Source organism: Hyperoodon ampullatus (genome assembly GCF_949752795.1).
Source record: "Hyperoodon ampullatus genome assembly, chromosome: 14".
Lineage (NCBI taxonomy): Eukaryota > Metazoa > Chordata > Mammalia > Artiodactyla > Ziphiidae > Hyperoodon > Hyperoodon ampullatus.
Window position 1 is genome coordinate 25,451,978 of NC_136927.1, and position 55,981 is coordinate 25,507,958.

The 55,981-nt window shown below is 54.8% G+C and overlaps 1 protein-coding gene across 2 annotated transcripts; it reads left to right on the forward strand.

Moving 5' to 3' along the window:
• Window positions 1-496: 496 nt before the first annotated feature.
• On the forward strand, window positions 497-52,137 carry MGRN1 (mahogunin ring finger 1; the record flags this gene model as incomplete). 2 transcript variants are annotated; one of them, XM_079718356.1, is made up of 17 exons in its annotated part: window positions 497-584; window positions 22,114-22,232; window positions 23,807-23,895; window positions 24,543-24,689; window positions 25,759-25,876; window positions 32,597-32,663; window positions 33,331-33,380; window positions 35,052-35,099; window positions 36,331-36,399; window positions 37,708-37,867; window positions 41,491-41,600; window positions 43,960-44,025; window positions 45,478-45,704; window positions 46,266-46,365; window positions 46,702-46,747; window positions 48,150-48,248; window positions 51,911-52,137. In XM_079718356.1, 17 exons carry the CDS (start codon window positions 497-499, stop codon window positions 52,021-52,023), a joined length of 1,716 nt encoding a protein of 571 aa, XP_079574482.1. In that variant the 3' UTR covers window positions 52,024-52,137. The 2 variants fall into 2 exon arrangements, with proteins under 2 accessions (XP_079574482.1, XP_079574483.1); XM_079718357.1 differs by lacking the exon at window positions 43,960-44,025.
• Between the last annotated feature and the right edge of the window lie 3,844 nt (window positions 52,138-55,981).

Here is a 55,981-nt window from a genome sequence, read left to right on the forward strand (position 1 = left end):
TATGAACAGATTATTAAAAGGCTAAAGAGTTACAATATTAGTCTTGTGCTTGGAATGCAAAGGGAAGGATAGTTTGCAGTGTGGTTGATGGTTCCTCCCCTCTGGACTCAGGTCCATTTGGTTTGTCCCGGACCGTTTGTCAACAATTTGAGCGAGCCCGGGCGAGGAGCTTCCTGGGAAATGTAGTTCCTAGATGGGTATCCCGCGCCGCCACCGGGCACCCTCGGCGGCGAGGGGACACCATTTCCCGAGGTGCCTCGGGCCCGGGGGGCGGAGGGCTGCCGTGGCGTCTGGCCCCGGGCCGAGCCGGGGGTGGGGCCTCGGAGGCCGAGCGCCCGCGGCCGTGGGCAAGAGTCCGTGTGGCCTGGTCCCGGCCATGTCCGCGTGAGGACGCCGCCGCCGCCGCCGCCGCCGCCGCCGCCGCCGCCGCCGCCGCCGCCGCCGCCGCCGCCGCCGCCGCCGCCCATCCCAGCCTCGGCCCGGCCCGCCGTGCACCATGGGTTCCATCCTGAGTCGCCGCATCGCGGGCGTGGAGGACATCGACATCCAGGCGAACTCGGCCTATCGCTACCCCCCGAAATCCGGTGAGCGGCCGCCCCGGCCCGGGTCTCGGCCCCGGGTGCGGACAGCGAGGCGCGGGCCGGAGCGCGGGGCGGGCAGGGGGCGGCGGGGCTGGGCGCACGATCCTCCTCGGAGGGTGGGCTGGGGGCTCTGCTCGGCCCGCGGCCCTTCCTGCAGCTTCCCTGCATGGAGCTCCACGCGCCCTCCATCCGGACCCCGGGGCGTGGGTCGGTACGGCGCTGACTGCCTCGTCCCGGCTGGGTGACCTTGGGTCAGTCAACTCACTCCTGCGCGCCTCAGCTCCCTCGTATGCACACTGGGGTATGCTCAATAGGAATCCCCCAGGGCCGGCGTGAGGTTCCGGGGCGCGACGCTTGGGAGGGCTTAGCACGGTGCCCGATGCTTCGCTTGTGCTTACAAAGTGGTCATTGTCAAAAAGATTGACATCATTCTATTGCCGGTTTTCCCTTTCTTTGGTGGCTTCTTGTGAAGACCCGGCCAGTGGTTCTGGACACTCTCCGTCCGGTCTAGACAGAGGCTTAGCTCTCCTGTGACCTGGCGCTTGTATTTGGTGGGTGGGTGGTGGGGAGGGGGGCTGGGCCCAAGGAGGCATTACTGTCGGTGGAAGAGGAGCTGGGAGTCCATGCTGGACAACCATGGAATGGTTGGAGGGGACCTACCCGGTTCTCCAATCTCCTTTTTTGTGGATGAAAGACCTGAGCCCCAGGGAGGAAGTGACTTTTCCAAGGTCTCAGAGCTGGATGGAAGCTCATCTGGGTACAGGACCATGAGTCGGACTACCAGACCAGTTGTACCCATCCACACTGTTTTTCTGCCTCTGATGAGGAGTGTGGCCTGCCCTGGAACTTTAGTTCGGGTTCCTCATGCTCCATCTCCTCGTCTGGTCACTTGCCTGGAAAGGAGAGAAGAAAGAGGACAGGCAGGGCATTTGGACATCATGGAGACTTTCAGACTGGGGCCTCGTGATCCTGGCTTCTGAAATATCTGATCCCATCTCGTGGTCTTCCAGGCCTCACAGTTGGCCTGTGGGCATCCCCTGGGCCAGGTTTCCTCTGAGTATGGTCCAGGACCACCTGCTTCCAACAGTGGGGAAGCTTGTTTAACATGCATTTCCCAGGCCCTGCCTCAGACTTGTTGGGGCCTGCTGTGGCCTAGGAACCTGCATTTAAAACCCACTCCTAGGGTGAGTCAGATGTCCACTCAAGTCTGAGAACTGCTTCACCCTCATTTTGGAAGGTGAAAGAAGGCAAGTGTCTGGGACCACCAGAAATAAAGGGAGTGGAGACTAGCACAGTTCGGGGCAGTCGGAGGGGATGCAGTCAGAGCTGGGCAGAGGGCTCTGTTTCCTACTAGGCATGGGAGATCTCCATGCCTGCTTGTTCCCAGGCACAAGGACAGGGCAGCCCAGCCTGGTATAGAGATCCCCTGGAGGCTGACATCCCCAGATCTGATGGAGCAGTTGTTTGAAGTCATCCTCTTCCATCTCTGATGTTCTTCCAGCCCGTCTTTGGCTGAGTCATCTTAGGCAAGCTGCTTAGCCCCCTGGGTCATGGTTTCCTCATCTGTAAAATGGGCTGATGAGGATACAGTGCTCAGAACAGTGCTTTGCGCCTAAGGGTCCTTGAAAAATGTTAGCTGCTATAATGGCTCAAAAAGTAAATTAAGTGAACAACGTAGACTCTAATAGCAGTTAGCAGTGTCTTGGAAGAGATATCAAAAAGTTTAAGGTGGTACCTCCTGTCACCTGGGACCAGAGCAAACCTGATGTCCCTTCAGTTGGGCATTTGGACAAAATCACAAATACAAGGCACCTACAGCACTGCTTTTGGATTCTGTTTGGCAGACCTTGTTAATCAGTCAGGTGCACTCTGTGGACACCTGAGTCAGCCACAATTAATCTATTGGGGCTGGCACCCAGGTGAATTCCATGAGCCACCTCGATTTTGCTGCCAGTGATTAGAGTGCTCAGCCTCTCCAGTCCAAAGGCTGTCTTTTCTGCTTCCTGTCCCTCGGGCCACCTTATTCCGGGAGGCAGTCTGGAACCTAAGCAGTACTTGAGTATGTGTCCCCAAGCATGAACTGGGGACGGAAGGGGGGTTGAGATGATTTTAGGGACCATGGACTGTACAATCAATTTATGAGACAGTTGTTATCTTTTCAGGTCTCTGTCAATTTTGTTGATTATATTAGAAAGAATCAGTGGGTGCTAGTATTTTTTTAACACCTCTGTAACACTGTCCAATTTTTTCCCAGCTTTATTGAGATATAATTGACATATAACGTTGCATAAGTTTAAGGTGTAAGGTGTAATGATTTGATATGTGTATATATCGGGAAATGATTATCACAATAAGGTTATTTACACATCCATCATCTCATGGTTACCTCTGTGTGTGTGTATGGTGAGGACTTTTAAAATCTCCTGTCCAATTTTCTTTTTTTTTTAAATAAATTTATTTATTTATTTAATTTATTTATTTGGCTGCGTTGGGTCTTCGTTGCTGCGTGCGGGCTTTCTCTAGTTGCAGTGAGTGGGGGCTACTCTTCGTTGCAGTGCACGGGCTTCTCATTGCGGTGGCTTCTCTTGTTGCAGAGCACAGTCTCTAGGCATGCAGGCTCTAGTAGTTGTGGCTCGCGGGCTCAGTTGCTCCGTGGCATGTGGGATCTTACCAGACCAGGGTTAGAACCTGTGTCCCCTACATTGGCAGGTGGATTCTTAACCACTGTGCCACCAGGGAAGTCCCTGTCCAATTTTCTTTTACTTTGAAGTTTTCAATATGCCCTACAACAGTACCTAGCTTGAATTTAACAGCATTTGCTTTTTTTAAATTGTATTTATTTATTTTACTCATAACAGCTTTATTGAGGTATCAATCGTGTGCCGTATAACTCATTCTTTGTAAACCTATGATCTGGAGATTTTTAGTAAACTTATAGAATTGTGCAACCATCACCACAATCAGTTGTAGACATTTCCATCATCAAAGTTTCCTTGCCTTGTGCCTGTTTGCAAGCAGTCTCTGCTGTCACCCTCACCCCTACCCCATCACTGATCTGCTTTCTGTCGTTAAAATTTGCCCTTTCTGGACATTTCATATAACTGGAATCATACAGCATGTAGTCTTTTTTTGTGTCTGGCTTCTTTCACTTAGCATTGTTTTTGAGGTTCATCCATGTTGTACTTTACTGTATGGTTATAGTACATTTTGTTTATCTTTTCACCAGTTAACGAACACTTGGGGTGTTTCCACCTTTTGGCTATTATGAATAATGCCGCTGAACGTTTGTTTGGTGTGTTTAGTTCTCTTTAGTATACACCTAGGAGTGGAATTGTTGGGTCATGTGTTTAACCTTTTGAGGAACTGCCAGACTGTTTTCCATAATGGCTGCACCATTTTACATTTATTCTCACCAGCAGTGTATGTGGGTTCCAAATTCTCAGCATCCTTGTCAATACTTATTATTGCCTACCTTTTTTTTTTTTTTTTTTTGCGGTACGCGGGCCTCTCACTGCCGTGGCCTCTCCCGCTGCGGAGCACAGGCTCCGGACGCGCAGGCTCAGCAGCCACGGCCCACGGGCCCAGCGGCTCCGCGCCATGTGGGATCTTCCCGGACCGGGGCACGAACCCATGTCCCCTGCATCGGCAGGCGGACTCTCAACCACTGCGCCACCAGGGAAGCCCTGCCTACCTTTTTAATTATAGTCATCCTAGTGGGTGTGAAGAGGTATCTCACTGTGGTTTTGATTTGCATTTTCCTGATGACTGATGATGTTGAGCATCTTTTTTTTTTTTTTTTTTTTTCGGTACGCGGGCCTCTCACTGCTGTGGTCTCTCCCGCCGCAGAGCACAGGTTCCGGATGCGCAGGCCCAGAGGCCACGGCTCACGGGCCCAGCCGCTCCGTGGCACGTGGGATCCTCCCGGACTGGGGCACGAACCCGTGTCCCCCTGCATCTGCAGGCGGACTCTCAACCACTGCGCCACCAGGGAAGCCCTTGAGCATCTTTTCATGTGCTTATTGGCCGTTGTGTATAGTGTGTGTGTGTGTGTGTGTGTGTGTGTGTGTGTGTGTTGGGGGGTTGGCTCTTTTAGTCTTGTTCACTTTTTAAAAGTTGGATTGTCTTCTTTTTGAGTTGTAAGAGTTCTTTATGGATTCTGGATACAGTGATACAGTTCATTTATCAGCTCTGTGATTTGCAAATATTTTCTCGCAGTCTGTGGTTTGTCTTTTCATTTTCTTAATGGTGTCTTTTGAGAAGCAAAAGTTTAAGTTTTGGTGAAGTGAAGTTTGATTTATCATTTTCCTTTTCTTTTTTTTTTGGCCATGTCACGTGGCTTGGGGGATCTTAGTTCCCCAACCAGGGATTGAACCCGGGCCCTTGGCAGTGAAAGCACGGAGTCCTAACAACTGGACCACCAGGGAATTCCCTATCAATTTTTTTGATGGTTAATGTTTTTGGAGTTATATCTAAAAGATCTTTGCCTACCTCAAGGTCACAAAGATTTTCCCCTATTTTTTTTTTCTTGAAGTTTTATAGTTTTAGCTCATACATTAAGTCTTGTGATCCATTTTGAGTTAATTTTTTAATGTATGGTTTAGGGTGAAGATTTAGGGTTTTGGGTTTTTTCTGCATATGGATAGTCAGTGATTTCAACATCATTTGATGAAAAGACTATTCTTTTCCCATCACATTGCCTTTTTACCTTCATTAGAGATCAGCTGACCATAAATGTGAGGGTTTATTTCTGCACTCCACTGCCCTGCAGTCCCTTGTCCTGATCACACGGCTGGCTGGTTCCCAGCCAAGGGTCACGGCAGGCATTAGGACACCTCGGTCAAGTTCTTAAAGAGAAGGTTGCAGACGGAAGCGTGGAGCACAGTAGGTCCCCACAGGAGTGCCTGGTCGTTGTTGTTGGCTGCCACGGTTGGTTGTTCCTCCTCCTGTGTTATTATTGTTACTCATGTGTCTTAAAGCCATGTGGGCTGCCCTGCCCTGGTGTTTGAGGGAGGTCATGGTAGGGACAGGTCACCCAAGAGAAGCATCAGGAGGGGCAATCAGCCATGTGATCCACTAACCCTGGAGGTGGGGGTGAACTATGCCCCAGACCTAAACCTTTTGTATATCGGTGCGTGTACTTTCAGAGCATTTTTACCTCCTTTATCTCACTGGAACTTTGCCATGTCCTCATGACACTAGACTTTTGTCCTCTTTGGCAGAGGAACTAGAAATCAGGCTGATTTTGTCTCCCAGCACCTGGGCCTGCACACGGTAGGTGTTTAATAAATGCTTGTGCAGCAGGCCTTGCAGAAAGCAACCCGCCTCTCCCTAGTGTATAAGCTGCTCAGACTGGGCTGCATCTTATCCCCTGGGGTGTCAGGCGGGGGTCCGGGGACTCCTGGGCCTGCGGCCACGCGATGAGGGACCTGAGGTGTGTGCCAGGAGACTTTGGTGTGTAGTTTTGTGTTGGTGGCAGTCTAGAGACGTCTGCTCATGAGTGCTGCAGCCTGTGTTGGGTTTGCCCTTTCTGAAGTGGGGCCTTGCCGACTCTGGTTAATTGGTGCCTGAAGGAAAGAACGGAGGCAGGTGTTTTAAGACGAGGGAGGACTTTTTGTGTCACCGAGGGCGTCCTCTGTCACTGGGGACATTCTGGGTCCCTGGGCCCCATCACTGTCCCGAGGCAGTGAGCTTGTGCTCCAAGCCCCAGGGTCAGTGGCAGAGGGGTGGGGTGTGGGGAAAGGGTTCCACCTGCACGCGGGGGTTTCACCTTCGTGCTCAGAGTCCTGCGCCATCATCACCGGCATCGTGCCACCTGTGCCCGTTCACATAGCAGAACTAGTTCTGTGCTTCTGCTCACATGAACTCGGTTTGGATTTTATCATTGTAAGAGCTGTATAAATAAGCTGTATTTTCGGAATTTCAGTTGTTACATTTTAGGTAAAAACAACAACAGCAAAACAACAGAAACAAAAACCCTTTAAGTTGGCCATGGGGGGTGGGCGTCTGAGGACCTGTCTCCCTGAAGGAGAAGCCAGTTGCTTGGGTTTAGAAGCCTGCGGTGGGCACTTGGGCCCTGTGGCCGCTGGGGCTGAGGTTTGCTGTGTCGCCTGCCCTCGGGGTTTTGAGCACCTGGAGGTCCCTGCATCCTTCGCCTGGCTCCTGGGCTTTGCTGCACTCTCCTGTTGGTCAGTGGGAGAAGCCGGGCTTGTGCTGGTTAGACTGGCCAGCCGGCTGGCAGGCCTTTCACCTGGTGCCAGGAGGTCGGTCGTGGCGCGGAGGGCCCAGCTGCCCAGCATCAAAGGGGTGTGTGTGCACGTGTGTTTTCATCCTCACTGTTGGGGTGGCCTTCGCTGTGCTGACAACACACCCTTCCACCAGCAGGGTGGCACAGGCGGAGCTTAACTCAGCACTGGGCGAGTGAGCCCGCCTCGAGGGGTCTTCTGCCCCCACCTGCCCGTAGAGCCACGGCGGAGCACTGGATTCAGAGTCCAGCGGCCCCATGCCAGTGACTTGCCCTGTGGCCTTGAGCCGGTCGCTTGCTCCCAGGCCCCTTTCAGTCCTGACTCTGTGAGTCCACGGGAGCTGGTAGGGAGGGACCAAGCCCTGGTCCAGCCGAGCCTGTGTTTTTCAGGGGCCTGGCAGTTTCCTGGGAATGTCCTGCACTTCCTGGATGACCCCACGGGCAGTGACCACTGCTACCTGCCTCGCCTCCCAAGTCCGGTGCCAGCGGCCAGACGCTGGCACGGGGCCACGTCCAGTGGGCATTTCCCATGCGTGTTTCCATGTGGTCAGGTACAGCCATCAGGCCTCACGTTTCTGTGTTGTCCTGTAAAACGCAGGGCAGTGGTGCCACACATGTCACCCACACAGCATCGGACTCAGGCTCAGTGAATAACAGTGGACTTGTTCAGTTCTGCCAACTGTGTCCGCGTCTGCCCAGCTCCTCAGAGCTGGGGGAGCCAGGCCCAGCCGCCGCCTGGCCCGCACCCCTGCTGTTTGCAGACAAGCCAGTGGTGTGGAGCAGCATGGGGGGCGGGCCACTCGCTGTCTAGAAATCCTGGCCAGCTCTCCCCGAGCTGGGAGGGGAGGTAGAGGCTTGGGAACGACTGACATGGGAACATCTGTCCACCCCTGTGTGTGCAGTGCTTGCAAAGAACCCATTTTCTCATCCTTTCATCCTACTTGGCGTTGGCTTGGTTCTGGGGGCCCGGCACCCGCAGAGCAGGCCTTCCGGGGGGGTCCACTGTTCTGATAACTGCCGCATTCTGTTACCTGGGTCTCCTGCCCCTGTGATAGCCCTGAGTGACCAGATGCCCGCGGTGCTTTAGGGGGGAATCGAAAGAAGGAGTCGTATTCAGTTCAGTGCTGTAGAAAACGTGTGGTGTATGCAGGTGTGTACATGTACAGCCAAAGTGTAACATATTGAGGAGACGTACAGGTCAGGAGCTTCCGCTTGATGAACCATCACCAGGTGGGCACGTTGAAGGAATAGAAGAGTAGCAGCCCCCAAAGCCCCCGGTGCCCCTCCCCAATCTCTGCCCCCTCCTCCCTGGGAGGCTCCCTCTGGACTCCAGTGGAGGTGAGTTTTGCCTGTTTCTGAACTTGGTATAAACAGAAGTGGATGCTCTTGGCTGCACGTCGGGTGATGAGAGGGTGGACGCTGTCAGTGGGGCGGCAGTCGGTTTCCTGTCTCTGCTGCGTGACATCCCAGTGTCTGCCGGCGCTACCGTGTGTTCATCCACGAGCTCACGTGGAGGGTGCTCGGGGAGTTTCCGGTTTGGGCTCTCGTGAATGATGCTGGGTGGACACTCTTGTGACTGGCTTTGGTTCCCAGGAGTCTGATTTCTTTGGGTCCTTTTTTTTTTCACTTTTAAAAGTAATTGTGGTAAATTCCACATAACAATTACCATTTTACCCGTTTTAAGCGTGCAGTTCAGAGGCATTAAGTACATTGCCACTGCTGTGTAGCCGTCTGCACCATCATCCCCACAAGTCTTCCTCTTGTGAAACTGAAACTCTGTCCCCATTAAACAGTAACTCCCATTGCCCTCTCCCCTAGCCCCTGGCAGCTACCACTCTACTTTCTGTGTCTCATCTTGACAATCCCAGATACACATCTCTTTGGGTCTGTTTTTATACCTGGCAGTGGGTCTGGCACCCTCGGGTGCGTGTGTGCGGAGTCCACAGCTTTTACAATGTTGTGGCGGGTTGAGCCCGTTCACGCTCCCACCAGCAGAGCGTGAGTTCCAGGGGCTCTGTGTTCTCACCAATGCTGGCTGGTGTCGTGTGTGTGTGTGTGTGTGTGTGTGTGTGTGTGTGTGTGTGTGTGTGTGTGTTCTATTCTGTTGCCTTTCTCTTACATATTAGCCATGGATGTCTTGTGGTAGTTTTAATTTATTTTTCCCTGATGACCAGTGAGGCTGGGCACCTTTTGTGTGTAAATTGCCATTCATTTCTCTTCCTCTTTTTGTGAGGTCTTTTGCATTTAAAAAAAAATATATTGGATTGTGCATTTAAAAAAAAATATATTGGATTGTGCATTTAAAAAAAAATATTGGATTGTCTCTCTTGTCTCACTTACTTGCAGAAGTGCTTTTCTAAGTGCTTTTTATTACATTTTGAATTCTTTGGAGATTGACTGTCTGTGGCATTTATGCCAACTCTCTTAGGCAGAAATGGAATGCACTGTACTCTGGTGGGTAGTGTCTCTGGAACCCAGGATGGGGAACCAAGCACCGGAAGCCAGGAGAAGCAGAACACAGAGCCCCGTCCTCTGTGGCCTCAGTGTCATGCTGCTGTGACAGGCATAGAGCTGACTTCACCCACCGGAGGCCCTCAAGGACCGAATCCTGTGGTCTTGGGTCCAGTTCCCGGGGTGGGGTGGAGGGGAATGTGGGGTTGGCCCAGCACAGTCTGGTGTTCGCTGCGGCCAACCAGCCGTGTCCAGGGGCTGGGAGCTGCGTGTTCTGTTGGCAGCTGGGGCCCACCAGTGGTGGAGGCTGTGTCCAGAAAAGGGGTGAAGCTGGGGAGGACCCCTCCCCCCAAAAGAGGCGGCTGCAGCGCCTTCCAGGAACTCAGCAAAGCAGAGTCCTTGCTTGGTCAGAGCTGTTCTCAGCTCACTGTTCTTCCCTCCATGGAAGGGGAGGAGGTGCAAGCTTTTTCCTTGCTGTGTCTGCTCTGGTAAGGCTTTCACACAGCAGGGAGGTTTATCAGGTGTCTTGTCACCTGTGTAAAGCTCCTTTGCATAATCGGCTCCTTTTATCCTTAGGGCATCCCCAGCAGCCCTCTGTCTGTAGTCTGCAGCCGGTGGTGTTCACGGAGGCCTCGTGTTACAAATGGGGACACTGAGGCCCAGAGAGGTTGGGCCGCGCTGAGTCCCCCAACCTGAGTGTGGGGAGCAGAGAAGCTATTCTGTGCAATGTGTGAACGGGACCCAGGGGAATTGCTGAGCTGCGTGATTACGGTGGGTGGGCCCTGGGTGTCAGTCTCCTTAGACTGTTTGGGAACAGCCTCTTAGCCCAAGGGGCTGTCTCTCACCTGGCGGAGTGATCTCATGGGCCTGGAGATGCTTCCCGAGATCGGCCCTCTCTGATGGCAGTGACATCCTGATCCCTGTTGGTCAGGCCCAGCTGGGGCTTAGTGGCAGCGGATGTCAGGAAGCTGGTAACTGGTAATATCTGTGCTGTGGTAAAATGAGAAGAATTTTTGGCCAGTGGAATCAATGAACTGTTCCCAGACTTCTCACCTTCCCCGCTCCCCTCCACGCAAGTGGGAATGACGGAGGCAGCTGAGCGAAGCCACACCCGGTTCCCAGGTTCCAGGGCTACCTGTGTTTCTTATAAGGGGGCCCCAGGGTGTCTTTGTCCATATCACGGTTTACCCGGCAGGGGTATCGTGATTTATAATAAGAAATACAAATTTGGTCTTCATCCGTTTCTGGCACAGAACTCCTCAAACCCTTGGAATTTCCTAAGGGATCAGTGATAAAGTGAAATGGGTGTCTTTTGATATTCTTAACAGATCCCTTTCAACCACACCTGAGTTTATACTAATGAGGTGACTTTTGGAAAGCACCTGAGGATGGGGGCTAGTTGCCGGTGGAGCCAGCCATGAGCTTAGAGGGATGGAGATTGAGATGATGGCCAGTGGCCAATGATGTAATCGGTCTTATCTATGTAATGAAGCCTCCACAAAGACTCAAGAGGGGCCAGGTTTGGAGTGCTTCTCAGTTGGTGAACAATGTGGAGGTGCTGGGAGGGTGGCACACTCGGAGGGCATGGAATCTCCGCAGCCCTTCCCACGTGCCTTGCCCTATGCATCCCTTCCATCCAGTTGTTCCTGAGTTGTATCCTTTTGTAATAAACTGATAATTTAGTAAGTGAACTGTTTTCCTGAGTTCTGTGAGACACTCTAGAAAATTAACTGGACCCGAGAAGGGGGTCCTGGGAACCTTTGATTTATAGCTGGTGGGTCAGAAGCATAGGTGATCACCTGAACTTGTGACTGGCGTCTGAAGTGGGGTAGGTGTTTGCAGTCATATGGGCTGAGCCCTTATCTTGTGGGATCTGACAGTGTCAGCTGTGTCCAGGTACATGGTGTCAGGATTGAACTAAGTTTGTAGGCCACCCGGGCAGTGTTGGCTGAGAATTGGAAAATTGCCTGGGGGGTTGAAAACACTGGCTGGGCTGGCGTCGTTGAGGACACAGCTCTGGGTCAGCATGGGTTGTCAACGAGGACACCACCTCTCACTGGTAGTGTGGCTTGAGCAGTTCCTTGACCTCTCTGTTCCTCAGTTTCCATGACTGTCACATAGGAATAAAGGTGTCATTCATCCACCTTCATTGGGCTCCTGCTGTGTCCAGGCCAGGGTGGTGATTATTGGGCTTGTCGGGATCAACACCATGCAGAGAGCTGGGCAAAGGCCTGCCAGGAGGGCATGGGAGGCCTCCGGGGAGTTGCAAGGCAGGAGCAACCCATTGGGCCAGAGCGGGTGGAGAGAGCTCTGGGGTCGGGGACAGGGCGGGGAGATGGTGCGGTGAGGTGGGCAGCGCAGAGCAGAATAAGAGTCTGCAGAGTGATCAGCCGGAGCCTAGCCCGTGGGTTGAGCAAGGCATGCTTGCCCTTGAGGATAACATCAGTGTCCCTGGTCCAGAGTGTCTGGAGTGTGAGGGGGGGAGCCTAGGTTACCTGAAACTGCTCTGGAAAGGGCACTGGGATCCCATGTTCCCGAGACAGACGGCCCTCGGGCCTCGTGGGGCTTCTGGGGATGTGGGCCCCCCATCTCCAAGATGCACAGTCCTGCTCCTGGGTCGAGGAGAGGTGAGGGTCATCTGCATGGGGGTCCCTCCGTGTTCTGCATGCTGGGGGTGCTGAGCAAAGGCCTCTCTGAGCACATGGAGGTCTGAGCAATGCACGGGCTGAGCCAAGGACAGTTGGGGTGTGAAAGTGTGGGCAGAGGATCAGCCCGCAGAGACCTCGAGGCCAGAGGCACTGCTGTGTAGGAAGGACTTGGAAGGAGGGTGGGCCGCTGCTGAGACTGGAGGTGGGAGGTGAGGGGCTCAGGCCTGTGAACCCCTGAGGAGTAGGGGTGCAGGCGGGAGCTCTGAAGGGGTCCCGGCTTGTGTGCAGACATCCCGTTTGCGTTTTAAGGGACCACCTGGAACGGCGTCTAGTCTGAGGATGCCCTGCTGCAGGAGCTCCGCCTCTGACCATGGCTCTTCACTCAGCTCTTGGGGGAAACCAGGAGTTGATGAAGCCATGGAGCTGCCCTGTGGCTGTGGTGGTCGTAGTGGTGGCTGTCCCCACAGGGATGCTGGGTGGCATCTGTCCTGCCCAGCTTCTTTCTGTTGTGGGTGTTTCAGAGGTTGGGAGATTTGGGTAAATCAGGCAGGATCACCTCCCAAAGGCCCCACCTCCTAACACCATCACATTGGGGCTTAGGTTTCAACATGCGAATTTTGGGGGACACGAACATTCATTCTGTAGCAGGGTTCCAGACTCTGGTCTCTTGATAAACTCAGGTTTTAATAGAACTCTGGGGCTTCCCTGGTGGCGCAGTGGTTAAGAATACACCTGCCAATACAAGGGACACGGGTTCGAGCCCTGGTCCAGGAAGATGCCACAGAGAAACTAAGCCCATGCACCACAACTACTGAGCCCACATGCCACAACTACTGAAGCCTGTGCACCTAGAGCCCATGCTCTGCAACAAGAGAAGCCACTGCAATGAAAAGCCGGTGCACCGCAATGAAGAGTAGCCCCTGCTTGCCACAACTAGAGAAAAGCCCACGTGCAGTAACGAACACCCAACACAGCCAAAAATAAAAATAAATAATAAATAAATAAATTTATTTAAAAAAATAGAACTCTGGGTGCATAGCCAATGTTCTTGGGGAGAACATTGAGGGCATGGTTTACTGTTCCCGCTCTCTCCCCACCTCCTCGGAGATTCCTGTCTGTTTGGCGTGGATCCTGCCTGACCCTTTCTTTCCCCTAGAGTCCATCTGTGGTCTCTATGCTGATCAACACTTTGCCTTTTGACTCTGATCCCAGGGATATCTTTGCGTGTCCTGGCACCTGGCTCTTTAGCAGGGTTAGTTCATTTAAGCAACTAGAATGTTTCCAGTTTTCGGTTGTAAATGATGATCGTCACACACATGCGCACAGCTAGACCTGTAAAAGTGGAACACACAAAACAGAAAGGAACCCCAGAAGTCTGCTTGGCTCACTCTGTGGCCCGTGAGGAAGGGGCAGCACCTCTCTGCCTCCACCTCCACAGGCCGTCACAGAACCAGCCTTGATTTTCCTCATCCTGGAAGATGATGAACACGTGTCTGCTTTACACCTGACTTGTCCTTCCACACCTGACATATGTAAAGGAAAATAGCCGAGTTGAGGGGACGCTGGGAGCCTCCCGGGAAGGGCACTCTTGGTCTTTGTTTTGGTGGCTGTTCATCTGTTTGTCATCCAGGTCACTGGGACACCCATAAGTAGGGCAGAGTCTGAATCCCTTGGGCAGAGAGGAGGTGAGCTGTCTGAGCCCGAGTGTCCCTTGGCTGCGACAGCAGAGAGGGGACAGAGACATGGATTTGTTTTAGCCATAATTAAAAAAAATTAAAGTATAGTTGATGTAACAAATAACAAATGCTGGAGGTGGGTGTGGAGAAGTGGGAGCCCTCCTGCACTGTTGCTGGGAATGTAAATTGGTCCAGCTACTATGGAAAGCAGTATGGAGGTTCCTTAAAAAACTAAAAATAGAGATGCCATATGATCCAGTGATCCCACTCCTGGGCATATATACAGAGAAAACTCTAATTTGAAAAGATACATACACCCCAGTGTTCATAGCAGCACTATTTACAATACCCAAGACATGGAAGCAACCTAAATGTCTATTGACAGATGAATGGATAAAGAAGGTGTGGTACATATATACAGTGGAATATTACTCAGCCATAACAAAAGAATGAAGTAATGCCATTTGCAGCAACATGGATGGACCTAGAGATTATCATATTAAGTGAGGTATAAAAACAAATACTAATTATCACTAATATGTGAAATCTAAAATATGACACAAATGAACTTATCTACGAAACAGAAACAGACCTACAGACATAGAAAACAAACTTATGGTTACCAAAGGGGAAATTGGTGGGGGGGATAAATCAAGAGTTTGGGATTGGCAAATGCAAGCTAATGTGTATAAAATAGAAAAACAACAAGGCCCTACTGTATAGCACAGGGAACTATATTCAATATCTTGTAATAAACTATAATGGAAAAGAAAAAAATAAGATGGGTGGAAGCAAAAAATATATATGTATTTATAAATATATAGATAGATAGTTGATATATAATGTTATGTTAGTTTTGTACTGTTGATACATAGTGATTTGACACTTGCATACATTATGACAAGTCTATTAACCACCTGTTCCTGTACAAAGTTATTACGATATTATTGACCGTATTCCTTGTGCTGTACATTACATCCCCGTGACTTATTTATTTTATAACTGGAGGTTTGTACCTCTGAATCCTCTTCACCTATTTCACTCAGCCCCCTCCCTCTGCCAACCACCTGTTTGTTCTCTATATCTATGAGTCTGGTTTTGTTTTGTTCAGTTGGTTTTGTGTTTTGGATTCCACACTTAAGTGAGTTCATGTGGTATTTGTCTTTCTCTGACTCATTTCACTTAGCATAATACCCTCTAGGTCCATTCATGTGGTTGCAAATTGCATTTTATTTATGGTCCAGTACTATTCCATTATATCTATATATCTATATATCTATATATATAGATATCACATCTTCTTTATCCATTCATCTATTGACAACACTTAGGTTGCCTCCATACCTTGGCTATTAGAAATAATGCTGCAGTGAACATCGGGATGCATGTATCTTTTTGAATTAGTGTTTTTGTTTCCTTTGGGTAAATACCCAGAAGTGGGGTGGCTAGATCATATGGCAGTTCTATTTTTAATTTTTTGAGGAACCCACATACTAGCCATAAAGTTTGAGGATGGCTCCTCTGAGGCCCTGGAGTACTGGAGTGGGTTGTGCCAGGTAGCTGGGGCTTCTAGGTCAAAATCAGGACCCGTGTCCTCTGGCAGGCCCTCTGGAAGGATTTCACAATTGAGACGCCCTTCTCACGTGGCTCATTATGTGTGACCGGCAGTGACACCACTGACTGCCGTCCCCTGTCTGTCCCCTGTGCTGTGGTATGGGGAGGTGCCCAGCATGGGATTAAGATACACGGTGGGGCTTCCCTGGTGGCGCAGTGGTCAAGAGTCTGCCTGCCAGGGCGGGGGACGCAGTTCGAGCCCTGGTCTGGGAGGATCCCACGTGCCACGGAGCACCTAGGCCCGTGCGCCACAACTGCTGTGTCTGCGCTCTAGACCCGCGAGCCACAACTACCGAGGCCTGCGCCTGGAGCCCGTGCTCCACAACAGGAGAGGCTACCGCAATGAGAAGCCGCGCTGCGGCAAAGAGTAGCCCCTGCTCACCACAACTAAAGAAAGCCCGTGCGCAGCAGCGAAGACCCAATGCAGCCAAGAATAAATAAATAAATAAATAAATAAATAAATTAAAAAAAAAAGACACACGGTGGGCTTGGTGTCGGCAGGTTTGAGCCGTGGCTCCATCACTAGCTTGGTGATCTCTGACCTCAGTTTCCCACATGGAAAGTGGGGGCAGGTTCCATCCCCTCTCAGTGGGTTCTGTGGGGAACCCAGGCTGGGGCACTGACTCAGCATGGAAGAAGAGCCTGGGGGCTGTGGGGGTGGTTTCTCTTCTCTTCCCACCTCCAAGTCTTCCTTTGTGTTTCTCCCCCGCGGTTGTCTTGTCTTTCTCTTTCCCTCTCTCCTCTTCGTAGCCCTGCCTGCTCCCCTTGGTTCCAAAGTGTGCACACACAGATGCACATGCATGCACACACAAGCACAACACATGCATGCATGTGCACACACACCTACACACACACCACACACATTTAGATATACACACACCTATCCACACATATATGTATGCATATACACCTGTACACACACACAGGCACACACCTGGGATCTGCTGCCAGTTCCCTAGGATGCACATTCCTCCTTTAAAAGTTCCTTTCATTAAAATGTGAGCACTTAGGGCTTCCCTGGTGGCGCCGTGGTTAAGAATCTGCCTGCCAATGCAGGGGACACGCGTTCGAGCCCTGGTCCAGGAAGATCCCACATGCTGCGGAGCAACTAAGCCCGTGCGCCACAACTACTGAGCCTGCACTCTAGAGCCCGCGAGCCACAACTTCTGAGCCCGTGTGCCACAACTACTGGAGCCCGCGCACCTAGAGCCCGTGCTCCACAGCAAAGAGAAGCCACCGCAATGAGAAGCCTGCGCACCGCAACGAAGAGTAGCCCCTGTTAACTGCAACTAGAGAAAGCCCGCGTGCAGCAACGAAGACCCAACACAACCAATAAATAAATAAAAATAAATAAATAAAAAATTTTTAAGTGTGAGCATTTAAAAACATACAGGAAAATACAGAGAGTAATATAGGGAATGCCCTCCATTCAGAGTCCACAGTTAACATTTTTCATATTGTGGACTCAGGCATGTCCTCCCCACGTTGGTTTCTTCCTCCTCCAAGTGTGGGGTCCCACCATCTGTGCTGCGGGGCTGCGTTGTGATATGTTTCACGTCCTCCGTGTCTGAGTTGTGTTGGTTCTGCACCTGCTCTGTGCTGATACTCGGAGACCCCGCTCCCTCCTTTACCTGATGTTTGGTTCCATCCTGTCACTGCCACGGTGTGTTGGACCATTTCCTTATCGAGCATGTGAGGTGTTTCCAACTTTTTATGCTTGAAAGTCTTTTATTGGTCCCTATATCGTATGCAACCAAAATATGTACATAAATTGAAATTAGAATCTTAAAGGGGAGAATTTTTCTCCTGGTTTGAGTGGCCATTACAAATATCCAGTTGGTCAAAACATCACAAATATTACAGTTTTTTTAAAAATATTTATTTTTATTTATTTGGCTGCATCAGGTCTCAGTTGCGACACTCGGGATCTTTGCTGCGGCACACGGCCTCTTTTGTTGTGGTGTGCGGGCTCAGTAGTTGCGGCACGCGGGCTTAGCCGCCCTGTGGCACGTGGGATCTTAGTTCCCTGACCAGGGATGGAACCTGTGTCCCCTGCATTGGAAGGCAGATTCTTAAACACTGGAGCGCCAGGGAAGTCCCTACAGTTTTTATAAATAACAAACATAAATACTAAAAAAAAATAATTGAACATATATCTCTTAAGTCAGTGGATAGGCTGCTTTCCCCCCAGTTAATTCATGTAGTCACAGTTGAATAGAACCTGTTGCTGGAATGAGATGGCTCAGCAGCACTTCTAGTTCTGTTTTTCATTTTAAGTTAAGAAACTTTGTTCACGTAAATAAAGTAGATGGGAATTAACGGGTTTGATTTAGCAATAGCATCTAATTCCAAGTTATTTGCCAAAAGATAGAAAGATCATATAAAGATCTAATACCAAAAAAAATTGTTTATGATTTACCAGCTGACAACTGAAGTGCATCCAGTTCATAATAACAGCCTTGTTGAGATATAACTCACATGCTACAAACTTCACCCTTTTAAATTTCTTTTTTTTTTTTTTTTTTTTTTTGTGGTATGCGAGCTCCTCACCGCTGTGGCCTCTCTCGCCGCGGAGCACACGCTTCGGACACGCAGGCCCAGCAGCCATGGCTCATGGGCCCAGCCACTCTGCTGCATGTGGGATCTTCCCGGACCGGAGCACGAAACCATGTCCCCTGCATCGGCAGGCGGACTCTCAACCACTGCGCCACCAGGGAAGCCCTTCACCCTTTTAAAACGTACAATCCAGTGTTTTTTCCAGAGCGTGGTTCCAGTTTTGTGATTTTATGGTCACTGCTCTAACGTCCTTGTCCCATGTCTCCAGTCTTTTTTTTTTTTTTTTGGCTGCGTTGGGTACTCGTTGCTGCACGCGGGCTTTCTCTAGTAGCGGCGAGTGGGGATACTCTTTGTTTCAGTGCACTGGCTTCTCATTGCGGTGGCTTCTCTTGTTGCAGAGCACGGGCTCTAGGCGCGTGGGCTCAGTAGTTGTGGCTCACGGGCTCTAGAGCACAGGCTCAGTAGTTGTGGTGCACGGGCTTAGTTGCTCCACGTCATGTGGGATCTTCCCAGACCAAGGCTCGAACGCGTGTCCCCTGCATTGGCAGGTGGATTCTTAACAACTGCGCCACCAGGGAAGTCCCCTTCCAGTCTTTTTAAAATAATTTTTCTTGTTTTAAAGCAATACACGTTAGGGAATTCCCTGGTGGTCCAGTGGTTAGGACTCCACCCTTTCACTGCCAAGAGTGCGTGTTTGATTCCTGGTCCAGGAACTAAGATCCCACAAACCTCGAGGTGTGGCCAAACATTAAAAAAAAAAAAAAAAAAAAAAAAAAAGGCAATACACATTAATTTAGAAAAGAAACAGTTAAAGCCTCCCCCCAAAAAACCTAGCCCCCCCCCAAAGAAAACCCTCATCCGTTGCCTCTTAATCTGGAGGTTTCCGTTTGTAGCATTTATACCTCTGAAGTTATTAAAGCTTAAAACTACACTAAGGGCTTCCCTGGTGGCGCAGTGGTTGAGAGTCCGCCTGCCGATGCAGGGGACACGGGCTCGTGCCCCGGTCTGGGAAGATCCCACATGCCGCGGAGCGGCTGGGCCTGTGAGCCATGGCCGCTGAGCCTGCGCGTCCAGAGCCTGTGCTCCACAACGGGAGAGGCCACAACAGTGAGAGGCCCGCGTACCGCAAAACAAAAACAAACAAAAAAAAACTACACTAAGACGTGCAGGCCTCCTGTGTATCGTCAGGTTGTGGAAAGAGCTGTGGAGGAGAACAAAGCAGGGAAGGGGGCTGGGAGTGGGGGGTCAGCAAGCAGGGTGGGAGGGCGGAAGTTGCAAATTTTAAAAAGAATGATCAGAAGAGGCCTTGTTGAGGAGGACACATGAGGTCTAAGGATCAAGGCAGACTTCTGGGGAAGAACTTCATAAGCAGAGGAAACAGCAAGTACAGAGACCCTGGGGTACGGACCGGGTTGGCAGGGTCCGCTGCAAGCCATGGGGAGGAGTCTGGGACTTGTTTTGGTGTGATTAGGGAGGCATCAGAAGGCCCCTCATTATGAGCACTGGGATGTGGGAAACAGCCTTTGGGGCTGTGGAAGTGGGGAGACTGGGGAGTGGATTGCAGGACTCCAGCGGTAGATGGTGGTGGCGTTGAGCAGCGTGGTGGCCGCAGAAAAATGTTATTTTCAGGAGCCCAGAGAGGGTCACTCAGACTGAATTTCGAAGCCCATCATGTTAGTTATCTCTTGCTGAGTAACAAATTCAAAATTTGGCCATTTATAACAATAAATGCTTATTATCACGGTTTCTGTGGGTCAGGAATTTGGGAGTGGCTTTGCTGGGTAGTTCTGATTCAGGGTCTCCCCTGAGGTTGCTGTCAGCCGGGCTACAAGGTCTGATTCCCACGTGGTTCCCTCACAGGGGTGGCAGGTTGGTGCTGGCCAGTGGCTGGAGGCCTCAGTTTGTCACTACATGGACCCCTTCATGGGGCTGTTTGAGTGTCCAGCACGGCAGCCGGCTTCCTCCCCCAGAGCCTTGGAAGTCCCACTCTGTCAATTCCACGGTGTCCTGCTTGTTACACAGGTCAGCCCTTTTCAGTCTGGGAAGTCTCCTCAGAGACATGAATACCAGGAGGTGAGAACATGGGGCCTTCTTAGAGGAGAACCTCCTCACCCACTTTCTGCTTGTGGAGCGGAAATTCTGGAGATTTGTTGGACATAATGTGATTGGGCCTTAGGGTCCCCCAGGGGGAGGTTGGAGCAGGATTTTCCGGGCCAGGGGCCTGTCTCGCCTGGAACCTTCCCTCCAGACCAGTGCTGCGTGGCCTCTGGATCCACCTCAGGGCCTGTGAGCAGCGTGGAGGTCCTGGCAGGGCAGGGCCCAGGCAGCCGCTGGGCTTCCGTGCACCCTCTGTCACATGCCACTGTGGCCCTGACTTGTCACAGAGCCTAGTGCATGTGACTTTGCTTGTGCTGTGCTGTGTGCCATTGTCACGGCCTAATCATAGTCCTGGCGGACCAGGTGGCTTCGAGCTGGCTTCCCCCAGAGCTCCCAGCTGACACCCCTCTCACCTGCCCTATGATCCGGGCTCAAGGTTGGGTGGGCCATAGGCCCACCTGTCCAGAGATAGGTCCAGAGCCCGCCTGTGCCCCACGCCAATAGGGCCAGTGTGGGAACAACCACCTTTTTAAAGCCTTTGCACATTAAAATCCACTGATGCTCTCAGTGCGGTAGACGGGACTGAGTGCAAATCCCAGGTGACTTTGGAAGGGCCCAGGTGCTTCCCTGCATCACACTTAGTCTTTTTATTCTGATAAGTGCACCACGAGTGGTTCATGTTCAGTGAAAAGATCTAACATGGAACAGAACATCTGGGCTTTTGTCCATGCCGCACCTGCTCCCGACTGACTTCTCAGCAGCTTTTTGGGTGCGTCCTTTTGACCATTCTCTGTGTACTCACAACTTGCGTCATGCACGCCTAAGTGTGTGCGGTACCTCTCAAAAGGGGTTTTGGAATGCATCCAACGAATATTCCATGACCATCTTTCTGTGTCAGTATCCAGGTCTGTTTGACGGTCTTTAGCAGCTATTATATGGTGTTTCATAAAATCAGGAGTATTGTATTTATTTAACTAGTCACCACTTTATTCTTTTTCTCTCACTGCAGTTGGCTCTGTCTGGTTCCTGGTCCACACGTGGGTTGGGGTTACGCCCTGGCCTGATATGTCCTGGCTATGTTCCCTGCAGTCAAGAGCCACCAGGCTGTACTCCTGGTTTTGGGCCTCCCGGCCTAGGCAGCCAAGGCTGTGTCCCGCGTAACTGGGGTTGTGGTTCTCAGGAAGGGCACACAGATCCATGCAGGGCGCCCACCAAAGCTCAAGGGGCCCAGAATTCCCTCTGGTCCACAAAATTCACAGGGCCCTCTAGTTACCGGGCCTTTCACTGTGCCAGAGAGAAACGGGGGACAGTGGGCAAGTATCAGATCAGGAAGCTTGGGGGAGGCTGTACTTCTAGTGTTTCCCAAGGCTGTGAGCTCAGTTCTTTGAAGCTGACCCATGTCCGTTGCCTTGTAGCCATCTATTTTTACAAGAAACATGAATTTAGTGCCTAAGTGTGCCAGGGACCTATAGCCTCAGTCCTCATGGAGGGGAGTCAGATAGAAATGAAATAACTCAGGTCCACACAGTTTTAAACTGTGGTCAGCACTGAGGTGAAAAAGTTCTCAGGGCTCAGATTTGGGGTGGGGAGGCTGATGTAGTCTGGGGGTCAGATAAAGTGTATTCGTTTCCTATGGCCGCTGTAACGAAGTGCCACAAACTGGGTGATTTAAAACAACAGAATTTATTCTCACAGTTCTGGAGGCCAGAAGTCCAGAATCGAGGTGTCCACAGGGTTGGTTCCTTCTGAGGCCTCTAGGGGAGGCTCCTTCCCACCTCTCCCAGCTTCTGGAGGCTCGAGGCACTCCTTGATTGTAGCCGCATCACTCCAATCTCTGCCTCTGTTGTCAGACAGCTTTCTTCCCTTTGTGTGTGTCTGTGTCCACATCTCCCTCTTTCTCTTATGGAGACACCGGTCACTGGGTTTAGGGGCCCCCATCCAGTCTGACTCCTGTTAACTGGATCCCATCTGCAAAGTCCCTATTTCCATACAAGGTCACAGGTGCCAGGGGTGAGGACTGGGACATGTCCTTGTAGGGGACGCAGTTCAACCTGCTGCAGAAGGAAGTGATATTGGAGCGGGGGTCTGGATGAGTCCAGGAGTGGGGAGGAGAGGCCGCGGGCCAGGTGGAGGGGCTGAGGCTGCGTCTGGAGCTGGCCTTTCTCAGGCTGAGCTTCTCGGCCACGAGATGCTCCCATTGGGCTGTATTGAGCCTCATTGTCTACAGTTGTGTTTCCTTTTTTAACCAGGAAACTACTTTGCCTCCCACTTTTTCATGGGAGGTGAGAAATTCGACACCCCCCACCCTGAAGGTTACCTCTTTGGAGAGAACATGGATCTGAACTTCCTGGGCAATCGCCCGGTCCAGGTGGGTCTCGGTGGGGCTGGGCACATGAGCAGTGGTGGCAAGGCCCCTGGCTGCGAGCAGGCACCGAGTCTCCCCAAACGGGGCGGAGGTGCCATCTGGACGTGTGCATGTGATGTGTGCGTGAGGCCTGTCCCCCCTTAGAGGCTGGATGGCTGTGGGTTGGTCCCTAGGGTACAGAGCAGCTGCTACTGAACCCGGTGCATCCAGACTGTGGGGCTGAGGAAGGCTCTAGATTTCATCCCAGGCCTCTTGGATGATTGTCTTTAAAAAGAGAAAAGAACATCCACATTCCATAGAGCAGTGGGCAAGAGATGTGATCCAAAGCAGAAACGCAAACGGCCAGGACTGTTTTTTACAAGTTCGCCCTCACTAGTCACCAGAGGAGTGCACTTCATACACTGCTGTCCTGTCGTTCAACGCACATTTGGCACCTGCTATGTACCTAGGACTCTTCCAGGGGCTGGAAGGACAGACCCTGCCCTGTTTAGTATGTGGGGTGCAGGCAATAAAGAAGGGAACGTTTGATGGATGGAGACTCTTAGAGAGAGAGAGGGCTGTGGGGGATTGCTGAGCAGGGGCCTGGGTTTTGCATCTTGAGATAATGGTCCCCTGCGTGGCCAAGGGCCCAGGCAGGAGGCCCTCTCTCTCAGGAAACACTGGACTCTGTCCCCTAAGCCTGCTGAGTCCTGGGCCTGGTGGGGGTGGTATCCCCTGGACCAGGGGTCTCCAGGCTGTTTTAGCTGTAGAGCAGCTGGTTGACATGAAGTCTTGGTCCTTTAACTGGCCTGGGGCCCAGAGTGCTGGTCCCCCACCCATGGGGCCAGTGGGGCTTCCACGTTGTACTGAGCTCCCCACCCTCCCGAGTTTGTGACAGTAGGAGCAGAACCTGCCTTCCACGTCTTTGCAGCCTTGGCTCAGACCCAGGACCTGGCTCTGCAGGCCACCTGTAGATCTGTTGTCTTGTGTCACTTTCTCCTTGAGACCATCGTAGAGTCACCTGCAGTTGTGAGAAGTGATGGAGAGACCCCGGGTGTCCTTTACCCGGCTTCCCAGTGACAACATGGGAAGACTCAGTGCGTTGTCACCAGCAGGAGACTGACCCCGTGCCCAAGCCTTCCAGACACCACCAGTTTTACAGCACCCGTGTGTGTGTGTGTGTGTGTGCGCGCGCGCGTGCGTGCCTGTGTGGCGCAAGTCCCTTCCGAAATCTGTATTGACCATCGTCCTCGTGTGGAGAGCCTGCCTTGTTCAGGGCAGCAGTGAGACGGCAGGTCCCACCTCCAGGAACGTGGCCTGGGAGCCCCAACCCTAACCTCTGCCCCGGGGACCCAGGTGAGGGTCCTTCCTGCAACTGGGGACCCAGAATCCTCACGGCAATTCCGGTCCCGGCTCTCCCACATGCTGGCCGTGTCGCCTGTGGTTTCCTTGGATGTGGATGAGGGGAGTGCTGTCCTGTGGTCAGTGCGAGGGCCCAGGATGACCAGGCAGGGTTGTGACCATTGCTCTGATGAAACCCTGTTTTCCCTCCTCTGCCGTGCCCTGGGGGTTACCTGGAATTGCTCTTTCCCTTCTAGTTTCCTTACGTCACCCCTGCCCCCCATGAGCCCGTGAAGACACTGAGGAGCCTGGTGAACATCCGCAAAGACTCCCTCCGGCTCGTGAGGTAACCCTCGCCCCGCCCCCTGCCGCGCTGTGGCCCCCCATGGGCCCCTGGTGCTTGGGAGAGAGTGGCCCCGGGCCCTACTCCCCCTTGTGTAGAATCAGGACTCGATTCCAGAGCTGCCCCTGGGGGAGGGTGGGGTGGGGAGGGGAGGGGCCTGCAGGTTCTGCCTGTGGAACTCCAGCCTGGCTCCTGTGCCCCAGGGGCGTTGGGCCCGGGTCTGGAGACAGTCTTGGTTGTCACAGCTGGGGGTGGGCGAGGGTGGTGCTACTGGCATCTGGCAGGCAGGGACCAGGGATGCCGCTCAGCACCCTACGGCGCTCAGCACACCCCCACTGCCACGAGCAGTCCAGCCGGCGCGTCAGTGGGCTGAGAAACCGCCTCAAACCCGGAAGACTTGAGGGATCGGGGCCATTTCTAAACCCAGAGGACTAGTCTCCCTTTCTGTGGGCAGGAGACAGGGGAAGGAGGACCCTGCGTTGTTGGGCCTTGTTGTCCAAACAGGAAACGGCCACCACGTTCCTAGGAAGGTGGGATGCAGCCAGGCAGCTGACTCTGGGGCCCCTGCGGGGGCGGGGGTGCTGTATGGGGTGGGGACACCCTCGTAGGCGCAGCCCCTGACCTGCCCTGTTCCTCTGTCTCCCGGACAGGTACAAGGACGGTGCTGACAGCCCCACTGAGGACGGTGAGAAGCCCCGAGTCCTCTACAGCCTGGAGTTCACCTTCGATGCCGACGCCCGGGTGGCCATCACCATCTACTGCCAGGCAGTGGAGGAGTTCCTGAATGGGACGGCTGCGTGAGTCCCCGTGGGGCCTGGCAGGCCCAGTGGTTCTGCTTCTGTCTGTACTGTGTATTTGAACTTTTGGAGCTTTGATTTGAAATAGGGCCCTGCTGGCCCCAAAAGTTTGAAATCTGCAACTTCAGCATGACCATGGCAGGCCTGCCTCCAGGCTGCAAGGCCAGACCCGGGCAGGATGGGCAGAAACGCACCCACTTCCGTCCTGTCAGAGGAAATCCCTCGGAGGCCAGATTTGATCCGGGGGTGGAATAGTGGCTGAGAGCTCGGGCTGTGAGTCCCTGTTCGTGTAAGAGCAGCCCCTCCCCCAGTGTCAGTCTCAGGCCGGACGTGCCAAGGCCCTCGAGAGTGTCCTTTGTCATAGAGACTGAGTGAGGCCCCAGGGACAGCAGGTGTGGGGAGGTAGGTGAGGGTCCTGGGTTGGATTCCTGCATAGGGAGATGCCAGAGCTTACCGGGATTGAAAATGTGTGTGCTGCTTGACTCAGCCATTCCTTTCCTGGGAATTTATCTTGGGGACATGCTTGCATGTGTGGTTAAGATGTGTGCAGAGGAGAGTCCTGGAAGCTTTGTTTGGAATAGCAAGATGTTGGCGACCGCCTGGTGTCCACCGGTGGGGGCCTGGTTGAATCAGTTAGAGTAAAACCGCGGTGGAACCCACGCAGTGTCCCAAGAACACGGCACCTCCATCTGTGATGACTGGGGGACAGCTTCGGGCACACGAGTGGTCGGAGCAGAGTGTAGGTGGACTGCTGTTTGAATATTAAAGAAGAAACACCTGCTCATACAGGCGTGATTATGCCTCAGCTTTCCCAGGAGTGACACACGGGTTGTGGACGGGGCAGAGAAGCAGGTGGCTGGGAGCACGCGTGAAGCTGGGGCTGGGGGTCACTTTGCACTGTGCATCTTTGTACTGTATTCATTCAAAAATGTCAACAAACCATAAAAGCCAAATGGAAGGGTGTAGCCAAGTCTGGAAAGGTAGCAGTAATTGGGCAGGTGTGGGCTCTGGGAGAATGGGACGCGGCAGAGCATTTGTCTCACTGTCCTTTCTCTCTCGGCCCCTTCAGGTACACCCCCAAGAGCCCGGCCCTGCAGTCCGAGACTGTCCACTACAAGCGAGGGGTGAGCCAGCAGTTCTCCCTGCCCTCCTTCAAGATCGACTTCTCGGAGTGGAAGGATGATGAGGTAACATCTTGGCTGGGCCCCGCTTTCCCCTGGCCCCTCCCCGAGTTCCTTCCCCTGGAGGGGGGCAAGCACAGTGGGGCCTGTTCACTCAGATTCCTCACGTGGTTGATAAGTGTCAGGAATGGCTGCTGATCAAGGTCTGTGTGCCCAGTCGGGGTACCTGGACTGTGGATTGCGGTCGGTGCAGGCCTTGGCTGGACTGGATGATCGTGGCCGGATGGAGCGGCAGCAGTTAGAAGCTCCGTATAGGCTCTGGTATGGTTGTCTGGGCCACGGGGCTGCAGCGTGGCAGGATGCCTCCCACCCAGTGGTTCCGTAGCTAAGGACAGTGATTTACACGACGTGGAGGGTGCTCACTGCAGCTCTGTCTGTAATAGTAAATTGGAAACAATCTACACGTCCGTTACGGAAGTATCGCTTGGTTCACTGACATCATGGGAACCCCCTGTATATATAATGGGGGCACCATAGTCCAGCTCCGTTCTGGGATGTCGTGAGCCTTAAAGTAGCTGACAGAGCTTATGTGTGCTGTACATGCTGATGTGGAAGCACCTCCTGGGCTTGGAGAAGAGCACATTACAGACAAATACCATGTAATCGCACATATGTGACAGCCACATATGTGCACAAGACCACTTCTGCAGGTACATGTATGTGTACATAATCCTTGAGGAAAAGCCAGAGAATATTCCCCGTCAAGCTGAAGACAGTGGTTATTTTTGCAAAGGAGCTTGGTATAAGGGAGACACACACATAAACACTACATGTGTACAGTATGAGTATCAATACTCTGTACACCCCTGAATTATTTTGTTTTTGTTTTTTTAAACCAGGTTATTAAGATAGAGTTTATATATCATAAAACTCACCCATTTTAAGTGTTCAATTCAGTGATTTTTAGTAAATCTGTGATCACAGCCATCACCACAATCCAGTTTTAGGATGTTTCTATCCTCCCAGTAGGGTCCCTCATGCCCTTTACAGTTAATCCCTGTTCCTGCCCCAGCCCCTGGCACCAATCTGCTTTCTGTCTCCCTGGATTTACCTGTTCTGGACATTTCATATGGATGAAACCGTACAGTATGTGGCCTTTCACGTCTGGCTTCTTTGACTTAGCTGAATTCTCTAGTTTTTTTTGACAGAGGGTAGTCATGTACTATGTTACTGAAATACATGAGTGGGAAGGATTGGAGGTAGCAGGGCATGGTGTGGTGTGGGAATTGCCAGGAAGGTTCTGGATCACGGGTATGTCAGATGGTGAAGGCCACGCCTTGGTAGTTACTCCCGACCACGTGTGCTTGCTGGTCAGAGCACTTTGATGTCTTGCAACAGGAGCCCCCTCTGTTTTACCACGTGAGAAAGACAGGTCTTCTGGAAGCCGGGTGGGGCCGTCGAAGTCAAAGGCCAAGCTGAATAGCAGTCCTGGGGGCCCCCTGCCCACAGCCCTGTGCCATCAGGATGGTTCCGTCCCTGCATTTTCTGGTTCAGATGCCCGGCAGGTGCATCTGGTCCCACCCACCCTCCTGTGAATGGGATGGGGCAGCTTCCCAAGGGCAGAGGGGCTGGGAGGGCAGGTGAGTGGGTGCCCCCACCTATGATGATTGCGGGGTGGCTGGGCTGAGGCTGCACCTCAGCTTGGTGACCTCTGAGATAGCCCAGTCTTGGCATTTTGGCCCTGAAACATCCCCTGTGCAGTCTTGGGTGCTCCACAAGGGCACCCCCTTTGCTCCCTCAGTGCATCAGGGAACCTGCGTCCTCAGCTTGTCAGCGTGTGGCCTGGTGGGCCTGTCCAGTGTTGTTATCCTGGGACCCCGTCCTCATCTTTGCCTTTTCTGATTATCACTTCAGCTAAGATGTTCTTTTTTGCGGGGGGGACCACACCATGCGGCTTGCAGGATCTTAGTTCCCTGACCAGGGATCGAACCTGGGCCCTCGGCAGTGGAAGTGCAGATTCCTAACCCCTGGACCGACAGAGAATTCCCACTAATATGTTCTTGAAATCAGCTCAGTTTTTCTTACAGGTGTTTTTTATTGTGATAGAATACACGCAATGTATGTGGGATGTTGAGCAGCCTCCCTGGCCCCTGCCTACCAAGTGTCAGAAATGTCCCTTGCTGCAATTGTGACAACTGAAGATGTCTCCAGACACAGCCAGGCGTCCCTTCAGCTGCAAGCATTGTGCCATCAGAGGCCTGGCCATCCTCCCTTTTTTTAGCCATTTTCCCCAGATTTGCCTATTTAAAGATTATAACAGTAATGTATGCTAATAGTAAAATGTGCAAATTACACAGAATCTGTCAAGCAGAATGCTCCCAGTTCAGTCTCCTTTTCCAGAAGTGACCACTTCTGACCATGTGGGGTGTATTTCTAGACTTTGTCCTGTATGCATTTGTTTTTTACAAAAATGCAGTCATACTGTACAAATATTATTTTGTAGCTTGTTTTTTTAAAACAACTTATCGAGACATAATTTACATACTATACAACTCACCCTTTTATTTTTTTGTTTCTGTTTTAATAAATTTATTTATTTTGTTTATTTATTTTTGGCTGTGTTTGGTCTTCGCTGCTGCACGCAGGCTTTCTCTAGTTGTGGTGAGCGGGGGCTACTCTTCGTTGCAGTGTGCAGGCTTCTCATTGCGGTGGCTTCTCTTGTTGCTCTGGGCGCACAGGCTTCAGTAGTTGTGGGACGCGGGCTCAGTAGTTGTGGCGCACGGGCTTAGCTGCTCCGCGGCATGTGGGATCTTCCCGGACCAGGACTCAAACCCATGTCCCCTGCATTGGCAGGCGGATTCTTAACCGTCGCACCACCAGGGATGTCCCCAGCTCACCCGTTTAAAGTGTATAATTCGGTGGTGTTTACTATATTCACCGAGTTGTATAGCCGTCACTACTGCCTTAGCAGAACTTTTTTGTCATCCCCAAGAGAAACCCTCTACCCACTAGCAATCACTCCTCGTTCCTCCCCCAGCCCCTGGCCACTGCTCATCCACTTTCTGTCTCTTTGGATTTGTGTGTTCTGGATATTTCTCATAAACAGAATCAGACACTGTGTGACCTTTTGTGCTGGCTTCTTTCACTCAGCATCATGTCTTCAAGGCTTGTCCAGGTTGTAGTATGTATCGGTGCTTTATTCCTTTTTATGGCCGAATAACATTCCACTGGATGGATGGGATCCTATTTTGTTTATCCCTTCATCAGTTGATGGACATTTGGGTTGTCTCCGCCTTTTGGCTGTCGTGAATAATGCTGCTGTGAACATTTGTGTGCAAGTCTTTGTGTGGATGTATGTTTTCATTCCTCTTGGCTGCAGTTTGCTTTTTAATTTAATTTAAATTAATTTAAGTGTAAGACTTTTTTAGAGTAGTTAAAGGTTCACAGCAAGATTAAGAGGAAGGTGTAGCGGTTTCCCATGTGCCCCCTGCCCCACACGTGCGTCATTTTCTTTTCTTACTGCACCATGTTGTGGAGTCTTTCCAGGTCAATACCTACAGATCTCCTCGTGGCTCGTGGGGCTTCTTTGCAGTTTTCCCACTAGCTCCTTATGGGCTTCCATTTATTTTAGTCAAAGCCATGTCCCCTCCTCCCCCACCCTTTGCCTTTCCCCTATTTCCCAGTGTCCATCTGACCTAGGCCTTGCAAAGACCCTCGTCCACGGCTTCTCTGTGACAGTAGAGCCTGAGGGGAGCCTGGGCGAGACTCCTGCTGGCATCAGCTGCTGCTCTCTCTCCTGACCTGGCCGCCTTTTTCCCTAAGAAAGCCTCACCCCCTGCACTAAAAATAAGTGTCTCCTGGGACTTCCCTGGTGGTCCAGTGGTTAAGACTCCACGCTTCCACTGCAGGGGCGCAGGTTCGATCCCTGGTCGGGGAACTAAGATCCCGCATGCTGCCTGGCGTGGCCAAAAACTAAAAAGTGTCTCCCTCAGACTCTCTGGGAGGGTGGAAGTCTCTGTCCTCTCCCCACGTGCTTGGCTCTGGGGCGTGACTCATGTGCCAAGCTCTGGGGAGCAGGAGTCTGCGAGGAGGTGGTCCTTGCTTCCTGGGTCCCTGCACTCCCAGGGTTTCCCCCCCACCCCTAGGCCCTGGTGTCTGAGGAGAGCGGGGGTCATGGTGCCCTGTCGTCTCCACCTCTGTCCCTGGCTCAGCACTGGGTCTTCTGTTGGGTTTGCAAAGTCCGTTGGACAAATGTCACATGTAGCGTGCTGCCCTGTGGTCTGGGCACTGAATGTTCGTGGGAGGCGCCGGGAAGGCTGCTGCAGCAGAGCCTTCAAAGTGGTGTCTGTGTCAGGACTTCTTTGGTTGCAAGTGACAGAAGCACCTCAGTCTGGCTTAAGAAAAGAAAATCAGGAACTTATTGGCATAGATTCTGAAAAGGCTGGGTGTCTGCAGGGGCCCGTGTCATCAGGAAGGGTGTGCTCCTGCTGAGCTGGCCTCGCTCTCTGCTGGCGCCCTGCAGACCAGTGAGAGATGTGGTCCCCGCCTGCGTCCCAGAGTGCTCAGGTGGACATGCCATCCTCTGGCCAGACCACACAGTACCAGGGTAGGAGAGATGTTGTTCCCACATTTCCTCAGGGAAAGTCGGGGTGCTGCCACCTGAAAAGTGGGACAGCAGTCATTTGCACCTTTGCAGTAGGGTTTGGACAGGGCTGGACAGGAGGCCCCAGGTGGTCAGGCTTGGTAAGAGCAGAGTCTCCAGGACAGAAGTACCAGCGGCGTCCAGGCAGCAGTGATGGCCTTTCCCAGGAGCTGGGAGGACACAGGTGGGCGAGGCCTGGAGGCACCCCTGGCTCTGTCACTCTGTCTATGAAGCATCCAGCAAGTTATGCCACCTCTGCGAACCTTGCTTTCCCAACTACCAGCTGGAAGTAGAAACAGTCCCTCCCTCGCAGGTGGCCGCAGGGGTCTGTGAGGTCGGGGTGCAGGGTGCTTACTTAGCAAGGCTGTCCATCGTGAACCCGACGGCCAGCGGGGCAGGAGCCCCCGTCACACCTCCCCAGACCAGTGTCTGTTATTCCACCCGTCAGCTGGTGCTGAGGCAGCACTCAGCGTGCAAGGGAGAAAGAAAATGCAAATCACTGGCCGCTCCTCAGAGCAACCAAGTCGCCACGTCAGCGCTGACGACTATATTCCAGCAACAGGCCGGAAGCGCGGGGGCGGCAGGGCCCGCACTGCTCCCCGTCCAGCTCTGTCACCTGAGCGGCTCCCCTCCTGGGCCTGATGACAGCCTGGGAAGGGCAGCGCCCGCGCATCACAGCCACCTCAGCTTCGTCATCGTCATCGTCGTCACCGGGGTAACTGTGGGATGGTCGTTGGCAAGATGGCTCCCTGTTCCCTGGCTCAGGGTAGGGAGGGCAGAAGCAGGCGTGTGGGAGGCCCCTGGCCCCGGGATAGCTGTAGAGGATGTGTGGTCACCCCCCACCCCGTGGGGCACCCCAGAGCAAGGCGGGAGCGGGGAAAGCGGGTCCCTCCCTCTCCCAGGTCCAAGTTGTGGCGGTGCAGCCCTTCTACCCTGAGGCTGTGGGTCCTGGGTAGGCCTGGACACCTCCCCACTTGTGGATCTGTGCGCGCACGTTCCTACCAAGCCCCGCGCCCTGGAGTCCCTACCCAACGTGGTCCTCCTGGGCCAGCTCCCCCCTCGGCTCTGCAGCCTGGACACAAGCAGCTCCAGGGGCGGGTGCTCACTGCATGCTCACCGCGTGCTCACCGCGTGCTCTCTCGGCCACCTGCTCGAGACTTTTGCATTAGGATCGGGACCTGATGCTCAGGTTGTAGAGCCAGACCCGAACCTGGCAGTGCTGAGTATGCTCTGTCCCAGCACTGGCCCCGGCTCGGCCCTGCCGCCCACCGATGGCCAGGGACCCACTGGGCACCCTTCCCGTGGTGGGTGTGTTTGGCTGAGCGCCTCTGCCCCGCAGGCTCTGTGTGACCTCCCCGCGGTCCCCACTGGTCAGCAGACGTGGAAGCTGCACCCGAGTGGACACGTGGGGAGGAGCGTGGCCTGCAGCCAGAGGGCAGCGGGGATCCCTGGAGGGATTTAAGCAGGAGGAGAAGGAAAAATGAGAGGAGGTTTCTCCGCGAGCTTGGACGAGCCACGTGGTCTCCCCTTCACGTTGCTTCCGTCTTTGTTGGGGCCGATCTGGGTGCCTTTCTTCACAAGGTTAGACGCGGGATCTCCGTGGGACGCGGCACTCCCGTGCCTAGGGCTCCACCCAACAGAGTCCAGCAGGGGCAGCCCCGCTCAGCACAGCCAAAGGGGGGCCTGGTGTCTGTGAGCAGGTGAATGGTGACAGTGAGGTCTGGCCAGGCAGGGAGTGCTACTCGGCCTTAAGGGGGAGGCGGCTGCAGCGTGATGATTCTGCCTGAGAGACACCAGACACAAAAGACGGATACCGTGTGCATCCATTTCTGTGAATGTCCAGGGTCGGCCGGTCTACAGACAGCAGCAGCATGGAGGTTCCAGGGCTGGGCTGGGCTGGGAGGCCCGCTGAGGGCTGGTGAGGACGTTCCAGGAAAGATGGTGCTGACGGTCGCGTGACCTTACGGATGTACTTAATGACACTGAGTTACACTTAGAACACAAATGTGCCTTTTTAGTCAGCTTTACCACAAAGAAGCAAAGGGCGCCTGTCTTGCCTCAGCTCTGTCACCTCAACGCCTCCTACTCATCCCACCCGCTCCCCCCGGCTCAGTCTGACTGTTGTCACCTCCTTTTCTCCGCAGCTGAACTTTGACCTGGACCGGGGCATGTTTCCAGTGGTCATCCAGGCCGTGGTGGATGAGGGGGATGGTGAGTGGCCTTTCCCTTCGGTCTCCCTCCCAGGCGTGCACACTTGGGAAGAGGCCCTTCTCACCCCAGTCAGCCGGGTCCGGGGATCTCAGTCCAGAAACAGCGGACGACTCAGCCTGCTGGGTGGGCTTGGGGCCGAGGGGCTCGGACACCGAGCGCTCCGTCTCCTGCTGCTGGTGCTGTCCCCGTGCCCCTGTGGCAGAGCCTGGCTCTTGCGGCGCTGACAGTGGCAAGACAGGCCTCCGGTGCTGGTGTCCACCCCACAGTGGAACGATGAATGCTGCCAGCGCCACGCTGACCCCTTGCCGCCTGCCTCCTCCTGCTGGCCTCTCCTTTCCCCTGCTGTGGGCTGTGGGTTCCCGGGCGAGGGTGCAGACACCAGAGCCCTGCCCAGCCTAGGCTTGTCCCCGTGCCGAGTGAGACAGGAGCAGAGCCAACCCTGGGCAGCCGGCAGTGGCTGCTTTGGGGCCGGGTGGGGTGCGCGGGTCGGAAGGAGCTGCGGGCAGAGGAGGGTGAGGCAAGGGCAAGACCTCAGTGGGTCCTCAGAGGACCAGGCCCTGCCTGCAGGCTGAGAGCTGGGGACGTGCCAGCTGGAAAGAGGAGGCCCAGGGCGGGGCGCCGGGGGTGGTGGAGGCCAGCTCTGACCACTCTCCTCTCTCCCGGGCAGGTGTGGAAGTGACCGGCCACGCCCACGTGCTCTTGGCCGCCTTTGAGAAGGTAAGTGCCATCTTGCTCCTGATGTGCAGCCGACCCCTCATTTGTCATCGTATCCTGCACGCAGTAGGTGCCCAGTAAATGCTGGTGGGGTGGACGAGGGTCTGCCCCCTGCCTAGTACGGTCCTAGATGTGACATACATACTCTCCTGGGGTCCCCAAGTTGGGGGTGTCCCGCATATAAAGAGACCATTTACACGGAAGGATTGGTTTACTGCTACCTTTTTAGTGTTACGTGTATTTGAACTTAGGTGTTTGCCCTTTTTTCCACCAGACCTGAGTCCCCAGGCCCCTGACTGTCCATGCTTTGTGGCCGTGTTTACGGTGTGTGGTGGGGATGTTGGCTGGTGGTGAGGACAGTCAGCCTCACCACTGACTCTGCATTAGGGTGTCTCGGGTTCTAAGGATGGTCCTCTCACCGGGGTCCAGACAGTTCCATGCGTCCATCCATGCGTCCATCCATGCAGCGAGCGAGGGCCTGGCTGTGTTGGGACAGGGTCCCTGCTCACCGAGAGCCCTGCCAGAGTAGTGGGGTGTGTCCCCTATTTGAAAAGGCTACGGCTGATCCCCACCTTGTAGCGTTCCTTGACATTGGTCGGCACTGTGCAGTTGTGTGTTTAGCACCGGCCTGTGGCCCAGGTGGACGAGGAGCGAGGACCTCACGAGCAAACCAGTCTCAGACTGCTTGTTCTGGACGTCCTTCCAAGCCCTGGCTTCCTCAGCGCAGGGTGTACCTGCAGCCCCGAAAGCCTTAAGTGCAGAGCCTATCTCCTCCCTGTGATCTGGGTCTTTCCAGATGCCCCAAGGGGTCAGTGGAGCTGGGCCCGAGGCCCCTCTGGCAACGTTGGGTCTGTGCTCTCCCTGGCTTCCTGGGGCCGTGGTGGAGGTGGGCCTCTCCGTCTCTGGGCTCACCAGCTGTGCTCCCCAGCCCGGCCTTGTCGGAGGAGATGGTGACTCTTTACCATCTGTGTGCTCTGGCGGGGCAACAGGCCGTCACTGGCAGACACTCCATTCTGTGCTTCCAGTGTAGGGTCCAGCGAGAAACTACCTTATTTTTGGAGTGCAGCGTGCTAGAAACTTCTGTCAGAACCCATCAGCCTTACAGAAAACGTCAGGTGCTGGTCTCAGTGGACTCAGAAGGGGTATTTGGTGAGCGAGAGTTCAGATCTGGTACCGTGCTTCACTGTGTGGACTCGGAGCCATGTGCCTCCCCAGGTACCACCAGACGCATTTGCTCTATCTTGTTCTCACGGTTCTCAGAGCTTTGGGCCTTCCCGCGTACGTAAGCCAGTGACATGCTTGTGCTGTCTTCGCGATTCGACCAAGCCCTTTGAGGGCTGGAACCGTCTGTCTTAGTTCTTGTCATCCAGGTGCTGCTTCTTGCAGCTGGGGAGGCCCCTATCCATTGTCAGAACTTGGCTGATGGTGGTGAACTTGAGTGTTCTTGAGAACGACCCAGGGAGAGTTGGGTTTTGTAGGTCAGGGTGGGACCCAGGAGGCGATATTTTTAGAAGATTTTCTGGGTAGTTTCGAAGCCAGGTCACAGTTGGAGGATCCCTGGCCTGTCTCTCGAGTCTTCGTGTGGCCCCTTCTTTTTTCAGCCATGGATGTGGGTTGACTGAGGACGGGCCTTCAGCATGGCCGACTTAACCTCTCTGTCCTTCGTCCCTGCAGCACGTCGACGGCAGCTTCTCTGTGAAGCCTTTAAAGCAGAAGCAAATCGTAAGTCCATCAGAGGAAATACCGTGAGCCCTTTTGATTTAAAAGACAGGCGCACACACGTGACCCAGTGGTCTCTGTGGATTATTCTCCCCGGGCCACCATGGCCGCTGTGGAAGTAGCTGGTGACACCACTACTGTGGGCCCTGGGCTCCAGGAGTCAGGGTCAGGGTCACTGGGTGTGTCTGCGTGTACTGCATACCCACCACGTACCTGCATTGACCATTGTAACCAAATCTTGTCCAGCTTGAACTTAGTGAGTGTTCAGTAAACACTTGCCGAATGAATGAATGGACAGATGGAGGGAGGGAGGGAGGAAAGACGGGAGAAACACTGCAGCCTCCCCTCCTCCTCACAAATTGCTGAAATCACCTCTGTGTTGGGCAAAGACTTAGATTGACTTAATCCATATTTGAGAGAAGGATGGAATATCTTGGAACCAATGGGAGCTATAGACCAGTACAGCCTTTCTTTGGGGTCCGTAATTCCATGGTCTCACACCAGGAAGAATTATCCCTGGGGGCCTCCGACTTAGGTATGTTCTGTGAGGATTTAGCGGGCAGGGTCCCCTGAAATGAGCCTGGAGACTGATTTAACAGCGGCCATGGTGGGGTCTGTCTCCAAAGCTGTGATTATCAGGTTATCCTGTGTGTAGCTGCTCAGGTGTGTCAGCCACAACCCGGGAGTGGTGTTGCTGAGTTTTTTAGAAGAGGAGTTGAGAGAACTCTGGCAGGTGCAACACCTGGAGGTGGCAGGAGGGCAGGAGACCCCAGTGATGGTCTGGGCACTTGTTTCAGGAGAGCGGACTGGCAGGGCCGTGGCTCTCAGGAGGAGTATCTGGCCCATAAACTGTGGTCAGCTCGAGGCCCGACTCTGGTCCCTCTTGGGGGGCTGGTGACAGGAGGGTCCAAGGTCGTTTTCCTCTGGGGTTGGGCACAGTAAGGGGCAGAAGACGTGGTCGCCGGGTCCGGGTAGAGCTTGGCTCCACGCCCTCCGGGGCGGGCAGAACCTGGGCCCAGCCCAGCGTCCTTGCTGCCAGTGGGCTGGGCAGGTGGCGCTTCTCCCTGCCTGTCTCCAGTAGTGCCCGCTCTCTGGGGGTGGGGCTAGACAGAATCACCAACCACGCCTGCCCCCAGGACCCGAGCCCGGCACCTGGGAGGGGTTATCGGGAAAGGTGGGCGCAGAGGAGCCGTTGAGTTGGGAGCAAGTGCCCAGACGCCTCCCTGCTCTCCAGGTGGACCGGGTCAGCTATCTGCTGCAGGAGATCTACGGCATTGAGAACAAGAACAACCAAGAGACGAAGGTGCGTGCTGGTGGCACCGCCAGACCAGGCTGGCCGTGCTCCCCTGTGCTCCTCCCAGCTGCTCGGAGGCAGGCCTGTGGGTGACCTGCTTGGGGCCCCTGTCCTAGCCAGGGCCCTGCAGGTTGGTGGCAGATGAGCCAGTTCCCTGCTGAGCCTTCCCCTGGAGACCCCAGGCCTCCAGACTCCATCATTTTTCCTTAATTTCTAGAGTTAGCAGAGTCTGTGGGACATTGTTCTTTTTCCAGCACATTCACTGGCTTGTTACCATCACTGGGCAGCTGGCCATCAGGGCAGCCTGGGGATGCCGGACCCCCTCCTGCTGCCCCCTTCCCCGGTGCAACCTTGGCCTTTCCCTTCTCTCATCAGCAGTTGAGCCCGCGCTGCACCCGTGGGCCGGCTCACCTTCCAATGCCTGTGACAGGAGCCTGGTGGTCCACAGAGCCAAGGTGTGGCACAGCCAGGGAATTAGTCCATGCCTTTGTCATCATTGTCTTAAGACACAAATGAAACTGCTGCCTTTTTCTAAAAACCTCTGGGGTCTCAGGCCAGCTTCCATGGTGGCTGGAACTGGCTGGATGCCAAGTGCTCTCTGCCCAGGTCATGTTTCTGCATCAGAGGACATCCGACTTCTCATAGAGGGCCTGGTAGTTAATGTTGTCAACCTCTATGGCGTCTGTCACTTCTGATCCTAGCACTGCCGGGATCACGCAGAAGCAGCCGCAGACATACAGAAACACAGGGGCAAGGCTGTGTTCTGGTAACACCTGTTTCAGAAGCAGGCAGCAGGCTGGACTTGGCTGATCCCTGTTTTAGGCTGTTGCTATCTCTTGATCCAGAAGCTAATTTTGTTTTCCAGAAGGTGCCATTACTTAAGGAAAACATTTCAGCAAGTTAGACTTGCCTGATTCATTTTGGGGGAGCCGCACTGCGCAGCTTGTGGGATCTTAGTTCCCCGACCAGGAATGGAGCCCAGGCCCCAGCATAGAAAGCACGGAGTCCTAACCACTGGACTGCCTGGGAACTCCGTTGCCTTATTTTTGTTGTTGCTGTCTTAAGCAAATAAATGGGCAGCCTTGGCAGACGCGAGTCTTCCCACATTTCCTCTTTGGTTCTGGGGAGTAGGAGACCCAAGTTCTCTCGATCTGGGGAGGCGTCTTGGGCTGGGGGGGCGTCCTGCTCTTTGGTGACCTTCCTCTGCTCCTGGGGCTTCCCTTTGCCACCGCAGCCCCCAGGGGAGGTGGGGACAAGAAGGCCCCCGGCCTCTGGCCTCGGGAGCCACCGACCCTGGGACCCTCGGTGTCCCCACAGCCCTCAGACGAGGAGAACAGCGACAACAGCAACGAGTGTGTGGTGTGCCTGTCGGACCTACGGGACACGCTGATCCTGCCCTGCCGCCACCTGTGCCTCTGCAACTCGTGCGCCGACACGCTGCGCTACCAGGCCAGCAACTGCCCCATCTGCCGGCTGCGTGAGTGGGACGGGCGGGCAGGCGGGCGGGGAGACGGGCATGGTGGCAGACGTGGGCAGGGACACCCGTGGCGATGGGGTGGCGCCGCCTGCCTCCAGGGAAGTCAGACGCAGGGCAGGCATCCAGGAGGGGCTGCAGGGCAGTGTGTGGGGTGAGCTGCACAGAAGTGATCAGCAAGTCAGATCTTTATTTCAAAGAGTAAATGGGAAATATTTTGATAAAAAATTATAATAAAATGAAAAGTGTGGTGGGTGTAAATGATCAAGGAGTTAAATTTGGTTTCCTTGAGCATCTGGACTTTCTCAGTCAAAAGTTGTCACGTTGGGGGAATTCCCTGGAAGTCCAGTGATTAGGACTCGGCGCTTTCACTGCTGAGGGCCCAGGTTCGATCCCTGGTCGGGTAGCTGAGATCCCACAAGTGGCGCACACGGCATTAAAAAAAAAAGTTGTCATGTTGGGCCTAATTCTGAACAAAATATTCATCCTCCAATAGAGAGTAAACATTCTCAGGTTGTAGGTCCTGCTGGTGGGTCAGCAGTCCTGGGCCCAGTTCCTGCTGGTCCTGGCGGGGACTGGGTGTGAGCATCAAGAGCACCCTACTATGGGAGCTGCAGGACATTTTCTCTGAGGAGATAAATGACAGCTTTTTTTTTTTTTTTAGCACAGACAAAGACTGTCAGATTCACTGTCACTTTCAGAAATAATGTATTGGTCGATTTAAAACTCCAAGTGTGAAAATATCTCTTTATTGCTACGTTTAGTTCTTAGGTTCATGACTGTTCACTATAAAACTCTCTTTTGTTGAGTAGTCTATGGCTACATTAAAACTATGCTTCAAAGCAATTAATCAATATACAGGGCCTTGGGAAACCCTGGGGGAGAGAAAGAAAGTGTGATTTAAAAATAATAAAGCTTAGGCGTTCCCTGGTGGCCTAGTGGTTAGGATTCCCGGCTTTCACTGCTGTGGCCCAGGTTCAGTCACTAGTCGGGGAACCAAGACCCCGAAAGCTGCACACCGAGGCAGAAAAAGACAAAAAAAACAAAGCTTAGGTTTATTTTTTTTAATGCAAATTGATCTTTCTAATAAAGTGTTCTTTGCCCTGTGTTTAGCATACTCAAAAACCTAACTTAGGGCTTCCCTGGTGGCGCAGGGGTTGAGAGTCCGCCTGCCAATGCAGGGGACACGGGCTCGTGCCCCGGTCCGGGAAGATCCCACATGCCGCGGAGCGGCTGGGCCCCTGAGCCATGGCCGTTGGGCCTGCGCGTCTGGAGCACAGGGAGAGGCCACAGCAGTGAAAGACCCGCGTACCGCAAAAAAAAAAAACACACAAAAAAACACCTAACTTAGATTCAGTGAGTCTATATTGGTAACATGTTATTTTACTTTGTTTCTCAGTTTGATTTACTTTAGTTGTTTTTAGTGAATTGCATTCCAGGTTAAAGGTATTCCATTGTTAGTATATACAGTAAGAGGAGATAAAGGGAGGGCATTTTGAAGTCATTTGTTCTAATTAAATCATATTTTCATTTTCAATAATAAGTTAATACTCTTTAATATCTCATGGACTATTCACAACCAACTTACTTTCACGAAACAAATTCTTTATGCATTTGAAAACTAGAATATAATTGTGGTTATCTACTTCATCAGCTATATTTGACTGAATAAAATTCCTTGTATCTGAGAATTACTGTCCTCAGGAAATCGTCCTTACTATTTGATTCCAAGAAGGTGTCGTGCTTCCTTTGAGCTTCTGGCTAACTACCGGGAGGAATCCATTCATGTTCTTTCTGTTCTTTTTTTCTTTCCCTTTAACCTTATTTTTAAATTTTTTATTTCTTCTAGTTTTATTGAGATATAATTGACATACAGATCTGTATAAGTTTAAGTTGTATAGCATAATGATTTGAGTTACATACACTACGAAATGAATATCACATTAAGTTTAGTGAACATCCATCATCTGATATAAAGAAATGATAGAAATTAAAGAAATAAAAAAAAAATTTTGTGTGTGTGATGAGAACTCTCAGCGTTTTCTCCCTTAACAACTTTTATGTATAACACACAGCAATGTTAATTATACTTATCATGTTGTACATTACATCCCTAGTACTTATTTATCTTGTAACTTGAAGTTTGTACCTTTTGACGGCCTTCATCTAATTCCCCCTCCCCCATCCCCACCTCTGGTGACCACAAATCTGATCTCTCTTTCTATGTGTGTGTATGTTTGTTTTTGAAGTGTAACTGACCTACAACACTGTGCTAGTTCCTGTTATACAACATAATAATTATTTTCTGTACATTTCAAAATGATCATTACAGTAAGTCTAGTTATCATCTGTTACCATACAAAGATATTACATAGTTATTGACTATATTTCCCCACACTGTACATTTCATACCCATGACATTTATTTTGCAACTGGAAGTTTGTACCTCTTCACTTCCCTCACCTATTTCTTTCCTCTTCCCACCCACTCTCATCTGGTAGCCAGATGTTTGTTCTCTGTATCTATAACTCTTGTTTCTGTTTTGTTATGTTTGTTCATTTATTTTGTTTTTTAGATTCCACACGTACACGAAATCATACAGTATTGGTCTTTATCTGACTTATTTCATTTAGCATAATACTCTCTAGGTCCATCCATGTTGTTGCAAATGACAAGATTTTATTCTTCTTTATGGTGTATATACAATAGTCCATTGTATATACACCACATCTTTATTATCCATTTGTCTGTTCATGGGCACTTTGGTTGATTCCATATCTTAGCTATTGTAAATAATGCTGTAGAGAACATAGGGGTGCATATATCTTTTTTAAAATTTATTTATTTATTTATTTATTTATTTATTTATTTTTGGCTGTGTTGGGTCTTTGTTGCTGCGCGCAGGCTTTTCTCTAGTTGTGGCGAACGGGGGCTACTCTTCATTGCCGTGCTCAGGCTTCTCTCTAGTTGTGGCGAACGGGGGCTACTCTTCATTGCCGTGCTCAGGCTTCTCATTGCGGTGGCTTCTCTTGTTGCAGAGCACGGGCTCTAGGCGTGCGGGCTTCAGTAGTTGTGGCTCACGGGCTCTAGAGTACAGGCTCAGTAGTTGTGGCGCACGGGCTTAGTTGCTCCGCAGCATGTGGGATCTTCCCGCACCAGAGCTCGAACCCATGTCCCCTGCATCGGCAGGCAAATTCTTAACCACTGTGCCACCAGGGAAGCCCCTCTGCCCATTTTTTAATCGGGTTGTTTGTTTTGATGTTGAGTTGTATGAGTTCTTTGAATATTTTGGATTTTAACCCTTTATCAGATATATTGTTTGCAAATATCTTCTCCCATTCAGTACGTGGACTTTTCATTTTATTGATAGTTTCTTTCGCTGTGCAAAAGCTTTATAGTGTGATATAGTCCCATTTGTTTATTTTTGCTTTTGCTTCCCTTGCCTGAGGAGACATATCCCTCAAAATTTTACTGAGACTGATGTCAAAAGAAATACTGCCTTCAACTCAGAAACCTGGCTTGTCCTGGGATTGCTGCGAGGTGGGTGGGTGGTCAGTGTCCCCGAAACTTGGAGGGTCTCAGTGGTGCTGCCCCTTGCCTGACATGACCCTGTCCTTCCGCCACAGCTTTCCGGGCCCTTCTGCAGATCCGGGCAGTGAGGAAGAAGCCAGGAGCCCTGTCCCCCATCTCCTTCAGCCCCGTTTTGGCCCAGAGCATGGACCACGATGAACATTCTGTAAGTGCCTCTTCCTTCCTGCATTGGAGGGTGTGGGGGTGGAGAGAGGAGGGGCCTGGAGGAAGCCCCTGCCTACTGTGCAGGGCCTGCCTTCATGTTAGGACAGCGCCTGGCTCCTGGTGGGGCTGGTCTGGTGGGAGCCAGTAGGTCAGGAAGCCCTGGAGGTGTGGCCAGGAGGAGGTTGCCCAGGCTCTGCCCTCAGGGCGGTGCCAGGCCAGGACCCAGACTATCTGGCCAGCACCCCTGCCTGCCAGCTTTCTGGGCCTCTGGCTCACCTGCCTGGTCCCGATGGGCAGCTTTGAAGATGCGTGGGTGATCCAGGCTGGGCCCAGTGAGCTCTGGCTGCCGGATGGCGTTGCTTTTGCCAATAGCAAGAGCCTGAGATGCAGGTGACCCTTAGCTGAGTCTGAAGGGTCGTGGTGTCGTCACCTCTGCTCCACCAAGGTGACCTTGAGAGAGAGGTGGGCAGAAACAGAGATGGGGAGGGAGAGATGCAGAGACATGGAGAGACAGATACGGAGAGAGAGAGAGAGAGAGACAGATGGGGATGAGGTTCAGAAGGGAGATGCTGAGAGATGGGCAGACAGGGAGACACAGAAAGAGATGTGGAGAGACACAGAGGGTGGGGTTCAGGGGGTCGCTGAGGTGGGCAGGTGGGGGCAGAAGGACCGAGGACGGACGGGGGTAGGCCCGGCGCCCGGCTCCCGGCTCCCAGCTGGCTTTGAGCACTGTCAGCCAGTGAACCTATTTTCCTGGCTCTCGATTGAGGTTGTTTGGATCCAGTAATTCTTAGAGGCCCTGCCAGCTCTCTAAAAAGGAAAAACAGGGCTTCCCTGGTGGCGCAGTGGTTAAGAATCCGCCTGCCAATGCAGGGGACATGGGTTCGAGCCCTGGTCTGGGAAGATCCCACATGCTGCGGAGCAACTAAGCCCGTGCACCACAACTACTGAGCCTGCACTCTAGAGCCCGCGAGCCACAACTACTGAGCCCATGTGCCACAACTCCTAAAGCCCAGGCGCCTAGAGCCCATGCTCTGCAACAAGAGAAGCCACCACCATGAGAAGCCCACACTTGTAACGAAGAGCCCCCGCTCACCGCAACTAGAGAAAGCCCACACACAGCAAAGAAGACCCAACGCAGCCAAAAATAAATAAATAAATACATAAAATTTATTTTAAAAAAATTAAAAAGGAAAAAGAGCCAAAGCCCTCTGGATTGGCATACCGACAGAGGGCGCCTGCCCCAGGCCAGCAGGTGTGATGTGTTCAGCCCAGCATTTCTGAAAATTGGGCCAATGTTTAAAAGTCTAGGAATTTTCCTTAAGGCTCAGATTTCTGGCTTCTCTTTCAAAATCTTAAGGTGTGGTCTCACTGCTGGATCAGGAGCAAGGCTGCCCCTAGGGTTGGGGTGCCCGTCACCCCGCTTCTCCCAGGCCAGCCACGCTGTTTAGCCTGTGGGGCCCATAGGCATCAGGGCTTCCGGCTCTGAAACCAGGCCCTCAGCCATTTAACAGTGGACTTGTGTTCAGAGCAGCGAGTACTTTCTCCAGCACCATGTTTTTGGTGGAGAGAAGAACAGTACTGAGCTGTTCCTGCCCCCGAGAAAGGAGCTTTGCTATTCCACGGAGGGTGGGCTCAGGTGGTGGGTTTTTATTGTCGCCTCTCCGGGTTTCTGCCCTGGCATCTGAGGGTCAGGCAAGATCCTGCCATGTTTATCCCTCTTGTCCTGAGAGCCGAAGTGCCTCCCACAGTACAGGGCAGCCTGGGGCTTGGATGGTAAGCTCTCACTCTAGAGGGCCACCGCCTTCCTCTCTGGAGGTTACAGTCCCAATTAAGTGGCCCTTGTTCTCCGCCACATTCCCTGCACGAGCAATTTCCACGTAGTACTAGAGTCCAAATTGGGCGTTTCCTCCAGTGAGTCTGTTAAGATCGCTGCAGAGTGGGGGTCATCGGGGGCTTTAGCCCCACCTTTAGGAGTTAGACTTGGAGATGAGTCAATGAGCCTGTGCTGGGACCTCCGGGTCCCTTCCCTGTGCCCAGCCGGGCCCGCTTGTGGGGAGCGCTTGGCCACTGTCAACACCTGCCCTGGCCAGGACCTGCTGCTCAGGGTGACCCAGACCATGAGTGGCCGCTGCGGACGGGGATGGGCTCTTCCAGAGCTGCAAGGATGTGCAGGCACAGCCAACCCAGGCCCAAGGCAGAACCCATGCCCGGCCAGGTCCCCACGATTTACATGCAGTTTGTGAAGCGCTGGCTCATGGCACACCTGGAGACCAGCAGACCAGGGAGACCCCAGCCAGCCAGCTCCAGCGCCGCATGGGGGGTGGCAGCGGTAAAATCTATGATTTTTATCTTGACAGTGTCCCTTTAAAAAATCAAAGTCGCACCCTGCCTCACTGGCCAGCAAGAAACCTAAAAGGGAAACAGTAAGTGTGTTTGGCCCTGTGGCTACGTCTTTGCCCTGTGCCCTGATTATTGCACCAGTGACAAGAATGGGAAGTCACTTTCACCCCAGGCTAACGTGTTCTGTTCATTTAATCTGTCAAATCCACTCTCCCCAGTCCCGGCGTCCCTGCCCAGGAAGGGAGTTTTGTGGAACAAGCAAAGCTCAAGGTCTGTCGGCAGAAAGCCCCGGGCACCCCTTCTTGCCAGCTCTGCTTCTGCCCGTGGTCTCCTGATGCCGTTTCCCTTTTTTTTCTTGCTGGCAGTGGAATGACGGAGGCGGAACTAAGGCTGCCGCTCTTGTTGCAAACGTCCCTCGTGCTTGCTCGCCCTGCATCCCTGCTCTGCGGGCCAACACTTGTATTTCTCACGTTTTTCCTGCATCTCAGGGAGCAGGCTGGGGGCAGACAGCATGTGGCGGCTGGGCCGGGCCTCTGCTGGGGGCCTCCGCTGAGCCCCGGGCCCCTTTGGAAAATGGTAGAGGGTTGAGGTCACTGAGGGTCAGCCTAGACAGAGAGGTTTTCTCCCTGTTTCGAGGGGCAAGGGGTGGCTTGGGACAAATGCAGGCACCGTGGTCGCAGGGAACCCAGGAGGTGCTCGCTGAGGACAGAGAGCACCACCTGGCTCCTCTGCCTCCCCCTGGTCCCTAGGGTCACTGTGTCACCTCCCTGAAGGGCAGCTCCCTCTCTTCTCACAGGTCAGCCGGGCAGGCAGGAGTCCCATGTAGAGAGCGTTCCCTTCACCTTGTTCACGAGAGTGAGGGCAGGCGGCTGCCCAACCCCCCGGCTTGGGAGGCCTAACATCTCCCTTTGCCTTTAACCCTAAAGCAAGACTCAGCCTATTGATTGGATCTACTCCCAGAGAGGGTGAGACTGGTCCTGAGGAGGGGCCTGTTAGGCTCCCCGGAGCCCACATCAGCCCTGCAGTTGCTCGTCCGGCCCACAGAGGGTCTCTAGGCTGGGCCCCTGTCTCGGGCAGGCCCTCCTGGCCTAGGCCACACGCTCCCACCGGCTTCTCCCGCCTCTGCCATGGCTTTGCTCCCCTCCTGCCCCTGCCCCCTCCTCTCACTAACACCTCTCTCACTCTCTATGCCCACCAGGCAGGAGCAGAAGGCCAGGTAGGGGCTGGCCAAGGCCCTCTCTTCCTCCATCCTGGGCACCGAGTGGGCCACTTGGGTGTCCCGGGCTGCGGCTGCAGCTGATGGCCGAGGGCGCCCTGGGCAGGGGTGTCCGATGCTGCTCTGGAGTTCTTGGCGCCCCTCTGAGGGAGGGGGATGTGAGCCTCTGGAAGGTGGAGTGGACAGGAGATGGTCAGAGAGCAGGCTCTGGGGAGCAGACCATCCCCGGGGCGCCAGGCCGGCGTCTGGGGCTTTGTGGCCATGGGCAGTGGGCAGGGCGCCTGGCTGGCCCGTCCCTCACCTGCTCCTGTCCTTACAGAGCTCCGACAGCATCCCGCCTGGCTACGAGCCCATCTCCCTGCTCGAGGCGCTCAACGGCCTTCGGGCCGCCTCCCCAGCCATCCCCTCGGCCCCCCTTTATGAAGAGATCACCTATTCGGGCGTCTCAGACGGCCTGTCCCAGGCGAGTTGTCCACTTGCTGGGATCGATCGGATCATGGAAAGCAGCCTCCAGAAGGGCAAGCTGAGGAGCAGATCCCCCGACAGGTGAGGCCACCGCCGGCAGCCCCCTGGGGAAGGTGTGCGGGACCCTCCAGGTGCACCTCATCCACCTTGTTTGTGCCCCATGAGCCAGCCCTGGCCTTGCTCGGTGATTACAGGATCGTCATCACTGATGTAAGGGACTTTTGAGGGCCACATGCCCAGGGGCCGGGCAAGGGTCAGTCCTGGTCCTTTGGACACTTGGGGGTGCCAGCGAGCAGCCCTGCTGTGTTTAGTCTTTGCTCAGACGTGTGCTGGTTTTCTAGAAAAGTATAAAGAAGGCACAGGTTCTATAAAACTCCCATGGCCCCTGCGCCTTATACGTGTGACAAAACAACTCCAAAGATACAAAAGGACACATGGGTCTCTCCTGCTGTTGCTCAGCCCTCCCTCCAAGCCTGTACCATCGCGGTTCCCCTCTTCCCTGCACACAGCGCCACGTGCAGGCTGCAGGTGGAGGGCCACCTACTCCCCAGGCCTAGCTCACGTTTGCTGGCCCAGCTGGGGCGTTGGCTTGGGTGGGGTTGGCGTTGCTCATCCTCTGTCCTCCGCCCACTCTGTCCCCAGCACCCTGCGGTCCCCGTCGTCCCCCATCAATGAAGAGGATGACTCGGAGGCCCCGCCCCCACCGAGCGGGGCAGGGGTGGCGCTGAGCAGCTCCCCCGAGGTGAGGCCCCTGCCCGCCCTCCTCAGGCGTGCCATTGCCATTTGTCCTTCCGACTCCACTGCCTGCCTCTTGGCTTCCCAGATCCCAGGCTCCACCACTCCCTCGCTCATCGATCTTGGCTGCTGTGACTTCCCCCAGCCTCCGTTTACTCATCTGTCGGGTGGGCGCTGTTGGGTGGAGTCCAGCAGCGAGGGCCGTAGGAGGAGCTGTGTGTGACACACCCAAAGGCACCGCCTGTCCTGGACCCGACTCACCCTGTGTCCTCCCCGGCCACCTGCAGCCTGGTGCCCAGCTGTCAGCACCAGGGTCCAGGCATGTTTTTCCTTTGTTTCCTAGAGCTTCATAACAGAGGAGGTTGACGAGACTTCATCACTAAAGCAAGGTGAGCCCTCTCCTCCCCGAGGCCCTGGTGCTCCCTGCCCGGCAGGAAGCGGGGCCTCCAAGTCTCTTCCGGAGGTTTCTCCAAGCTGTGTTAGTTGCCCTCCTGGGACCACACACTTTGGTTCCTACACGGCCTCATGGAGGAGAGCCCTGGGCCGCTCCTGGTTTTCCCTCCCTATCCGTCCATTTAGTGGCAGCAGCCCTTTTTCTTCCCTACTGGATCATGCTGCCCATGGTCGGTGCTCCACGCTCCTGGGCTTGGGCTGTGCCCCTCCCTCCAGGGCAGGGTCCCACCGGGGTCTCTGGGCCTTGCCCGGGTCTGGGGTAGCCGATGGCCGGTGGGTGCGCAGCTCAGCCAGGCCCTTCCCCGGCGTGTTCCCTGTGTAAGGGGCCTGGTACCCCTCCTGAGCAGAGGGTTTAGCACTTGGCAGCCCCCTGGGGTCCAGTCCCAGCCGCTGCTGCCAGCACTGGCTGTGAGTGGGGAGGTGACAAGAGGTGATAAGACGCCTCCCAAACTTCCTCTGCCGCCTGGGAAGACGCTGTTCCTCTGCAGTCCTGGTCATTGCTCCCCGTGTCAGACAGATGAGGAGACTGGGGCTCAGGGTTGGTGTCGGGGGAGGCCCAAGGCCCTTTAGTTGAGAATGACAGAGCCAGGGGGTGGCCAAAATGTGGTCAAGGCCCCCAGAGCAACCTGCAGCCACCCTGGCGCTGTGACCCGTTCCCTGCTGGGTGGACCCTGGCCATTGCTGCCCTGGGTGACCCATGTCTGCCTGCAGGCCGCTGGGCAGGGCCTTAGGCCTGGGCATGGTGCCAGGGTTAAGGTGTCCCCAGGAGCATGGTGGTGTCACTTCCTACCCGGCGTGCAGGGCCAGGTCCCTCTGCCCCTCAGGCCTAAGCTTCCCCACCTTCCATGGCTGTGGCTCCTTCCCACCTGCACATAGCATGTGCCAGGACTGGGCCCCCTCCGGAGGCCCTGTCACAGGATCCAGGTCCCTCTTCTGCCTGAGGGGACACACCCACAAGCACAGTGCAGGTCCCGGGCTGAGAACTGATGTGTGACAGAGAGGACACCCCCCTGTTCCCCCACATGTGAGCTCCCTGCTGCAGGCCTGGGGGTCAGAGGGCTGAGCACCCACCTGCCTGTCCAGGAAGATAGGAGACAGTCAGATCTATTACCACTCCATGTTGTCTTTTAAATGTGGGTATGTGATGTTTTTATAATAAAAACAAAATAAAGCCCCATGCTGGTGGGTAGGAGAAAAGGAAAGAGAAAGAAAATAGACGTCTACCTCTGGGTCCCGGGAGAGCAGAGGGGGAGTCAAGGGTGGGGTCTGGGCCCCAGGGTGGGGTCTGGGGTCCCAGACTCCTGCCTGCCGGTCCCCAACCTGCCCCTTCCTCTGCAGGGAGCCGAGTGCCGTCTATCGAGAACGTCCTGCAGGACGGCAGCCCCGAGCCCTGCAGCCGAGGCCAGCCCAGCGCAGCTGCAGACATCTACCTGCCAGGTAACGGCACTCGGCCGGTGGCGCTAGGAGCCTGCCAGGCCTGGGGGAAGCCCACTTCCCCGTCCCTGGCTCTGAGCCCACGCTCCTTCCGTTGACCCCCAAAGCACGGCCAGGCCCAGATTACACAGTCACCCTGCAGCCCCTGGTTCTTTGGGGCAGAGCCTGTGCCTGAGGCCCCTTTTCATCCCAGAGCCAGCTCAGCCTCAGGAAGGCAGAAAAGACTTCTTGTTTAAGGCCAGGTGGGCAAATCTGGTCCCACAGCCACTGCTATCTTCCTTCATCCCTGGGCTGTGCTGGGTGCCCCAGCAGCTGGGCCTCTGCCCAGGCAGCTGAAGATGGAAACCTCCCCGCCGGCCGCAGGCCTGGCGAGGGCCAACAGGCTCCACCGCTGGCCTGGGGCTCACAGGCTCTCTGGTCCCGGGTGAAGCAGCACGTCCAGGCCAGGGCAGGGGACACAGGCTGGGGCACTAGGTGCCAGCGAGGCCCAAGGGCAGCAGGAAGGGGTCTTGCTTCTCCTCCCACCCCTTCCCAGGCCCCCACCTAGGGCCCTGTGGCCTTAGCTCTGCTCTCTGCTCCTCTGGGTCAAGATCCTCAGGTTCAAGTCCTGGGCTCCAAAGACGGGACGGGAGTTGGGGTCTCTCAGACACTTGTGCCCAGGCCTGCTGGGACACCACCTGAGGTTTCCGGAATCAAGATAAAAAGCCACGTTGTCCTCAGAGCCTGGCTGCTTCCTCGTGGCTGGGAAGCCCCTTCTCCTCGCCCCTACCTGTCCCGGGAGCCACCACTGCCTGGTCCCCTGGCCTGGGCATTGGGGGAACTGTGATGTGCTTTGGTCTGGAAGGGCCTCTTATCCCTGGGCTTTTGGACGAGCAGCGGCCTGTGCAGACAGAGGGTGTGGTTAGAGGACAGCGGGTCCCCAGGTGTGAGGAAGGAGGGCACTAGTTGGTTCGTTGACACACACGGGCCTACCCAAAGGAACCCCTAGGTGAAAGCTGTGCCTAGGACCTTAGAGTAACACAGGATTCTAGAGGACTTAGTATATCATGAGGATGAAAACGTGGTTGGGGGCTGAGGGGCGGTCAGGAGAGGGACTCAGCTTCCTAGAGCCCTGAGTGAGTCCTGACCCTGCAGGCGGCCCCTGGGTGCGGGTGAGGGCACCCTGAGTGCACGCAGCCTCTGCAGTGCCACCCCTCACTTCCCACGCCTCGAGTGGCCCACGGAGCGTCTAGGAGCTCAGGACAGGCCACAGCCGGCTGGCCCAGCCCACGGGTGAGAGCGGGACCTCTGGCTCTCTGGACCCCCCAGCGCATGTCTCGGGCCTTCTTTAGGTCCACACTGGGGGTGGAGGCAGTCGGCTTTGGAGGTGGTAGAGGAGAGGCCACAGAGGCCAAAAAGCTGTGGCTGTGGGGCCTGACCGGACAGCAGGGTGGGGCTGGTTCTCGATGCCAGAGCAGAGAGGAGGCTGCACGTGGGTGTCCTGTACCCCCTCCTCACAAGCATGGCTGCTTGTACCTGTGGGGCAGGCAGGGAGCCTCGTGGACACGCACACCTCTGAGTCGTCCACTCCCACGCCGCTTCCTCTGTTCTCTGCGGGCTTTTTCGCTTAGCAGAAACCCTGCACATCTTCCACATCAGTGTGTGTGTTTAAGAATGCGACCACGCACACACGCAGGGATCTCCATTCTTTTTAACAGCACCGCGTTCTCTGGCTGGATGGAGCATGATTCAGTGAATCTTAGTGTATCCCGTAGACAGGAAGAAAGGAGATGGGGGCAAATCCATAAAATGGAGAAATCCTAGATGTCCGGCATCCCAGCAGCCCTGCGGGGTGGGGGCCCTTCCTGGGCTCCTCTGTGCCCAGCCCCCAGCCCCTCCCCGCCTACCTGCATCCTTCCCTGGGCTGGGTTCCTCTTCATTAGCACTGGGCCCAGAGCTGTTTCTCAGGAAGCGTTGTCAGCACGTGTCTCTTTTGTGTCAGCACATCGGTTTGTGTGGCATTTGTTTCCATCATATCCCACCCCCACCCTGGCACCTTGTCCTAAAGCCAGTGCCTCTGCCCTGGAACGTGCCGGTCCCTCTGAGCGCTTTGCTAACCGAGCTTCCGTCTCTCTCCTCCTCTGCGCAGCCCTGGGGCCTGGCTCCTGCTCCGGTGGTTTAGAGAAGTAAGCTGGTACGTGACGCCTTCGCACGTGGGGCGGGGGCTCTGCGGGCGGCCTTGGCAGGGTGCTGGAGAGAGGGCCCCAGCCAGCCTCCCTCCCCTGCTCCCACCGGGGGTTCCTTCCCATTTTCCGGGCTCCTTCCACAGCCGTGTCTTCTCCGGGGCCCTGGATTCAGAATCCAGAGCTCTCCAAACACCGAAGCAGAGGTGCCCCTGAGAGGTGGTCCTGCGGGGTCTGATGCTGGCTTTTGGAACCAGAGGATTTCCCATCTGGACCAGGCAGCCCAGTCAGGCTGTTGCAGCCTTGAGGGTCCCAGGATCAGTGACTCAGCCCTAGCTGAGACCCGTCGCTGACAACTAGCCTGTCCCCCCACCCACCTCTGGAACCTTCCGGAACACCAACATGCCCTGATGTCAGCCTGTGAGGCGGCTGCGTGGTCTCCCCACCTAACAGGGAGGTGCCCTCTCCCTGGGCGGCCCAAACAGACGTTTTACAGAAGACAGTTCTGCGAGCACCACTGGGAGGGGACGCGCTGGGGCCCTTGCCCCTCCCTCAGGTGACAGCAGCCTCCCTAGCAAGCCTGGAGATAGAGAACCTGGCGCCTTCGGTGGCCCAGGGTTTCCAGACGAGTGTGGGTGGGGTCGCACCCCGGGCTGCGTCGGCCTTGCGGGACGCAGCCCTCCTCCCGGTCAGCCGTCCTGGACCCAGGCTGCGGGGTCCCTCCACCCACTGCCTTCCCCCACAGACCTTTCTCGTCTTCCTTGATCATTTCTTGTGACGAATCTTACTCTCTGCTGAAATAGGACCTAACGCTTTTATTCTCATCTGTGGGAGATGTTGAGTGTTGCCACTTAGGTAAAACTTCTGGAAGTAGGAAATGGGTCAGACCCGGCTGCTAGGAACTGTATTTGTCCTGTGGGCTACGTGGCAGAGCTGGCTTCCCACGTGAAGCCACGGCTCCTAAGAAAACTGTCCCTCACCGAGTCCCCAAAGTCTGTTGCAGGCCGCGGGGGCTCCTGGGTTTGCCATTGAATCCGCCCCGGGGCCCCTTGTGCGGATGGGCACAGCCCTGAGAGGTGTGCAGCTCCCCATGCACCAGCGCCTGGGGCGTCCTGAGCCAGGGACGGATCCCCTCACAGCATCCTGGAGGTGCCATGTGGGGATGGCAGGAACAGCCTCCAAGGAGGGCAGGCAGGGCCTCCTGGGGCCGCTCTGGGCACCCCTCCACCGGGGGTGACCGAGTTCCAGCCAAATCCAGTGGCCTGTCGGAGCCCAGGAAGCACGGAGCGGGCACGGGCGGGGCACCCGGGAGCCGGCAGCCAAGGTGCCCCATTGCCTTCTGTTCCAGGGCGGGGGCTGGGGTCACCGGGCCCTCTGTGTGCTCCGCCGCAGACACATAGTGGGGCAGCTGGTGGGGACCCAGAGCCTGGCGGCGGGCGAAGGGAGCGGTGAGGCGGGGCAGCTCAGCCGAACGTCACCCTCCTCCCTGTTTCCCGCCTGCAGGATGGTCCACCTCCATGGAGACGCCCCGCAGCCTCCACGCCGCCGGGCCCCCCCGGCCTCCACTTGGTGGCCCCAGTCCTGACCCCGGGGCCGCTGAGCTGACCCCACTCTGAGAGCCTGGCCAGGCTGGCAGCATGGAGCCCTCAGCTCCCCAGACTTGGCCGAGGGGCTGCCTGGACTCCAGCGTGACCCCTGGCCTCTCCAGTCTGCACGCCCTGTGTGGTCACTGGCTCCGAGGGGCCGTGTGACCCTTGATTGAAGAGCACAGTTGACCTTCCTCTCTGACAACCCCCTTTTTCTACGGTCGATGTATTTATAAATGGTACAGGATGAAGGATGGCGGCTTTCTGTCCTGGGCGCTGAGCTCTGGGGTTCCCCCGAGACGTCCTGTGGGCTGATCACCCACGTGCAGCCTGGTTGGGCCTCACCCAGCCCCCAAGTCCGTAGGGGTCCTGTCGATGCCCGAGAACTCAACAGAGTGCAGTCTTCACAGGAGACGTCACAGGGGCCTTGTGGGAGGAAAGGAAGTGGGGGCCGGGTCTCAGTCAACGAAGGAAGCAGTGCCTGTCCCCTCCCCATGTGCGTGTACCCTCCCCCCTCCCCACGTGGCCCTGCAGGACCACCTCCTACAGTTTGCCCCCGCCCGCGGCTAGGCAGTCAGGCCAAGTCTGGGTCTGGCCATTAACAGCGGTTGTGTCCAGGGGCCCTTCTCTGAGCCCCACACTTCCTCGGAGGCGGCCTAGCCCATGTCGTCGGACCCTCCGGGTGGGGGGCTCCACTCAGCCGGCGGCGCTGCTGCCCACCTGCCCCGGGAGGGCCTGAGCGGCTTCTCCGCCCCCTTCTCACCATGTAGATGCCACTTAGCGTTTCTCTTTGATTTGTTCTGTCTGGGACTCCTGTGGTGGGACCTGCCAGGGGATGAGGGTCCCATCTGAGGTGACCTCATCTTTTGTTAAAGATAAACTTTCTGGGTAACAGAAAGGCAGAGGGGACGCTTGGCCTTGGTGCCCCCGGGTGAGAGCTTCCCCCGCAGGACCTTGAGCCCAGTGGGTGGGTCTGCAGCTCCCGGGTGCAGACACTTTCCTGGCAGGCGGGAGAGGGTCCCGCTTCCTGAGGAGCTGCCCTGGGAAGGACGGTTCTGGGGCGGCCGGCTGCACACGCTGAGGCTCTGTTGAGTGGGGCAGTCGGGCGTCGATGACTCCTTTTCCCTCCGGCTGAGCCTGTGAACAGAGGCCACGCTTGGGGCAGCCTGCCCTGGCCCCTTGGCTCCCTGCCTCCCCTCCCCTCCCACCCACCATGTGCTCATGGGTGCACGCATGCCGATGCACACACACACACGCACACACACACAGGCAGGGCGGCCGTGTCCCTCTCCACAGCCCTCTCCTCTCACAGCCAGCACCCCGGCCTCTCGCCATCGATATTGTGCCAGTAACTCTGAAGGACAGGGTGCAGACTGGCCTGTCTTGTACTTGCGTGTGCTACCATTTGATGTACTCTGATTCGCTAGTTTTTGTTCGTTTTTACTGTCTATTTATAGTAATAAAATCATGCAGCAATATCCCACCTGCTCCTTCCTCTGTGCACAGCACCGCAGGACTGAGGCTGTTTCTTGGGAGGCAGGACAGCTGAGTAGCTGGTGGCAGCTCTGAGGCCCTCACAGCAGTGCAGGTGCCAACTTGTGGCTGCAGCCTCTGTTCCCTTATGTATAAGATGTCCACGAACTACAACTTCCAGGAGGGCGTGAGGGCTGCTGTTATTACTCTTTTGGTCATCATCGTGCTGATCGTTGGGTTGGAGAAAAGGAGGGACCCCTGGGACTTGTTCTGCCTCCTGAGCAGGTGGCAGAGCCCAAATCCTCCAGGTGTGCGGGTTGCTTAGGCGAGTTGATTCATCGCACCGCGGTGAACTAAGTGCCTGCTCTGCCAGAAGACAAAATGGGCAAGGCCCCCGGAGCCTGTGTTCTTCTAGTCAGTGAGACACCACACAGGTAATCCAAGTCTTCCCAGGTCTGGTTACTGTTAGGAAGAGAGTCAGCGGTTCATGAGATGGAGTTGATTTAACCTGTGGCTGGGGAGGGCTTCTCTGAGGAGATATTTCAGCTGAGCCCTGAATGCTGCCAAGGAGCTCTCTGCGGAAGAGCACCCCAGGCAGGCGGCCCAGCAAGTGCAAAGGCCCGGAGGCAGGAGTGGACCAAGTGTGTCCAGCAAGTGGCTGAAGCATCAGAGTTGGGGGTGTGGGGTGCAGACACCTTGTGGGGTAGTTTTAGTCAGAGGCTTCTAAGCAAGGGAGCAACTTTCTCCAGCTGTCATGTGGGGAATGGATTGGAGGGGCAGGTTTGGCTGCCAGGATGCTGGAGCCCAGCCAGGGCCCTCTGCTTGGTCTGCGCTCCCCTGCCCAGCGAGCAGCCTCCCCGTAGGGAAAGGCTGGGGCTCCAGAACACCCACTGCAGCACTGCCTGAACTACCACCCACCAGCAGGGCCCTGGCTTCTTTGTAGACACAGTTCCAAGTAGCCTCCTCTGGTCCCCTCTGACTCAGGCAGCCTGTCCCTGCCCCAAGGAAGGCTTGCCACCCTCGGTCGTGCCTGGGTCTGGCATGGTCCCAGTGTGGGAGAAGGGTGTTCAGTGTCACATGGGTTCTTGCATGGGCTGCACTGGATCTCCCTCCACACTGCCCCCAAACCAACCCACCTCCTTTCTTTTTTTTTTTTTTTTTTTTTTTTTTGTGGTACGCGGGCCTCTCACTGTTGTGGCCTCTCCCGTTGCGGAGCACAGGCTCCGGATGCGCAGGCTCAGCAGCCATGGCTCACGGGCCCAGCCGCTCCGCGGCATATGGGATCCTCCCAGACCGGGGCACGAACCCGTATCCCCTGCATCGGCAGGCGGACTCTCAACCACTGCGCCACCAGGGAGGCCCCCCACCTCCTTTCTTAATGTCTACGGCCTGGAGGTGGGGTCCTCTGAATTGGCCCTTCCCCTTGATAATCTCTCCCCTTCAGACACGGTTACCTGCCCTGGAATCTGGCTTCCCCTTGCCAGCTGTGGCTGCCCCCCCTGAGCCCTGACTCCTGGCAGAGGGCCATGGTGGGGGAGAGCCTCTCTCTTTGGGTTCTTACTCCCCACATCTGACAGAACACCACCGAGGACCCAACGTGAATGAGTTTCTGGCGGATCCTGCCAACCCTTGCCTGCCCTCTGCCCCTCTCCTTCTCAGCCCCGGTCAGGGCACAGAACTTGCCCTCGGCTGCATGGCTTTCCTGAGGCTGTGCCATGGCACCCATCCTGTGAGCACAGGCTGTGGTGCCTTCCCTCAGCACATCCATGTCCACGGTGGGAGAAGAATGAAGCTTGGGCCAGCTGGTGGAGCGAGTGGCACCATAGGATCCAGGGGAGCCCCGCTACTGTCCCTCCGATGCTGTTTCTGATGCTTCCGAGCCCTAGCGACTGCCTTCTCCAGTACAGACACCTGGTAAGTAACTCAGGCCCCCTTTTGCTGAAGCTTCACGGTTTTCTGTTATGTACACTGGGTAGGAGGCAGTGGGAATCTTGGGTGGGATCCTGGCTCTCACAACCTGCTGGGTGCCCTCAGGCAAGTCCCATTCATCTGAGCCCCAGGTTCCTCCTTGGAGTAAAGTGGGAGAGACCTTATTTCCTCCAACAGTACCTGGCGTATGGTGTCTGACAGGGTACTTGGTGCGCTGGGCTGGGAAGCTCCCTGCCCTGGGATTTAAATCACTTCTGCCCCAGCAGGCTGGGCTTAGGGAGCCCCAGAACTCCTCACCATGCACCCAGTTCAGTGCTGGGTGTGGACTCGTACTGTGAGGGCAGTTGGAGCTTTGCCAGACCCTGCTTTCCTGCTCTTCTAGTCAGGCAGACCAGCAGTGACCTTGGATTCCAGTGCTTAGCCGGCAGCAGAACGATGGGGCTGGCGTGCGTGCAGGGGAGGGTTGTGTCCTCTGATCCCAGGGCTCAGCTGGGGGAGGCAGGAGGCGCCCTCGCGCCCAGAAGCTGGAGCCGGCCAGGCCTGGAGCTGGCGGTGGGAAGCCCGCGGGGCGGCGCTCCCAGGCAGG